This window comes from Triticum urartu, chromosome 7 (assembly GCF_003073215.2).
Source record: "Triticum urartu cultivar G1812 chromosome 7, Tu2.1, whole genome shotgun sequence".
NCBI classification, from domain to species: Eukaryota; Viridiplantae; Streptophyta; class Magnoliopsida; order Poales; family Poaceae; genus Triticum; species Triticum urartu.
This window is the reverse complement of record NC_053028.1, coordinates 66500557-66571476: the sequence shown is the minus strand read 5'-3', so window position 1 is coordinate 66571476 and position 70920 is coordinate 66500557. Positions and strand designations below refer to the sequence as shown.

Below are 70920 nucleotides of genomic sequence, written 5' to 3'. Positions count from 1 at the left end.
TCATGGTCTAAGGAAATGATACTTGACATTAGAAAAGCTTTAGCATACGAACTACACGATCTAGTGCTATGCTTGGGATTGGGTCTTGTCCATCACATCATTCTCCTAATGATGTGATCCCGTTATCAACGACATCCAATGTCCATGGTCAGGAAACCGTAACCATCTATTGATCAACGAGCTAGTCAACTAGAGGCTTACTAGGGACATGGTGTTGTCTATGTATCCACACATGTATCTGAGTTTCCTATCAATACAATTATAGCATGGATAATAAACGATTATCATGAACAAGGAAATATAATAATAACTATTTATTATTGCCTCTAGGGCATATTTCCAACAATGCCTATATACATGATCATACCTGGATATTCTCATAATTATTTGCTTTTCTATCAATTGGTCGACAGTAATTTGTTCACCCACCGTAATACTTATGCTATCTTGAGAGAAGCCACTAGTGAAATGTATGGCCCCGGGTCTAATTTCCATCATACAAGTTTCCAATCTATTTTATTTTGCAATCTTTACTTTTAATCTATATCATAAAAATAGCAAAAATATTTATCTTATTATCATTATCTCTATCAGATCTCACTCTTGCAAGTGGCCGTGAAGGGATTAACAACCCCTTTATCACGTTGGTTGCAAGGTTCTTATTTGTTTGTGTAGGTACGAGGTGACTCACGCGTGGTCTCCTACTGGATTGATACCTTGGTTCTCAAAAACTGAGGGAAATACTTACGCTGCTTTACTGCATCACCCTTTCCTCTTCAAGGGAAAACCAACGCAGTGCTCAAGAGGTAGCAAGAAGGATTTCTGGCACCGTTGCCGGGGAGATCTACGCCAAGTCAAGACATACCAAGTACCCATCACAACTCTTATCCTTCGCATTATATTATTTTCCATTTGCCTCTCATTTTCCTCTCCCCCACTTCACCCTTGCCATTTTATTCGCCCTCTTTTTCTGTTCGCCTCTTTTTCCTTCCTGCCTTCTGTGTGCTTGTTCTTTTTGCAATGTGTTGCCATCATGTCTGAAACTGGGAAGGTTATCATTGATAAGGATAATAATATGGAAAACTTTGATGCTATTGATGATCCTCTTGAAAATCCTATTATTTCGCACACTAAAAAGTTTCGCATTGGTAGCGGTAATATTATTGGGAAGGGAGTTATTCAAGATTTCTTAACTTGTGTCGGTGCTTTGCCCACCATGAGTGGATCTATCCGTCATAAAACTAGTAGTCTCGCAGATGCTATATCTTTGCTCATAGTTGAACTCGGAAGACAATTTTTACATATGCATCCTTCCATACAAAGGATTTTCCTAGAATTTTCTAATATTGAGCATTCTTCTGTTAAGCGAGCAGCAACCATCTTTTTAGCTCATGAGTTCAGATTTATAATAAAAGAAGCCAATGAAATTTTTGCGCATTATAGGGTGGATGCTGGTTGTCCTCCCATAGAAGCGATACTTTTCTATCAAGAAGACATTATGCATTTATGATCTTTAGATCATGTTGCTTTTAATGAAAACCTTAGAAAAAAGGTTCCTACTGATGCTCTTGTTAATAGGATCTCTGAACTTAATGATAATTTTGCCATCCAGAACAATGGGCTAGGTTTTTCCCTTAAACAAAGGCTCATGACTTTTTGCCAAAAGAATGCTTATAATGATGAATTAATTGTGCAATATGAGGGGCCAAAGGAGGAACCAACACCTCCCGAGCTCGATCTTGTGGACTTTTGTCCATTAAATTTAGCCCTTTTGATTACTTTTGCTTTCCACAAAGAAAGCTTGCTGCTGAACGTAGGGAGTATGAGATGAGCTTTCGCGATTTACCTTATCATTATGATGGCAATACCTAGATATATCCTTGCTTTTATGCCTAGCTAGGGGCGTTAAATGATAGCGCTTGTTGGGAGGCAACCCAATTTTATTTTTATTCCTTGCTTTTTGTTCCTGTTTAGTAATAAATAATTTATCTAGCCTCTATTTTGGTTGTGTTTTTTGTGTTTAATTAGTGTTTGTGCCAAGTAGAACCGTTGGGAAGACTTGGGGAAAATCTTTTTGATCTTGCTGTAAAAAACAGAAACTTTAGCGCTCACGAGAATTGCTGCCAATTTTTATTGGAGGGTTCTATTTAGTTAATTATTTTTGCAGATGATTAATAGATAAATTCCTCACGTCCAGAAATTTATTTTAGAATTTTTAGGGTTCCATAAGTATTCGAAACCTACAGATTACTACAGACTGTTCTGTTTTTGATAGATTCTGTTTTTCGTGTGTTGTTTGCTTATTTTGATGAATCTATGGCTAGTAATAAAGTTTATGAACCATAGAAAATTTGGAATACAGTAGGTTTAACACCAATATAAATAAAGAATGAGTTCATTACAGTATCTTGAAGTGGTGGTTTAATTTCTTTTACTAACGGAGCTCTCGAAGATTTTCTTTTAAGTTTTGTGTTGTGAAGTTTTCAAGTTTTGGGTAAAGATTTGACGGATTATGGAACAAGGAGTGGCAAGAGACCAAGGTTGGGGATGCCCAAGGCACCCCAAGGTAAAATCCAAGGACACCAAAAAGCCTAAGCTTGGGGATGCCCTGGAAGGCATCCCCTCTTTCGTCTTCGTCCATTGGTAACTTTACTTGGAGCTATTTTATTCGCCATATGATATGTGTTTTGCTTGGAGCGTCTTGTATGATTTGAGTCTTTTCTTTTTAGTTTACCAAAATAATCCTTTCTGTACACACCTTTTGGGAGAGACTCACATGAATTGGAATTTATTAGAATACTCTATGTGCTTCACTTATATCTTTTGAGCTATATAATTTTTGCTCTAGTGCTTTGCTTATATATTTTAGAGCACGGCGGTAGTTCTATTTTATAGAAATAATTGATCTCTCATGCTTCACTTATATCATTTTGAGAGTCCTTTAGAACAACATGGTAATTCACTTTGGTTACAAATTTTAAATGCTAAGAGAAGTTGTATGCTTGATAGATGGTTTTGAGATATAAAGGTGGTAATATTAGAAGTGTGCTAGTTGAGTAATTGTGAAATTGATGAATACTTGTGCTAAAGTTGGCAAGTCCCGTAGCATGCACGTATGGTAAACGTTATGTGACAAATTTGAAGCATGGGGTGTTCTTTGATTGCTTTCCTTATGAGTGGCGGTCGGGGACGAGCGATGGTCTTTTCCTACCAATCTATCCCCCTAGGAGCATGCGCGCAGTGCTTGGTTTTGATGACTTGTAGATTTTTGCAATAAGTATGTAAGTTCTTTATGACTAATGTTGAGTCCATAGATTATACACACTCTCACCCTTCCATCATTGCTATCCTCTTCGGTACCGTGCATTGCCCTTTCTCACCTTGAGAGTTGGTGCAAACTTCGCCGGTGCATCCAAACCCCGTGATATGATACGCTCTATCACACATAAGCCTCCTTATATCTTCCTCAAAACAGCCACCATACCTACCTATTATGGCATTTCCATAGCCATTCCGAGATATATTGCCATGCAACTTTCCACCGTCCCATTTATTGTGACACGCATCATCATTGTCATATTGCTTTGCATGATCATGTAGTTGAAATCGTATTTGTGGCAAAGCCACCGTTCATAATTTTTTCATACATATCACTCTTGATTCATCGCAATCTCGGTACACCGCCGGAGGCATTCACATAGAGTTATATTTTGTTCTAAGTATCGAGTTGTAATTCTTGACTTGTAAGAAAATAAAAGTGTGATGATCATCATTAGAGCATTGTCCCATGTGAGGAAAGGATGATGGAGACTATGATTCCCCCACAAGTCGGGATGAGACTCCGGACGAAAAATAAAAAAAGGAAAGAAAAGAGGCCAAAAGAAAAGAAAAAAGAAGGCCCAAAAATATAAATATAAATGAGAGAAAAAGAGAGAAGGGACAATGTTACTATCCTTTTTCCGCACTTGTGCTTCAAAGTAGCACCATGATCTTCATGATAGAGAGTCTCTTATTTTGTCACTTTCATATACTAGTGGGAATTTTTCATTATAGAACTTGGCTTGTATATTCCAATGATGGGCTTTCTCAAATGCCCTAGGTCTTCATGAGCAAGCGAGTTGGATGCACACCCACTTAGTTTCTTTGATGAGCTTTCATATATTTATAGCTCTAGTGCATCCGTTGCATGGCAATCCCTACCCCTCGCATTGACATCAATCGGTGGGCATCTCATTAGCCCATTGATTAGCCACGTCAATGTGAGACTTTTTCCCTTTTTGTCTTCTCACACAACCTCAATAATCACATTCTATTCCACCCATAGTGCTATGTCCATGGCTCGCGCTCATATATTGCATGAAAGTTGAAAGAGTTTGAAAAGGCTAAGTATGAAACAATTGCTTGGCTTGTCATCGGGGTTGTGCATGATGAGAGCATTTTGTCTGATGAAAATGAAGCATGGCCAAACTATATGACTTTGTAGCGATAAGTTTTCTTTGGCTGTGGTATTTTGATAAGACATAATTGCTTGATTAACATACTTGGAGTATTACTATTTTTATGTCAACAATAAACTTTTATCTTGAATCTTTCGGATCTGAACATTCATGCCACAATAGAGAGAAATACATTGAAGAATATTCTAGAAAGCATTCCACATCAAAAATTTTGTTTTTATCATTTACCTACTCGAGGACGAGCATGAATTAAGCTTGGGGATGCTTGATACGTCTCCAATGTATCTATAATTTTTGATTGTTCCATGCTATTATATTATCTGTTTTGGATGTTAATGGGCTTTATTTTACACTTTTATAATATTTTTGGGACTAACCTATTAACCGGAGGCCCAGCCCAAATTGCTGTTTTTTTTTGCCTATTTTAGTGTTTTGTAGAAAAGGAATATCAAACGTAGTCCAAACGGAATGAAACCTTCGGGAACGTGATTTTTGGAACAAACGTGATCCAGAGGACTTGGAGTGGACGTCAAGAAACGAACGAGGCGGCCACGAGGCAGGGGGCGCGCCTACCCCCTAGGCGCGCCCTCCCCCCTCGTGGCTCAACCGACCTACTTCTTTCTCCTATATATGTTCACATACCCCGAAAACATCCACGAGCACCATGAAACCCTATTTCCACCGCCGCAACCTTCTGTACCCAAGAGATCCCATCTTGGGGCCTTTTTCGGAGCTCTGCTAGAGGGGGCATTGATTACGGAGGGCCTCTACATCAACTCCATGGCCCCTCCGATGATGTGTGAGTAGTTTACCTTAGACCTTCGGGTCCATAGCTAGTAGCTAGATGGCTTCTTCTCTCTCTTTGGATCTCAATACAAAGTTCTCCTCGATTCTCTTGGAGATCTATTCGATGTAATCTTCTTTTGCGGTGTGTTTGTCAAGATCCGGTGAATTGTGGGTTTATGATCAAGTCTATCTATGAACAATATTTGAATCTTCTCTGAATTCTTTTATGTATGATTGGTTTATCTTTGCAAGTCTCTTCGAAATATCAGTTTGGTTTGGCCTACTAGATTGATCTTTCTTGCAATGGGAGAAGTGCTTAGCTTTGGGTTCAATCTTGCAGTGCTAGATCTCAGTGACAGAAAGGGAAACGGCACGTATTGTATTGTTGCCATCGAGGATAAAAATATGGGGTTTATATCATATTGCATGAGTTTATCCCTCTACATCATGTTATCTTGCTTAAGGCATTACTCTGTTATTATGAACTTAACACTCTAGATGCATGCTGGATAGCGGTCGATGTGTGGAGTAATAGTAGTAGATGCAGGCAGGAGTCGGTCTACTTGTCACGGACGTGATGCCTATATACATGATCATACCTGGATATTCTCATAATTGTTCGCTTTTCTATCAATTGCTCGACAGTAATTTGTTCACCCACCGTAATACTTATGCTATCTTGAGAGAAGCCACTAGTGAAACCTATGGCCCCCGGGTCTATTTTCCATCATACAAGTTTCCAATCTATTTTATTTTGCAATCTTTACTTTTAATCTATATCATAAAAATATCAAAAATATTTATCTTATTATCATTATCTCTATCAGATCACTCTTACAAGTGGCCGTGAAGGGATTGACAACCCCTTTATCGCGTTGGTTGCGAGGTTCTTATTTGTTTGTGTAGGTACGAGGTGACTCACGCGTGGTCTCCTACTGGATTGATACCTTGGTTCTCAAAAACCGAGGGAAAAGCTTATGCTGCTTTACAGCATCACCCTTTACTCTTCAAAGGAAAACCAACGCAGTGCTCAAGAGGTAGCAGTAGGTACAACTAATTTTTTTGGTATTTTGTGTTTCCTACCCATAACTAAAGGTAGAAAACAAGAACCCAAAATAAAAACTACTTAGTGATAAAGCAAACAAGCACACACGAGAATATTCACCCCATGCTTTGACTCCCCGGCAACGGCCCCAGAAATAGGTCTTGATGACCCACAAGTATAGGGGATCAATTGTAGCCTCTTTCGATAAGTAAGAGTGTCGAAACCAACGAGGAGCTAAAGGTGGAACAAATATTCCCTCAAGTTCTATCGACCACCGATACAACTCTACGCACGCTTAACGTTTGCTTTACCTAGAACAAGTATGAAACTAGAAGTACTTTGTTGGTGTTTTTGGATAGGTTTGCAAGAATATAAAGTGCATGTAAATAATAAGTAGGGGCTGTTTAGGTAAATAAGCAATAAAGTTAGTATAGCGAGTGTGGAAAAGTGGTGGTAGGATTTGCGAAATTGTTCCTAAGCAACTGACTACTTTACTAGACCGATAGCAAGTTTTATGTGGGAGAGGCCACTGCTAGCATGTCATCCCTGACTTGGTATTCTATGCACTTATGATTGGAACTATTAGCAAGCGTCCGCAACTACTAACATTCATTAAGGTAAAACCCAACCATAGCATTAAGATATATTGGTCCCCTTCAATCCCGTATGCATCAATTTCTATGCTAGGTTGAAGCTTCTGTCACTCTTGCCCTCCAATACATAATCCTATCAACATACAACTAACCCTATGGTGTGGTCCACACGCGCGCTCATATGATGGGCACCAAAGGACAGCAACATAACCACAAGCAAATTAAATCAATCATAGTAATTCACCAATCACCGATAAGACAATGAAAATCTACTCAGACATCATAGGATGGCAACACATCATTGGATAATAATATGAAGCATAAAGCACCATGTTCAAGTAGAGGGTACAACGGGTTGCGGGAGAGTGGACCGCTGTAGATAGAGGGGGGAAGGTGATGGATATGTTGGTGGAGATGACGTAGGTGTTGGTGAAGATCGCGATGATGATGATGACCCCGGTGGCGTTCCGGCGCCACCGAAAGAGAGGGGGAGAGCCCCCCCTTCTTCTTCCTTGACCTCCTACCTAGATGGGAGAAGGGTTTCCCCTCTGGTCCTTGGTCTTCATGGCATGAGAGGGGCGAGAGCCCCTCCGAGATTGGATCTGTCTCTCTGTCTCTGTCTCTGTTTCTGCGCTCTTGGATTCTGCCCTTTCACCGTTTCTTATATATCCGGAGATCCGTAACTCCGATTGGATTGAAACCTTCGCCCAGATTTTTCTCCAAAAATTAGCTTTCTTGCGGCCAAAGAAGAGCAGAAACCGCCTTACGGGGGGCCCACGAGGGTCAGGGGCACGCCCCCTGCCTCATGGCCCCCTCGAGCACCGTCTCGCGTTGATTCTTCTTCCCATATTTCACAAATATTCCAAAATTATCCTCCGTCCGTTTTTATCCCGTTTGGACTCCGTTTGATATGAATTTTCTACGAAACAAAAAAACATGCAACAAACAGGAACTGGCACTGGGCACTGGATCAATATGTTAGTCCCAAAAATAGTATAAAAAGTTGCCAAAAGTATATGAAAGTTGTAGAATATTGGCATGGAACAATCAAAAATTATAGATATGACAGAGACGTATCAGCCTCCTTAGCCCTTCCTATTAGAATTGCCAACATATCAACTACAATGTTGAACAAAATAGGAGACATCGGATCCCCTTGTCTCAGGCCCTTACGTGTCTGGAAATAATGACATATGTCGTCATTCACTTTAATTCTAACACTCCCTTTTTGCGTGAACAATTCTACCTGGCGTCGCCAGGCTTCATTAAAACCTTTCATACGCAAGGCCTGTTGAAGGAAAGGCCATTTGACTTTATCGTATGCTTTCTCGAAATCCACCTTAAAAACAACTCAATCTAGTTTTTTCGTGTGAATTTCATGGAGCGTTTAATGAAGGACCACAACCCCTTCTAGGATGTTTCTGTCCGGCATGAAAGCAGTTTGGGAATGCTGCACCAAAGAATGCGCAATCTGCGTGAGCCTATTAGTCCCAACCTTGGTGAAATTTTTGAAACTAACAGTGAAAAGACAGATCGGCTTGAACTGCTCAATTCTCACAGCCTCTGTTTTCTTAGGAAGCAATGTTATTGTTCCAAAATTCAAGTGAAATAACTGAAGTTGTCCAGGGAATAAATCATGGAACATTGGTAGCAAATCCCCCGTAATAATATGCCAACACTTTTTATAGAATTCCGCCGGAAATCCATCCGGCCCTGGAGCCTTATTGTTTTTCATCTGTGTAATGGCTTCAAACACCTCTTTCTCCAAAAACGGGGCAATCAAAATATCATTCTCATCAGCAGTAAATTGAGGCACATCCTCAATCCTGGACTCATCCAGGGATACACAATTATCCTCCGGAGGCCCAAACAACTGCTTGTAGTATTCGGTTATGTATAATTTTAGGTTTTCCTGTCCTAAAATCGTTCCTTCATCTTGTTCAAGCTGAAAGATCCTCTTTTTTTCTGTGCTTGCCATTAGCGATCATGTGAAAGAATTGAGTGTTCGTGTCCCCCTGGACAACTTTGCGAACCTTAGCTCGCAGCGCCCACTTTAATTCCTCTTCACGGAGAAGCTCTTTCAACCTCATCTCCGCCTCCAGTTTAGCATGAAGCTCCGTGGCTTGCAAAATTGTGGACTCGGCTTTTAAATCTAGGGACTGAATAAGTGTAAGGAGCCTTTCCTTTTCGACCTTATAAATCCCACTAAGATGCTTAGCCCACCCACGTAAGAAACTTCTCAAATGCCTTATCTTATTCTGCCATCGCTCAACCGAAGTCCTACCTCCTGCATCCTTAGCCCATTCCCTGGCTATTAGATCCAAGAAGACTTCTCGTTCAAACCATGCCAGCTCGAATGAAAAGAAGTTTTTGTTCCCCATGTGGGGTGGCTCACCCGAGTCCACAAATAAAGACGTGTGATCGGAAATTCCACGCGAGAGTGCCTGGACCGTTACCAAAGGAAATTTTTGTTCCCATTCGACGCTCGCTAGAACTCGATCCAGCTTCTCAAACGTCGGATTTGGCAAAGCATTAGCCCAGGTAAATTTTCTACCCGAAAGCTCTATCTCTCTCTGATCCAAGCTTTCAATAATGGTATTAAACATAAACGACCACCTGCCGTTGAAGTTATCATTGTTCTTTTCCTCTCTCCTCCTAATGATATTGAAATCACCCCCAACCAGAATTGGGAGCTGCTCAGAGCCGTAAATTCGAACAAGATCCGCCAAGAACTCTGGTTTGAGCTCAGGTTGCGCGGCACCATAAACCGCCACCAGAGCCCAATTAAACCCATCAGCTTTCGACCTAACCCGAAACTTAACTGCGAAATCTCCTATCACTACACTTTGGACTTCCAGCGAATCGCATCTCACTCCTAGTAAGATCCCACCCGATCTTCCTCTCGGAGGCAGGCAGTGCCAATCGAAATCGACACCTCCCGATAAAGTACTGAGAAACTGGGGCGAAAAATTATCTCTAGCAGTTTTCGAGAGAGCAATAAAATCCAATCTATGCTCGATAGACGCATCTGCAAGAAACCTTCTTTTAGCCAAGTCTTTCAGACCTCTGCTATTTCAAAAGATTCCTTTCATATTTCATCATGAATTTTTTTAGTAGTACGGATCCTAGCACTCCTACGCACCGCTGAAGCAGGGTAGATCTTCCGCTTCCACTTGCGTTTAGGTTTGTTTTGATCCTCCACCCGGTCCTCACAACCGGGCTCAGTGGATCGAACTACCGCAACCTCAAGAGTGTCATCCTCTTCCTCTGACCCAGGAATGGATGATACAAGATCCGCACAAAAATTATCGAGCACCCTGACCTCCAACGCATCGATATCTGCATCATTCATGGGTTTTACATAATGTATAGTGGCAGACTTGTTTTTGGACACTACAAACCCAACATTTGCTAGAGCTGAGATGCATCCAGTCACATATTGATGAGGTGTTCGCTGCTCGTCAATGGTATAGCACTCCCTCTATAACTTTTTATAAGACGTTTTTAGACACTGCTATAGACTCTAAAAACGTCTTTTAAGAGTTACAGAGGGAGTAGCAGCAACAGGGTGTTAGTGTCTTTCAATGGTAACAAATACGAAGGGGTTTCCTGGCGTAGTGGTTTCACAAAAGCAAATGCATTGGATTCGTCAGACAGAGCATAGCTTACTCTAGAATAGAATTTGTCTCTTGATTAAACAGGGCATGTCTCTCTCTCCTCCTCCCTCCCTCTCTCTCTTTCTCTCTTGATAAGAACAATGCATCTCTCTTTTCCTATATTATATCACATTTCGTACTTGTGTACGCTAATCCGGAGTAGTTTATGCATATGCAATCACGTTACATAGATCGATGATGCGACCAGATCCGTTCTTACCGCCGACCAACTGAGTCGCTAGCGGACTGATTTACAGGTTAACTAATGCCTAGTGACGGGTGATGCATAGTAAATCGGACTATAAACTCAAAAGTAGTGCTCTAATCCATGGGTTAAGGCAAGCATCATGCACTTAGGCGTGGCGAACAAGCGCTACATGCAAGCCCCAACGCCCGCTTGCACGTTACTAGTAGGCTAGTCATAGAGAAGTAACATAGATAGTAACATACATGTCACATAAGCAAAAAATATGATGTCTCAGGTAATTAATGAAGAGAGAGACAAATGGAGTAATATAATATGTTACCATCACATAGCGGTTCCCAATGCAAATGATGCATGACACTACACATATGTTATTACCCACTATAAAAATAGTAACATAGATTAATAACATATGCATGTTAGAGCAAGTATAATAGGTCCTACTCAGCGGGCTGTAAGCCGTTCCATGTCAGCAAAATCTCACGTGGATGAGAGAGAATGAAGGAGAGAGAGGGCAGCGGGCGCTTCAGTTACAGCCCGGCTATAGCACCATACCCAAGAAAAAGTACTGCATGCAAGGGGGGCTGCATCCTCCGCTCCAATCAGTTGCAGTTTTTTCTTTTCCATGCATGCAACATTAATCACTACAGCCAATACTTACAGCCAGTTTACTATATGAGACTTTTTTTATAAAGGCTAAAAGTGACATGGCTTCCGTATAGAGCCGGCAGGGGGCTCAGCTATTAACCATGCTCTTACTAGTCTAAATTACTCCCCACTATGATCAGCCGTATTAGATTCTTTATTCCCATGAACCTTTTGGGAGCAACGCACACATAGCGCCTATACACCACCGCCCACACACCCAGACAAGTACTCTAGAGTAAAAAATGTACGTATATACTTAGTCTCGCCGACATGGTGCACGCATTGGGTGACGGCGTCACGTGCCGTACACGCCTAACCACGTACGTGCACGTGATGGGCTGTACAACTTTTGACTCGGTGCATGCATCGGCGTGTATGGCATCACGTGCATGCATGCATGTGTGTTTGAAATCACCCAGACGAGTAGATCAGGCCAACTCTACCGTGCGACTGCAAACGAACGTCCGTTTTGTTCGGATTTTGTCCGTTTGGGTATGGATTTGGAGTCGTGTCCGGACGTGTCCTGCGATGGCCGTGCATCCAGCACGCGGACGCATCCTTTTGCCCCATTCTGTTCGCCAGGGCTAAAAATGTCCAAATTTTCATCAAAACTAGTTTCCAACCCAAATATTTGTCTGAAAATTAAAATAATTTTGCAACCAAATTGAAATTGTCTTTAATAAAATAGTTTTACAATCAAATCGAAATTGTCTTGACTAAATATAAAATGGACCAATACATCTATTGGTTGCCAATGTGATTCCACACGTGCTCAACCAAGTCATTTTAAAGATTTAAATGAGTGTGTCAATCACGCATCTCATGATGGAATTGGGCAAACTGTTCAAATGTGGCCGGGTTTTGATGCAGGGGCTCAATATTTCCACCTTGATAGTCAAATCCTTGATCGAAGATACTCTCATCACCCTCGTCCTCGACGATCATGTTGTGCATAATCACACAAGCAGTCATCACCTCCCAAAGCTTCCTTTCATCCCATGACAGTGTAGGGTTTGGAACGATACCCCACCGGGATTGAAGCACACCAAAAGCACGTTCCACATCCTTTCTAACACTCTTTTGCATTTGGGCAAATCTCTTTCTCTTCTTACCTTGGGGTTTCGAGATTGTCTTCACAAAAGTTGACCACTGAGGATATATACCATCTGCTAGATAGTATCCCTTGTTGTACTGGTGGCCGTTGATCTCAAAGTTGACAGGTGGGGAGTGGCCTTCTGCAAGCCTCGCGAAGACTGGAGAACGTTGCAGCACGTTGATATCATTGTGAGAACCTGCCATGCCGAAGAAAGAATGCTATATCCAAAGATCCTGTGATGCCACCGCTTCTAATATGACAGTGCACGCCTTGACATGCCCTTTGTACTGGCCCTGCCAAGCAAATGGACAGTTCTTCCACTCCTAGTGCATACAATCTATGCTGCCAAGCATGCCTGGAAAGCCTCTAGCTGCGTTGGTCGTCAACAATCTCTCTGTATCAGCGGCAGTTGGCTGCCTCAAGTACTCTGGGCCAAACACCTCGATCACAGCCTGGCAAAACTTGTACATTGACATCAGACATGTTGTCTCACTCATACGCACATACTCATCCACAGATCGTCTGGAATTCCATATGCAAGCATGCGGATGGCCGCGGTGCATTTCTGGTAAGAGGAGAATCCAAGCTTGCCAAGGGCATTCGTCTTGCACTCGAAGTATGGGTCATGAGCAACCACTCCCTCTCGGATACGATTGAACACATGCCTAGCCATTCAAAAACGGCGACGGAATTTATCCGGCTTGAAGAGAGGGGTGTTGACAAAGTAATCAGCATAAAGCAGGACGTGACCTCTCTCCCTGTTGCGGTTCAGGTTGGGAGCACGGCCAGGGAGTGACCCCCTGTACCGAGGAAGCTGCCGTTGAATGTGGTCGTGAACGACCAATGCAGCCACCACAATATCTTCATCATCCGACGACGAATCGTCCAATGAACAAAGGAAGTGACGGAAGAAAAACTCGTCTCCACTGTCCATACCTTTGTGGGCAAAATGCCGAACACCTTGCGGGCGTGGTGGCGAAGAGGCCGCGATGATCACCTCGACGCAGCAGGGGTGGTTGCCGGCCGGCTACTGGCCGCTGTGGAGCTCTCGTCGGAAGCTGCCGAGGACGCCGTGGTGCGTTGTCGACGGTCCTGTCCCCTCTGCGACCAGCAAAGACGGCGACGGCCAAACCTCCGATCGATAACCAAAACTACGGCCAAGGCGCGGGCGTGGTGGCGGCCATGTCGAGACGTGGTATGGTAGGGACGGCCGGGGGCTGCGCGGTGAGGAGGCGGCCGGAGAATAGCGGCGGCGCCGGCGACGGGGCGGGGCGGGAGAGAGAGGGTGGAAGCGTTGGGAGCGGAGGGACTGCTAGTGTCCCCGACAGGCGGGCCACGGGGGGACAAGGGCGTGCGTCCAAGCCATCCGCGTGCGTCCGTTTCACCCAAAACCGAGCACAAGTTTGGGCTGGGGATGCGTCGAAAACGGACGAAATCCAGATATTTGTCCGTTTAAGGCCGTGCGCTGGGCCGTGCTATTCGTTCGTTTTATCCCAAACGAACAAGGACGGACAGGATAGGGTCGCACGATGAAGTTGGCCTCAGTGTGTTGAATGAACGCAAACCTTACGGACACACAGACGAGACGACCACAAATCACTCCGGCCGGTCGTATCCACACTGCTAGTGCTACTTGCTGCCGCTTCTTTCCTTGGTCTCTCGTTGTTCTCTGCGGCGACTAGACTACAGTGGGTCTCCTCACAATCTGCGGCGGCGACGGCGTCGAAGGTACTCTTCCTTCGACTCGTCCCCTCCCCTTCCTCCTCTGTTCCATACATTTCCTTCGATCTAGTTAGCGTACAGCTCTCTCCTCTTTTTCATTCTTTGTGGTTTTCATGTTGCAGAGCTCGATCTGTTCAACGTTCGCTCAGCAGAGGCGAAGAGTTGCTGTTCGGTGTTCTTCAGGATGCTCTTCTTCGATTGAGCCAAGCCAGGTGATGCCCTTTTTCTATTTTTATTTTGCCCTCTGTCACAAGTTCAGATTTTGCTCATCCTGAGAAGTGGAAACGATTGTGTTCCCACTACGGCCGTGCGTGTAGATCCAGAGCAAGGGGAGGGTCAGATCTTGCTCCATCTGTTTTTCCCCTCCTTATTAATCTCTTGTTTGCTACTAGTATTTCTTTTACTGTATAATTATATTACAGTAAAAGTGTTTAAATATGTACATTAGGAAAAAGAAAAAGGAATAAGATAAAATAAAGCAAAGAGAAAAAAATGGTCAGTGGCCAGAGCTTAGTATATCTATCCATGTTCTGAGGGGTGCTGCATTTTTTCTTTTCACTCTGTTCAGCTTTTCCAAACAAAATCAGATCATGCTTTACCGAACAAATTAGTATCTGAAAACAATTAGTACTATATCTAGTTTTTCCAAACAAAATCAGATCATGCTTTTCCAAACAAATTAGTAGTACCACGAGCTGTTACTTTCACAAAACACAAATGTCTATCTTTTGCTCATCCGGTGGTTCTCTGAAAACAGTTAGTATGATTTTTTGCTGATTCTGACATGAATGTATTATTTGCAGAATTGGATCTATATTCTCCAGTAGTTCATCTTGGGTTGCTGCAAATTGGATTTGAAGGAGCTGCTATTCAAGGTACCCATCTTCTGCTTCTGCTTCTGCGTTGGAAAGAAACAATGCATATGCGCTATGTTTACAGTCACTTTCACCAACCAATCAGGTTCAGGTTTTGCTCATTCTGTCTTTTGAAAACCATCATGTTTGCATTACAGAATTTCGACCCAAGGACAATGCTATAGCGGTGTGCAGATCAGAGAGCAAAGACAAATAAAATATCGAGGTATGGAGGCCGCTGCTGGGGCGTTGAGCCCTGTCCTCCGTAAGCTCGGTGAGCTGCTCGCCGGAGAATACAACCTGGAGAAGCGAGTAAAGAAAGGTGTACAATCACTTCGTACAGAACTGGAGATGATACACGCCGTACTTCGTGAGGTTGGCAAGGTGCCACTGGATCAGCTCCAGGAGCCGGTCCGGATTTGGGCTGGCAAGGTGAGAGACCTCTCTTGCGACATGGAAGACGCTGTTGATGACTTTGTGGTGCGTGTGGATGAGGGTCCAAGCAGCAAGCCAACGAACATGAGGAATCGTGTCAAGAAGTTCCTCAAGAAGACCACCAAATTGTTTGGTAATGGCAAAGCACTTCATCAAATCTCTAGTGCCATCAAAGAAGCTGAGGACCTTGCCACGGAGTTGGTGGGGCTGCGTAAAAAGTATGAGCTTGACATGCGTAGCACTAGCAATGGTGCTACCATTGACCCTCGTGTGTTGGCTCTGCACAAAGATGTAGGGGAGCTTGTTGGCGTTGACTGCACAAGGGATGAGCTTATCAAAACACTGATTTGTGAGGACGGGAGTTCCAAGGAGCAATTGAAGACCATCTCTATTGTTGGTGTTGGTGGGCTAGGCAAGACAACACTCACCAAAGCAGTCTATGAGAAGATCAAAGCCCAATTTGATCGTGGCGGCAGATTGATAGAAAGCATGCGTGAAAGCTGGGTGCCCCCTTTTCTCCTTCGTGGTTCTCGCGACTTCCAAAGTGGGTTAATTCAAGTTCGCTTCCCCACCTCTCCACCCTGGAAATAGACGTGGAAGAACTGCAAGGGGAAGACATTCAGATCATTGGGATGCTGCCTGCTCTTCGGTTTCTGCGGCTGCGTGCAAGTCGCGTGATGGGAAGGTTGGTTGTGAGGGCCGATGCATTCCCATCTGCGAGATGCTGCATGTTGAGAGGGTTTCCGACGGCACCGTGCCTTTTTCCACCTGGAGCTATGCCAAGGGTTCAGCGGTTTGAGTTCTGGGTCTCTGCACGATCGATCGCAAGTCGTGAGGTTGACTGCGGCATGGGCCACCTCCCTTCTCTCGAGCATGTCCAGGTTTATCTGCAGCGTGAGAATTCCAGCGATGAAGAGATGGAGACAGCCAAGGCTTGGCTGAGGCGCGCAGCAGAAGCCCATCCAAAACGTCCCACCATTGAAATATCCTAGACTGTTGAGTGCTGACATGCCTTTGCCGCCAGTAAGGTACGGTCTCCTCATCTAAGCAATTATCTATTCCTGAATAAGCTCACTACTACCATATTGTTTGATTTATCCCTATTACTTTCCCAATTTCAGACCTCCAGTGAAATCCTGGAGTCAGGTACTAGTAATTCCATCAGTTGATGCCGTGGATGCTGTTCCAACATTTTGATAGGCCAGAAACAATTCACAGTGCCGTCGCAGTCACCAACAATTCACTGTGCCGTCCAAGTCACCAACAATTCACTGTACCGCCGCAACTCCCAATAAACCAAGGCTCATTCCCTCCAACGTATGCTCAGATTCTGCCCTTTCACATGATTGTTCATGATGAACTATTTATTTCTCCTGCATTTGCTTTCAGAAACGCAGCACCTCATTTCCTTTATTAAGTCAAGACTCTGTACAATAAAAGTTTGCATTCAGTTGGCACTATTTGTAGCAGTAATGCCTCTACGTGTATTTGATTGTTCACATACAACATTGTTATGTTTTACTGGCTTATATTAATTAAGAGTTGATTGAACTCCTGCTGGCTTGTTTTGCTTGCTTGGCACTTATTCAGTCAAGACTCGTACCCGTACAACAACGAAAGGCAATTGTAGCTCCAGATTTACCTCTTCTTGCTGCAACTCCTGTTTTCGAGCTCGTGAGAGAAAGAGCCACAACTTCATGCCTCAAGGTTACATACAGAAAATTTATATTAGCATTTTGTATGCAAAAAAGCACACAACAGCCAACCACCGCTCACTCGCTGCTGTTTCGCATAACATCAACAGTGGCAATTACTGTCTCTCTTTCGGTTTCCTTTGGAACATATTTTCCTTCTAGATTATCAATTGGACTAACGAAATCAATTCAATGGTAATACTTTTTTTGTGCAAATACATATTCAACCAAATCGATTATCTACTACTAACAGACAATCAAGTGGTAATTGATTGAGCCGAGTAGTGGGTTGCTAACAGGATTCTACAAGCTGGAAATCTACAGAGAAATAGACACCCAAATCGTCACAAACGATTGAGATCGAGAACTGCTCCATGCTGCTTCGCTGTTTACGCTTCCTCATGTATTCTTTTCACAGATAATTGCCTCGGCTTGTATTGCAAGCAAATGTGATTAGGTTTTTTTTACAGCAAGCAAATACTATTAGGTTCGTGGCGATGGTGGATGATTACCACTATTGGTCTACATACTATTATTGTTCAGAGGTTAAGCTGGAATTTTTAATATTTTTGACGAAAAAGCAGGGCCACTGCTTTTCATTGCGTATAGAAGAAATAAACAGTTACAAATACAAGATTAGACAAGGAGGATTGGGGTTAGAGATACATCAGAAGTACATTAGTCTGCTTCTAGGGGACGTTCTACAAGAGCCATTGCACACTTATGTCCAACATCGACCAGTCCTTTGCTTCTACCTGAATCTTCTGAAACACTTGCATGGGGCGGCAAGAAATATTTCTGAATGTTCTATCATTTATTTCCTTTCTTTCCAGAGGTTCCACCAAATCAGGGCCAAAATTGATCTCCAAGATTTCGCTCTTTCCTTTCTCATGGAAATAACTGCTGCATAACTAGTGACTAAAACATAAGAAATCCACTGCAATTCTGTATTGCAAAAACCTTGGCTCCCACAGCAGCCAACCATATAACTCGCCCGCTCTCCCTCTCCCGTTTTTCCATTAGGCACATACGTCCCAGATAATCAAATTGAACTAATGAAATGTGAGTTACATATCAAAAAAAATATCACTGTTAACTTCTAACGCATATGAACTCAATGTGACATAATACATATTTCAATCAAACTAGCGATCTAGAAATGCACAAGAGCCTTATAAACCCAGAGAATAGGGCCACAACTCCAAAATAGGGCCACAACTTCAAACATCAACCACTAAATCATGGTCAGTCCATGTTCAAACACAATAGTCCAATCACAGTCAGTCAGAGTTCATTAACCAGGACAACATTACATAATCCATAATCGACCACAATGTTCACAACAACCCGCAATGTGAGTTTGTCTGAAGCATGTCTCTCTTCCAGTGATGACACGATTCATAGAATGAAACCTCTTTCTGATGAAGACTCGCGAATACTCTTCCATAGAAGAATATTTCAAAGCGAGGACAAATGTCCAGAAGATTTGCAGGTAGTATCAAGAGACATCTTGAAGAAATGTGGTGGTGTACCATTAGCCATCATTATAATAGCTAGCCTACTTGCTAGTAATCAACGAGTAAAGCAAAAATATGAGTGGATGCATTTGCACAATTCGATTGGCCGTGGAGTTACACAAGGTGATATTGTGAAGGACATGAACATGATATTATCACTCAGCTATTATGATTTGCCATCCCATCTGAAGCCTTGTTTATTATATCTAAGCATCTTTCCTGAAGACTTTGAGATTAAGAGAGATTGGCTGATATGGAGGTGGCTTGCTGAAGGGTTTATCCAATGTGACAAAGAAGAAACCAGGCTGTTTGAGATCGGAGAGCGCTACTTCAACGAGCTCATGAATAGGAGCTTGATCCAGCCAGCGAAAATCAATGACGAAGGAACGGTAGTAACTTGCCGTATACATGATGTGGTGCTTGACCTTATATGCTCACTGTCAAGTGCGGAAAATTTTATCTTCATATTGAATAATGCTGAGTGCCATGCACCTAATCTGCAAAGGAAGTTTCGCAGATTATCACTTCATAATATCAAGGCAAAGGTTCAGAATCATCAGTTTGATAGCACCAGCCTGTCAAAAGTGAGGACCTTTGCTGTTTTTTCTCCCGTTGCTTGTGATTGGTTGCCATCTCTCTCAAGCTTCCATTTTTTACGTGTGCTGGATCTTGGAAATTGTGGCAGCCGTGAAAGTAGCTCTGGTCTCAACCTCAAGTATGTTCGGAATTTAATTCACCTAAGATACTTAGGGCTCAAGGGTGCAGATGTTCACGAACTCCCAGTGGACATAAGCAAGCTGCAGCTTTTGCAGATACTGGACATACAAGGAACTAGAATAAATGAGTTACCTGCAAGTATTGTTCAACTAAGAAATTTGATATGCCTATCTGTCGATAGTGGCTTGAGGCTGCCAAAAGGAATGGGGAACTTGATGTCCCTTGAAGTGCTGGAACGAGTAGGCTTATCCTCATCTTCTCATATTGTGGAAGAGTTGAGGCATCTGACAGAGGTTATGACACTCGGTGTTGACTGTTATAACATGGACGAGGATCTGATTGATATATTAATCAAGTCTCTAGGCAACCTGCACAAATTGCAAAATCTGCATATTGATGATGGTGGCAGATTGATAGATCGCATGTGTGAAAGCTGGGTGCCCCCTCCAAACCTTCGTAGTTTTGATTCATGGGACCCCTTCTTTTTCTTTTCGTCGTTATGCAGACTTCCAAAGTGGGTCAATTCAAGGTCGCTTCCTCACCTCTCCAGCCTGGCCATAGATGTGGAAGAACTGCAAGGGGATGACGTTCAGATCATTGGGATGCTGCCTGCTCTTCGGTCTCTGCGACTTGCTGCAAAACGAGTGATGGGAAGGTTGGTTGTGAGGGCCGATGCATTCCCATCTGCGAGATGCTGCAAGTTCTACGGGTTTCTGACTTGGCCATGCCTTTTTCCACCTGGAGCTATGCCAAGGGTTCAACACCTTGATTTCTGGGTATCTTATTGGTCGATCGCGATTGGTGAGGTTGACTGTGGCATGAACCACCTCCCTTCTCTCGAGCATGTCAAGGTTACTCTGCAGCGTGATAGGTTCACTGTTAACGGGGTCGATGAAGAGGTGGATATAGCCAAGGCTTTGCTGAGGCGCGCAACAGAAGCCCATCCAAAACGTCCCACCATTGAAATCTATTCGACATAAGTGCTCACATTCCTTGCCGCCGGTAAGTCACGTTTACTCATCTGAGGAACCATGAATAAATCTCTTTCCCTGAATATGCTCGTTATCATACTTGTTTGATTTATCCCTCTTACTTTCTCAATTTCAGGCCTTGAATAAAATCTTGGGAGCCAAATACTAGTAATCCAACCAGTCGCCTTTCGATAGGCAACAAACAATTCATTGCGCCGAGGCAGGCACCAGCATCTCGTTTGATTCGTGTACCGCTGCAGCTCCCGATAAGCAAGGATCATTCTCTCCAACGTATGTTCAGGCTCTGTCTTCCGCGTGTTGTTCTTGTTCAGGATGAACTATTTATTTTTTCTGCATATGCTTTCAGAAATGCAGCACCTCATTTCCTTCATTCAGTCAAGATTCGGTACAATGTAGGGTTCATTCAGTTGGCACTGTTTGTAACAATACTACCTCTACGTTTTAGTCTCTTCATTTGCAGCTTATTGTTTTGTTTTTATCGTCTTATTAGTGAAGAGTTAATTGAACTCGGCTTGTTGGCTTGTTTTGCTTTTCTCGTCACTTATTCAGTCCAGACTCGTACAATAAAAGGCAGTTGATTCAACTCCTGTTGTTGCTCCAGATTCGCTTCATGTTCGTCATGTTTTCTCTTCTTGCAGCAAGTCTTGTTTTTGGAGGTCGTGATAGAGAGCCACAAACGCTTGTCACTGGGGTTCCTTTGCAGTTGATTCAGTTTTGGGTTGCCACTTATCATAGCAGTAGCTCAGTCTACCTCCTTTGGAGTTGATTCAGTTCTGGAGCCACTGGTAGTGGAGACGCCTCGCCAGTTTGGATTTCTCAACCGCTGGGAGAGAAACAGACATGTCTGCCTGCCAACATGTAAGGTCTGGACTTGGATGCTGGCATTCGCCACGGTTAGTACTCTATCAGTGAACCTTTGAGCTTGCCAGTTTTCCTCCTAAGCAACACAGAGGTTTTACCAGTGTTCGAAGATACAGAAAACAATAAATTGACTGCTGAAGGTTAATTGCTTGTCAGCTTGTTGTTTCGATGCCTGAATATGTTCTTCATCTCTCACGAAGAAATGTATTTGTGCTGCAGATCTACCGGAATCAGTGATACATTTCGTTGCATACGATTCGCAAATCAGATGCAGAGGCGGGTGCCTGCAGAAACTGTAACTGAAAAAACAAAGCAAAACAGGGTGATATTTTTGTTTTCAGATGATTGCCTCGGCTTGTGTTGGAAGCAGATGGTATTAGGAGTAGATGATATTACGCCGTATTGTTGAGAGGTCGTACTGGAAATGTACCGCTCACGTACCCTCAAGGCTACACGTGGTACTGAAAATTGAATCTGTGCGTACTCTTTATGGGTCTTCATGTGCATGAAAAAACAGAACACCGATGCCTGGAATCAGTCAACAGGTTATTGGTCTGTATGTTGCTTGCTTTGTGCTTAGCGTGTTGACAGCCTGAAGTAAGGCGCGTACAATTTACAGTTTTATAGCCCATGCGTGTGAACATGTTAGTAATCTTGAAAACTCGGGGCATTTTTAACACTGGAACATGTTCATTTTTGTCCTGCTTCTCGACCCGTTGGCTGGGCAGCTGAGGTTGCTGCCAGCCCACCCGAGTTCGAGTCCCGACACGGACGCGCGGTGCTCACGGAGTTTCTCCTATAAAGAAAAACCAATAAGGGTTAGCCCTTGGGTTGGTCTCATTTTTTTTTCTCTGGTTGACCCAATAAGAATGAATGAATGCTGAAACGTTCCAGACTGAACTTGAAGCATCGTGTGAGAAAGGAGGGAGCAGCACTCCGGTACAGTAGCGAACACGAAGGGGAGTGAATGCAATCTCAAGTCTTTAATTTTTCAAACAACTTCTTAAAATCTCATCATTTTTCAAAAAAAGAAATGTTTTGAAAAAAAAAATAAAGAAATAAAAATTGATGAAACCTAGTGAGAAGAAACAGCAGAAAAAAAAAACTAGCAAAATGGACCAGAACCTTCCCAAAAATTCCTAAAACTAAAGAAGGGCCAAAAGATACCTTCTAGAAGGTTTACAACACCGATGTGCACGCTAGCTAAAATGGACAACCATGTGTGAAACCCCGCCAACTTGACGCTACGCTTGATGCGTCGAATAGGTTTTGCCAGACAGATGTTCCTTTTGCTGCGGGCGATATATAGACAGGGCGGTCTTTTTAGTGGAAAGAGAGAGAAGGAGACGAAGCTTCTTCACACGAAACTGTCCGAGACGGGACTTCCTAATCAGCGCCTTTTGCGCCAGTTAGGAGAAGTGACGCTCACACACATGCTCGGTCAAGCCGGCCCATTAAAGCTAGCTCGTGTCGGCTGACGGTTTGACCTTTTAACCTCTGATAATAGTTTGACCTGTTGACTTCTCAGAGAATTGGAAAAAGTTATCAAATTTGCAAAAAGATATCATGAGTTATAAAAACCCATGAATTAGAAAAAGTCCTCCATTTTGAAAAAAAAACTCTCAAATTTGAAAAAAAATGTCCGTGAATATAAATAAATGCTCATGAATTTGCAAAAAGTTCATCGAATTTTAAAAAGTTCACAAATTTTTAAATAATTTGCGAATTTGAAGAGTAAAATTCCATGTTTTCTTTTAAAATTATCTAACAAAAACCGGCCAAAAAACGGACAGAAACAAAACACAAAGAACCGGCCACCAGAAAAAAAAACGCAGAAGAACCATATTACCATTACAGTTCTAAGTGGGCCGGCCCGTTGGGTCGGGGTGAGTATCTATCCTTTTACAAGTCGGGCGCGCACGCAGCCCGGCCCAATCCCTCTACAAGCAGGCCCGCAGGCCCGCGACCAGGCCTCTCTTCATCTTCTTAGGCCGCAAGAAAAGGAAGAGAGAGAGAGAGGGAGGGAGACCGAAGAAGAGGAAAATCCCGAGAGGCCAAAGAGAAAAAAGCTCACTTCATCGCCTCAGCCCCGCCGCACCCCCACACCCGCCGACGACGCGATGATTCCCAACCTCTCCGCCCTCGAGAACCACTTCGGCGCCGCCGCCGCCGGCAGCGACGACCTCGGCGGCCTCTTCTCCGCCGACGCCGCTGGCCAGCTCGCCCTCGAGTTCCCCACCTGCAACGACGTGCGTGAGCCCCTCCCCCGATCCCCTTCTCCCTCGCCCCGATCCGCCGCCGTCTGATCCCGTTTGTTGTTTTCTCCCCGGTGGCAGTTCGATGGGTTCCAGAAGGCGACCAAGGAGATGGTGAACAACAAGAAGGGGACCACCACGCTCTCCTTCATCTTCGACAAGGGCGTCATCGTCGCCGCCGACTCCCGGGCCAGCATGGGCGGCTACATATGTGAGTCCCCCTCCTCCTTCTTTCCCCTGGGCCCGCGTCCCGGTGCTAGTGCTAGGGTTTGGTCGCGCGGGGGCTCGATTCGCGGCCTGGATGCGTGATTTAGGGTCCGGGAGTTTTAGATCTCCTCGCCGAATCTGGCCCCTTTGTCGGGCGATTTTGTTTGGGATGGCACGTTTGTGATTAGCAATGTTGGGGATGTGTTTGCTGACTCTTGTGCACTAGGGTGTGGGTCTTCGTATCTAGTAAGTAATTCAGGGCAGTGATTCATATTTTTGTAAAATCTCAAATCAACCTGAGTAGGATGTGAAGAACTTCTGCTTAGGTTTAGTGGGCAGCAGAGAAAAACAGGCACAATCTCACAACAGTTGAGCTGCAAAGTGCAGTGCCATAGCCACACAACAGTTGTGGTGACTCTGCTTGGCTATGGCGATTCATTTTGATCATGTGATGAATACAAAGACACAGATTGAGGTTGGATGCTAACGATCTGCTGTAGCTAAGAAGAGATGTACTCTGTAGACTAGTAGAATTGCTAATGATAGAGTTGGTGAATCTATGTGATGTAGAGATACACTAAGATCATGCAAAAAAATATATTAGTTTTGCTAATGCTTACCAGTGAATTCAGTCTGCTTATTTGAAGGTCCAACATTTGTGCATACTGATTTGTGTCCTTTGTGGTTTGGAGAAAGAAAATAGAAGGCTGTGGTTATTGTATAATGTCTATTTTTCTGCAAGCTCTAATCCTTCTGCAAAATTGCCCTTGCGTGTTTGTTATCATTGAGAAGACTTTCTGAAAGAACTATTTGTTGTTGTAGAAGGCTTTTGTCTGATGCAAGGATTATCACTTAAACATTCATCAGATTTTATCTCTGTTCTTTACATGACCGCTTATTTCTTTTCCTGCAGCCTCGCAAACTGTGAGGAAAATCATCGAGATTAATCCCTACATGCTGGGAACCATGGCTGGAGGTGCTGCTGATTGTCAGTTTTGGCATAGAAACTTGGGGGTCAAGGTAAAACGACACCTGCTTGTCTACTTGCATCTCATCTCTGCATAGTAAGACTAACAATAGATTCTTCTTTCAGTGCCGGCTCCATGAGCTTGCGAACAAGCGAAGGATCTCTATTGCTGGTTCTTCAAAGACGTTAGCTAATATCCTTTACTCGTACCGCGGGATGGGACTTTCAATCGGTACAATGATTGCTGGATTTGATGAAACTGTGAGTCGCCCTTTGACATATATATTAGTCTCTTTAACCTGTACGGTCTATGCTTATGTCTTAACTGTTTTGCTCTTGATGTAGGGTCCGGGCTTGTACTATGTTGATAGCGAGGGTGCAAGGCTCAAGGGAAGCCGATTCTCTGTTGGTTCTGGCTCTCTATATGCTTACGGTATCTTGGATGAGGGGTAGGTTTTTTTGTAATACCTCTAGTATGTTGCTTTGCTCGCTGCTCATATTATCTGGAAGTTGCATCCCCTTATATTTGTGCTTTACATTTCAGTTACAAATTCAACATGTCAGTTGAGGAAGCTGCTGAGTTAGCTCGGCGGGCTATTTACCATGCAACATTCCGTGACGGAGCTAGTGGTGGCTGTGTTAGTGGTATGCATTCTGTTTCTTGGAATTTGTCCTGATATTTGTTTTAGAAATTTTGTACATAACCCTGTTTTACATAACTGTCTACTTATGCCATTATGAAGCAAACAGCAATAACAGCAAACAGCCTTTACCAATGTATTCTGGACATACTGTTATCATTACAGTTTTAAACCAAGCTGCCTTGGTTGATATGTTTATGTTGCATCCATGATCTAATAAAGCATTGAACAAGTAATGCTGAAGCCCTGATCCATTCTTGAATCTTGATAGGCCTGTAGGACAGTGGGACTTGTGTGATCTTCTTGAACATCTGCTCCTGCCTGAGTTCACGTATTCTGCCTGACAATTACCTCTTTTGCTTCGATTTCAGTCTACTACGTTGGCCCTGACGGCTGGAAGAAGCTGTCCGGAGATGATGTCGGAGAGCTGCACTACCACTACTACCCAGTCCAGGCGGCTCCCGTCGAGCAAGAGATGGCCGAGGCCCCCTCTGCGTCAACCTGATTGATGTCGTACGAAATTCCGTGAACTGTGCTGAAGCACCTTGTTTTATGGACTGGGGGCTTGTTTGTCTCCTCGACATTAGAGTGTTCTCTTCTGAGACCTGCTGATGTTCGACTTACACATCTGTTATGGAAGTGTGGTTGTAGACTGATGAATGTTATAGATGTTTCCATTGAAGTTTCATTTGAATTCGCTTGCTTGCCTGTTATGAGTTTGTGTTGCTGCTGGATAGTCTGGGCCTAGGGTGGGCAAATGAAGATGCTTTTTAAATCAACGGCCGGTGAGGTGACTACGAACTGAGAAGTGAACTGATGGTCCGATAGATGCTGAACAATCGTGCTGTAAACATTAGGCGAAAAAGTCTCATATTCAAACCTCACTTTTTGCACGCAGAGGTAAAAAGATGGACTGGTTCGTTTCCTACAGAACCGGCGGCACTGCAGATTTCAAGCATTTCGTTCCTCTCTGAATTTTACTGCTCTGATGCTTATCGGAGTAGTAAAAATATCTTTCTTTAGGCAATGTAAGACATCTTCTCAAATGGTAAGTATCACACAATGTGGCATGAAGTAACAACGCCCCGACGTTTTTATAACTAAAATTGTCATAAAGAAAGAAAATCTAAAAAAAGATATAACTAAAATTGTTATAAAGAAAGAAAATTAAAAAAAGACCGAAACTAGCCATCCAAACAAAATATTGTCATACTTCATAACTAAAGTTGCCATCCTCAGTTAACTAAAATTGTCATCAAAAAAACGTCAGGGCGGAATTGCTTCGTGCCACACTCATGGCACTTGTCAGGGTCCAATATCTTTTCGTGAGATATTCTCTTGATGATTTTTTCTTTGGTACTACAGTATTTCCGCAACCAAAATAGAAACGCATGCACCGCCGCCCCTTTCTCTTCTTCCCTTTCCCATAGCGCAAACGTCGACCCAAATCTTCCGCTCGCCAGGAGGAACCGCCGCCTGCGATGACGCGACGAAGCCGGGAACGCCGCGCGGCCGCCGACGAGGGAAACTAGGCGGCAGCGCGTGCCGCCGCCAGCCCCCTGCATACGACGCCAACGAGGAGCGCCGCCACGCCGAGGAGGTGCTCTACCTCCACTCCCTCTGGCGCATCGGGCCGCCCGCCCCTGCCCCCGCCAGAGACTCCCGCCCCACCCGTGCCGCCTCACTGAGGAGGATGTGGCTATGAGGATGGGCGTGTGGAAGACTCAGATCCCAGCCAGTCTGGCAACTACCAACAGCAGCAGTCCTACACCAGACGGTCACGCAACAGTCCTACACCCAAACCAGCGTGGGCGCACAGCAAGAGCAGCATTGGGCCACCGGACAAGAGCAGAAGGAGGGGAAGGAGGAGGAGGAGGAGGAGGAGGGTGAGGACGGCGAGGACGATGATATCCGGATGATACAGCCGGCGATCCGAAGAATAAGGGTAGAGGGAGAAAGCTTCAACATGCGGGAAGGCGAGTTGTCGTGTGATGCATGATTAGCCACTAGCCTCGATCTGATCCATGGCATGGAGCAAAAGGGCACACCATTTTGGAAAAAACATTCACATTTGGTTCCACGAACACAAACATTTCAGCACTTACTCCGACGCGGCCATCCGCAACCGTGAATCAAAGTCCCTCAACCATAGATGGTACACCATCAAGAGGACGTGTCCAAGTATTGTGGGCACATGAAGCATCTCATCGCACGGTGGCCTAGCGGTGCACAAATTACCAAGCAAGTAAGCTGATCGCTAGCCGGATGTGTTTAGTTTTTTTGCTCACTAAACGGATATGCATTGTTCACAATGTGTCACTTTGTAACCTTCTCGTGCTTGTTTGGTGTACAAGAAGTTGGAGAAGAACTTCACCGTCACGCATTGTTGGTTGAAGTTGAATGGACAACCAAAGTGGAACCTTTTTATAGCCAAGACCGCCGCCCAAGCCACAGAGGAGAAACCGGTGACCCTACCGACCCAACCCAAGAACCGCCAAAAAAGGTAGAAGATTTTTACGGGGAAAGAAGTTGGAGGAGGAAAGAGTGAAGCAAGAAGGTGCGGTGGCAAGCTGATGGAGAGGCTCGAGGACATCTTGTCAAAGAAGGAGGCATGCGTGAAGCGCTCAGACCTCAAGGAGGAGAAAAATGCGGAGAGGTTCAAATTGTTGATGGAGGCCACAGACAAAAAGTTCAAGCTCGAAGAGAGGAGGACCATGATCGAAGAGAGGAAAGCCGCGCTCAAGGAAAAGAAGTTGAAGATTCACAGCCAATGCGGATGATACCAATATGTTGACCTTGAATTTGGATGCTTGGATGCCACGCAAGAATGATCGTGCAATCTGTCTGCTACCAGATGTTGCAGTGGCAGAAAAATGAGTTGATAGCGGCGGACAATGAGGCGGAGGTGGACGTGGACGCGGAGGTTGCCTACGCGCCGACGACGACACCTTGATCGATGAGCAGATGGCTGGGATTGCCGATCCGGCAAGGCATAAATTTGCACGGACTGCCGAACAGATGTTCTTTTGGATTCAGGCATGTACAAACTAAGCATACTTGCCTCCTTTTAGTTGTGATTGGGCATACGATCCAGCGCTGGTGTGACCCGACGCGCTGTATGGATCAGACTATATTTAAATTTTAAATTGACCTTGACTGACGGCATTGGATGGCCGGCTCCGCATCCTTATTCGGAGGAATGTCGGAGAAAATCTACGTGTTGCTGTCGAAGATGCCATAAGATATTTTTTTAGCCATAGGAGTGTCGCAGTAAATATTTTTTTAATCTAGGACGCCGCTAACTGCCACAAGTGTGGCAGGAAGGGAGACGCACCACACGTCTCTAATGCAAACAGATTGCCACGTCATTGCATGCATGCATGTAGGAATCTTTTTGGATTTTCAGTTTTTAAAATGTTTTATCTCTTAAACGAAAAATCCAATTGAAGATCCGTTTTCACCATTAAATCCCTCGCGATGAGATCTTCGAAACTAGATCCCATGTTGATATGTTTTGATGAAAAAAAATTGGATTAAAAGTTGCCATGTCTATTGCATATGAATTGCCATGATGTTTACACTGAAGTTGCCATGATATTTTTTAGCTATTTTCTTCTACATTTAAAAGTAAATTTTGACATTTATGAAACGGGGAATTAAGAAACTAGACTTGCTATGAACCATAAACTAAAATTACCATGATACATGCACGTAAAATTGCCATGGTTCATACAAAAAATAATTTTCATGGTCAAAGTACTGGAGTTGCCATCATCAAAATACTAAAATTGCCATGATCTACAAACTAAAATTGCCACATGGCAACCTTACTTTAAGCCGTATGGCAACTGCGGTGTAAACATCATGACAAGTTCTGGGCAAAAAAAAAAGTTCGTCGAAACATATCAACATGGGGTCTAGTTTTGAAGATCTCGTCGAGACGGATTTAATGGTGAAAGCGGATTTGTAGTTTGCCTTTTTATTTAGGAGATACAACATTTTTAAGCCGAAAATCAAATTTTTTTTTTACTGATGTCATCTATTTATACATGGCAAAATGAGTGATGATGGAGGCGTGTGTGCGATGTGCAAACGCCCACACGTGTGGGTGCTAACATTTTCGTTAATCTAAGTAGTAAGGGAATATCTTTTTGTGAGATATTCTTTTGATGATTTTTCGGCGGCCCAAGCGGCTGGGCTCCTCCCGCAACCAAAAATAGAAACTCAGCCGCCGCCGCGGCGCCGCCCCTTTCTCTTCTTCTCCCTCCCTGAGCGCAACCGCCCACCCAAATCCCCCGCTCGCCACGAGGAACCGCCGCCTGCGATGACGCGCCGAAGCCGGGAACGCCGCGCGGCCGCCGGCGACGGAGACCCCGCCGGCCCCCCGCATTACGCCCCCGACGAGGAGCGCCGCCTCGCCGAGGAGGTGCTCTACCTCCACTCCCTCTGGCGCAGCGGCCCGCCCGCCCCCGCCGGTCCTCCCGCGCGACCCGCCGGGGGCTCCCGCGCCACCCGCGCCAGCGCCGGAGGCTCCCGCCCCGCCCGCGCCCGCCCCAACCAGCGGAAGCGCCGCAGGACCGAGCGCCCCGCCGCGGATTCCGAGGAGCCCGGCGCCGACTGGCCCCTCGCGCCCTCCCCGCCCGCCTCCCCATCCCCCGCCTCCTGGCCCGACGCCGCCCCCTCCTCCCCAGCGCCCAGGCCGCAGCCGCAGCAGCAGCCTTCCCCCGCCTCGCTCGCGCAGCGGGACGCGCTCCGCGCCGCCGAGGAGTTCTTCTCCGCGCGCGGCGCCGATGGCGACGACGAGTCAGAGGGGTCCGAGTCGGAGGACGGCGGCGACGCGGCGGCCGAGTTCTTCCTGGGGCTGTTCGAGCGGGACGCCGGGCTGCGGGGGTACTACGAGCGGAGCCACGAGGAGGGGGAGTTCCGGTGCATGGGGTGCGTGGGGAGGAAGAGGAAGGGCAGGGGCCAGGCCAGGAGGTTCCGGGACTGCGTCAGCCTCGTGCACCACGCGCGCGACGCCACGCGCTGCGGCAGGCCGCTTGCGCACCGCGCGCTCGCCGCCGCCGTCTGCCGTGTGCTCGGCTGGGACGTCAAGCGGCTGCCCAGCATCGTCATCGACCCCTGCGGCACGCTCGGCCAGGCGCTGCTCGCCAGGGAGGGGGCGAGTGCCGCCGCTTCCACCGCCCAGGAGGCAAAGGTTCTCAGCCCATTCGTTGCTGCAGGTCGCTCACTGACGAGACTTTGTGCTGTAACTTAATTTGATTTAATTGTTGATCGCAGGAGAATGTTGATAGTGTGCACAATGATGGCGTGGATGCAGTGAAGGTGTGCGCCTTGTTACGTTAAAATGGTGGTTATTGGTGGTTGGTGAGATTGCTGGTCAGCTGATCTGGTTTTGTTATTGATTTCAGGAGGATGTTGGTTCGGAGAAGAAGGGCTCCTTGAATGATGACAGGAAGGTAACGCTGGCGTGCAAAGTTGATCACTGACGAGATCACGATACTACTGCTTGTTATTCTGATTTGGTTGTTGATTGCAGGAGGATGTTGATAGTAGAATGAATGAGGCCGCATTAAGTGATGGGGATGGAGCAAAGGTCTGCAACATACAACATAAATGATTACTGATCGATCATGAGATTGTTGCTTGGTTATGTTCTGATTTGGCTGTGACTTTCAGGACGGTGTTGATACAGGGAAGATTGGCCCTCCAAGTAATAACAATGATGGAGAGGTTCATGAGCAAGGGAGTGGTGCAGGAACTGCTGAAAAGGTCTGTATCGATGATAATTAGCCATATAAAGGTTAAAACTCCAATATGATGTACAATAGTATTTTCATGATTTTGGTTGTTCAGTATTTTCTTATCACATGCGGTTTACTGCTTTCTTACACTATCTGACATAACTGTTGTTTGGCATGCAGGAAGGTGCTATTGGCACTAAACAGGAGCATCCTAAGAGTGCAGATGATATGAGGGGCACTTGTAATGTCAGACTAGAAAACAATTCATCAAAGGTGCATCTCTAACCTTCACATTTGCATAATGTGATTGTTTTTTATTGCTTATTGTTATTTTGGCACGCAGGAAGAAGCTGCTACAGAGAATAAGGAGGAGCATACTGACGGTGTTGTTGACTCTCGAGATGATATTGGTAACTTGGGAAACAATTTAATGGACTCATCAAAGGTATTGTCTCTCTCTCTCTCTCTCTCTCTCTTAACTCGTCGCATATCAGCATGCTTGAAATCAATCTGTTTTAACTTGATGTGTTGTGTGCAATCACTACCTTAGGTGTACTCGTGCACTCATGACATCTGGACATCGCGATAGGAGATTCTAGATTGACAAGCCACTCACTGAACGTGTTATCCTCCACCTGCCCATCCTAGCCTCGCCAGTTTACAGCCCTCTCACCCAACCAAAAACCTTAACCCATGACTGGGCAGGGCCAACGATGAACGGGCGTAATGCCACAACAATAACGGCGGCCCATTTCTGCCTGCCAACCCAAGCCTTGCCTGCAACTGTCTTTGGCCATCCAACCTCTGCTCCCATGTCTCCTGCCTCCCTGACCAACCTTACCGGATCAGGACCTTGTCCCATCCTGATCCGGTCACATGACTCGTGCCACCGATGGGGCCATCATCATGGGTAGTTGGTACTCCCACCGACTTCACAGCTTGCACAATGTTGTCAGATCTGCTGCATCTGCATTTCAAAGATTACACGCATTAGCAGACATCATGTATATTTTTGTTATGCATTTTTGGGACACTTTTTAGGTAAATGGAAGCAAACACTGTTCCGACCTCCTTCATCAAAAGATACACATGTTTGGTGCATTATCTTATATTTTTCTGTTTTGTATTTTTGTACTGGTTGGTAATAGTATATTTTGTTGAAAAAGTAGCATGTCAAACATTATATTTGTGGGTTGCATTTGCGTACATAGATATTTTTTCTAATGCATTTTTGTGATAGGCAAACATATTTGTCATACATTTTTTTTATTCATTCAAATTATAAAATTGGATGTGAGGAAGTGAGTCTCAGCCAAATGTGTGGAGGGTTGACATGAAGACATACTAAGTGGCATGATATTTGATGTCCACCAGTCCTGATTTGGATTCTCAACCACATGTTCTTGTCGAACTATCCAGATCTCTTTTTTGTAGCATGATATCCAGATCTCAGTAGTGCTGGAGTACACCAAAAATGGTAATTGAACAACAAGATACTCCACACATGCATTTCGAAACTCAGTTTTGACAATTAATTTGACTAACCAGAAGTGGGTTATGTTCTACAAAAATTGTTTTATCGGATTCGTGTTTGAACAAAGTTTCCAATGGTATAATTCTTTATGACATAGGAGTATAAGACATAATCAAATTAGTGGTCAAAGTTAAATCATGCAAAACAAGGACGCCATGTAAAAGGGGACAGAGGGAGTATGCCTTTTCTCATGCATTTGGCCCAAAATCAGTTGAAATGTGTGCTGTGATGATAAACTATTGTGATGGTGTGGATTTTCTGGCCCAGATGAAGATTAGGTAAAATAATACTCCCTCTGTCCCAAATTACTTGTCTTAGATTTGTCAGATACAAATCTAAGGCAAGTAATTCGGGACGGAGGTAATAGAAAGGTAGACTTAAAAGGTTCTTAAGAGAATCTGCTCGGCTGACTAGCTAGCTATGTTACGAACAAACAATAGAAGTTTCTGAATAGAAATCCTGAATGTATATAATTGGATGAAGTATGTATAAATTTGAAGGAGCAAATATCATCCCACAATGTACATCCAGTAATTTATTTGACTTCTTTTAGGGAGTGTTTGTGTGTGTGGAGTTTGCAGATGTGAACCAAGATCATCCGAACATTCTCCTAGCTGGCTGTTGTGATGGCACCCACATATTTATGGATGACACCAGTATTTGGCTGTTGTGACCCACATACTTCCTGATGACATCACTATTTGGCTACTTGCTGATGCTAAGTTCATGTTTTCTGGAATGCAGAGTTGAAAGTTGAGATTGTGCTGTGTACACACGAACTGAAGGAGCACATCCTGGCATCTATCCAATTCGACCATGTGGAGAATGCGGGCGACCATTTCCTATTTTGTTTCGTGAATTCTACCTGAGCATTTCTCGATTTTGCAGTTGTGTAGTTAATCAACTGTTCTTCCGTGGCCCAACTGAGCATAGCTCGTTCTCTCACTGGAGCACTCTCATGTTAAAGAGAGAAGTTTCTCTTGTGGCCAGTCAGATTCAGTTGCAATTTCTTGAAATGAATGAAGTGATGTGGTCCTTCTTTCCCTCCAAATCGAAAGGTTTCTGAGCTTTGTTGTGATATTGCTTACAATTTTGACAAAATATGGTTGGAGTAAAGAATCCCTTCCTTCTCCAACAGGCGAGTCTTTGACCAATTTTTCTATCAAGGAATTCAAACACCCTACTCTGTCCGTTTTAAAATACTCGGAAGCCCTATTCAAACTTTTGTAAGTTTGGCCATGTAATATATAGAAAAATATATTAGCAGCTGCAAGACTACAACATCAAATAACTCTCTTTAAAAGACACGCCAATTGCCAAGATTAAACGGAGTCTCGAGGTAGGAAGAGCCTGGGGAGACCTTATTCCAACATACCATGGCCACCACCACATTTTCATGTCGCCACAGAAACAAAAATCTAAGGAAAAGAAAACGAGATGTGTGTGTCCCCACTCCTCTCACCATTGACAAGGCCGCCGATCGAGGAAGAGGAGGGATACTGAGGCAGTGGCATGTAGAAAAGCTTTGGTGGCAGCAGCTAGGTTGGGAACCCCAGACGGAGTTTACTTTGAGGCCTTGTGTTAGGCACGTTGATAATTGGAAGGCGGTAGATCTGTAGTTAGATTGCAACCCTTATATTGATATGTATAACTAGAGGAATTTACACTATATTATGGTGTGTTGCTCACAACCGCATGATAGGTAAAATGTGATTGGTAGTTTGATATCTGAAAACTAGTTTAATTTACACTATATCAATTCCAGTACCAAGTGTTTGTTTGGCCAGAATGAGGAAAGGGAATGGGAGTTTACACGTTGGAGTCTAATAGGGGATTAGGCACGAGAAGTTGAATTTTAGTCTCAATGCCATGTTTGATGTGTGGTGGGAATTAGTAAAGGAAATTAGAGAGAAAATAACTTTCCACGCGAATTAACAGGGGATGCCGGGAAGAGATATGTGGGAATTGACCTCCTTAATTTCCTTTCCCGTCTCACCTCAATTCCCTTACCCTACAACCAAACAATGGATTATATAGGTCATATACCCCTTAAATTCCCATTCCCTACTTCTAACAGTGCATATAAATAAATCAAACAAATAAGTAAGATCGTATTTAAGATCGAAGCTCATTTGTTGAATGTCATGCATTACCACAAAACATAAATGTGATGTTCGTTGTTGGCCGTTGTTTTCCATACAACTGATACGTTCTGCTATCCTTCTATTCTAAACCCAAAAAATTATATGACTTAATGAAAACATATTTGAACCGCTCGCTTATGCAATTTGCTGCAAAACCATCTCTAATGAAATGCAATTTGCCATATTTTCTAAAGTAGGGAAATTATTTCGCTCAGACAGTTGTAATTGAACAGGCCATCCCCCACCCCGCTCACTCTCAACCATCAATCTTATCACAAAAACCACTAACTCGTGTTAAGTGAGCCAGTGATCGATGCCACCATGGCAGACCAGTAGCAAGGGAAAAGGGCGACAACCACCTTCAGATGTTAGGCCTATAACAAATATTTCTAGATAGAAAGATATGGCTACCTCAACATGCACTCAATAAAAATGATTTACAGAACAACAAAAATCGAAAGAGACATTGCTCAAAACATCATTGAAATTTACAACTTGTACATTGCACAACTTAAGTGTGTGTTGAAGTAAAAAAAATATTTTTACAATAAAGACAATCGAGGTGACCCACGATCAAACTCTAAGTGAACATATTTATCATCATGATTGAATATGAAAAAGGCTAACCTGACGCTAGCATGCATGCATGTCACGATAAATTCTTGCTCGGCCATGGCAAAATTGGTCACTTGCCTCAAGTTGATCATACAAAATTTAAATAACAAATTAATTTGAAATTTTAGTTATATAATTACAACTTGGGAAAAAGAAGTTCCAACTCTTTCAGGCAATATTTATATCCAGCAAAGCAAGATTTTATTGTAGAAGAAATGGAAACAATGGTACCAAATGAAGTACTCGATCTTATGACCTAATTTATTTAATTAATGGACAAACCACCCATTTAATGAAAAAGGAGCATGGTCTTATTCAAATTGAAAGTGCTTCGCATTCTTTAACCAGCTATGTGCTTCCAGAGTAAGCGCTATAGTTTGTCTCCAATACTCAGAAACTTGATCAAATCATCTTGAACCAATTATGTGCTTTAATACAATTTCCGAAGTAAGAGTTTTAGTTTTTCCAATATTCAGCAACTTGATCGAATCATGCTTTCACAATTTTTTAATCGCCCTGTCGAATGGCATGTTCTCCTCAGCAGGAATAGGCAGGTCCTTCCCTCAAAACCACCCTCGAGAGTTTTCTACCTCATACGTCTCAGAAATTTGCTATCCTAATTTTTCCTATCTTAAATGAATCCATTTTATAAATAGTCGATCCATCTTGTTTTGGGGTTGAGCAGAAGAAATTAGTTATCTAAGTTTCAAACCATAGTTATTGGCATACTTTTCATGAAGTCTCCTTACCATGAGAAAGTGGTCCCTAAAAGGAAGATGCGATGATTACCATGAGAAGTTAGTCCCTACAAAAGGTAGGGTTAAAAAATGAACTTATATGATGAAAAGGAATGCTCATTTCTAGCAGTGAACGGGTACATTCGATCAGTGGATGCTACAAAATCAATGGAACGGCCAGATCTCATCTCCAGGCTCATTTGAGACGTAAGAGGTAATTTGTCAGCATCAAATCCATTTCTCAGCATCAAATCCAGGGCATATCCTACAAATAGCATTCAGGTCAGAAACAAATGTTCCCTGCCTTGCCTTGCCACTTGCACGGAAACATATATATGCTTGTGTGACTTCTTACTTTCTGTGATCTTCGATTTTGAGGTTCTACATCCACAAAGTGAAGAGAATAACTTGGTTTCATGTTTTTAATTGGGAGTTCATAACCATATAAAGATGTTCCGAGGATCACGCAACCAATTCATACATAATCTGGTCCTTGAATGCCATTCAGAACTCTTAACTCAATCTGCAGTAAACACATACAGATAAGCAACTGATCATTGTCAAATAGATTTTCATGGCATGATGGATTTTTCTTAATTAAGATTTGAGTTCCTAAGTAATATGGTGTGTCGCAGATTTTGCAGCGTACTAATTTTATAGCGACCATTGTTGGCTTTGCTTTCTTCTACTCAGCACATGAAGTATTTTTCTGTAGATGTTAAATACAGGTTTCACGACAATTAATAAGGCACCATACGCACATTTGTCTGTGACACAAATTAAAGGTTGTCTAAATGCAGATTTTGCAGAGTCCTGAATTGTTTTTTACATAGTACTTACATAACAGAGAAGCAAGACTGTAAGGGATTCATCCTACCTGCTCGGAGGAGGTCGAGCCACAACATACTCTAGCTATTTAGGACATTGCTGCTAGTTAACTGCGCGTGTGTTGCTACTGGTGAAGTACACGAAAATGAATCAAACTAATGATTAAGTGACATGAGTGAAGTCATTTGAATATATATCACCTTTTATCAAATTCTTTAGTACATACCATGAGAGCAAATATGCACCAGTCGCCTGTTTTTTTCGATGGTAAAATTATGTGCTCATCGTCGTCTTCTTCCTCTTTCTGTCCCCACCTCTTCTTCCTCTTCCCGTACCCACGGACACTGGTCACGGCTAGTGCCAATGTCGTGCACCTCCCTACACAAGCTGCCTTCTCCATTGGTTCACCGTTTCCCCCAACCCACCCTCCAATAAGACGCTCTGACACTGGTCGCGGACGATTCGATGTCGCCCTGCCCGAGCCACCTTCTTTGTCGGCCCACCATTGCCCCCGAGCCATCCTTCGACAATGGGCGCGACCTGTGCCGATCCCGCGTGTTGTCCTGCCCGGGCCACCTTCTTCGTAGGTCCACCGTTGCCCTCGACCATTCCTCTACCCACCCCACCCCTTCTTCTAAAATTCCATGCTCGTTGTCGACTTCTTCCTCCTTCCGTTCCCATCACGCACCTTTCGACGGCGCTAGTGAGCATCCGCACCGCATGATTGGTAAGGCTACATTTTTGTTGCCAAATTGGACATAACTAAAAAAAGGTCTGGAAAGGTACTACCTCCGTTTCAGTTTACAAGTCCTACGCGTATACCTAGATTGCCAATTTTATCACCTTAATATAAACTATATAACACAAAAATTATACCTTCTAGAAGTAGAAACTCCGAAGTTTATGTTGATATATTTTTTGTAATATATGACTTGTATTAGGTTGGTCAAATTGACGACCTAGGGGTACGCGCACGCCCTGTAAACTAAGAGAGAGGTAGTATTGATTTCACTACAGAAAGAAGGTCTAGACAGGTAGCTGCTATCATTTTTCAGTTTATACAGCGATTTTTGTAGCATGAACAACTTTCATAAAATGGATTATACTTCCCCTAATTAAATTTGACTTATTGCTGTGTCTGTGCTGATGCATACTGTCTGTAAGCTTTTTTTCAATCAAGATTTTATTTCCTAATTAATATGATGTGTTGCAAATTTTGTAGCGTAATAATAATTAATAATTAATATGATGTGTTGCAGATTTTGCAATCAAGATACTGACTTACTGTTGCATGTCTAGCATTCATTCAATACAATCGAACCTATGAGGGAGTTGGACGTAATGGATTTTTTTCCTAGACGGTCAATTAGTAAGCATCTAGCCTCACTTAGAGAATTGTTATTGATGATGTAGTGATCACAATCAAGCTTCAACAAGTACTACCCATTAGTAAGGACAGCTGATGCACAAACCTGTAGAAAACATTCAACTTCGATTACATCTGGATAATCAAAGTATATATGCCAACTTTCTATTTCAGTGACATGTAATTACTCACAAATGCAGGCATGACACTATCAAGGCCTCCCCGACTGTCACTATCAAGGCCTCCACTCGCATATCCGGATATATAGATCTTAATAAAGTAACCATTGCTAGAAGATGAGGTACACCTGAATCATTCGAGGATGCATGGACCCTAGCCAAGGTGTGACATCTTGCATGGTCCGTGATTTTCATGCAAATAAAAAAAATGACAGCCAGGACTTCAGCTACACACTAGTAGAAAAAGGGGCTTTCGTTCGGGCCTGGCCAGCCCATTAGTTCCGATTCTGCCACGAACCGGGACCAATGAAGGCATTTGTCCCGGTTCGTGAGCCCAGGGGCCGGCCGGGGCCTCACAGGCATTGGTCCCGATTTGTCTGGGCCCATTTGGCTCGGCTCTTGGCACGAACCGGGACCAATGGGCCTCGCTCCTGGCCCACAATCATTGGTTCCGATTCGTGGCAGGAACCGGGACAGAAGGATGGCCTTTAGTCCCGGTTCCAGCCACGAACCGGAACAAATGAGTTGCCTATATATACCCCATCGCCGACGAGCAGAGCACTCCACAGTGCTCTGTTTTTTGCTGGCCGGCGAGGAAGGGCATTTGGGTGCTCTAGCTCACCTCTTATGCATGTGAGGTGTTCGATGAAATGCCCGGGCCACACTAGTTAAGCTTTCTCCTCTCGAAGCTCGACCTCCGAGCTTCATTTTTTCCGAGATTTGTCTAGGTTTAGTGGTCCGTCACGCCCCGTCCTCGTCTTCACCACCGTCGATCGCCCGCGCCGATCTCGTCGCCGGCACCACCGTGGTGAGCCTCTTGTTCTTATCTTCTTTCTGAAAGAAACAAAATCTTACTTTAGATAGATACTTGTCTAATTTTCTTACTTTTGACACACATAATTATATATAATGCACGCAGATGAACTGGCAATGGATGTACGGTGACAGACACACCTCTGAGTACATTAAGGGCGTGCATAATTTTCTCGAAGTGGCTGAGGCAAACAAGCAGAATGGTTTTATGTGTTGTCCATGCCCTAATTGTGGGAATACGAGGTCTTACTCTGACAAGAAAATCCTTCACACCCACCTGCTTATAAGGGTTTCATGCCAGACTATAATGTTTGGACGAAGCACGGAGAAATATGGGTTATGATGGAAGACAGCGAAGAAGAAGAGGACGATGGCAACAATGTGCCCCTTGAATACGGTGATGCTGCAACGGGGGAAGCTGAAGATCAAGAGGAAGCTGAAGATCCAGAGGAACCAGACGATGTGCCCGATGATGATCTCCGCCGGGTCATTGTTGATGCAAGGGAAAAGTGCGAAAGTGAAAAGGAGAAGCTGAAATTCGATCGCATGTTAGATGATCACAAAAAAGGGTTGTACCCCAATTGCGAAGATGGCAACACAAAGCTCTGTATCGTACTGGAATTGCTGCAGTGGAAGGCAGAGAATGCTGTGCCTGACAAAGGATTTAAGAAGCTACTGAAAATATTGAAGAAGAAGCTTCCAAAGGATAACGAATTGCCCGATAGTACGTACGCAACAAAGAAGGTCGTATGTGATAACCCACAAGTATAGGGGATCGCAACAGTTTTCGAGGATAGAGTATTCAACCCAAATTTATTGATTCGACACAAGGGGAGCCAAAGAATATTCTCAAGTATTAGCAGTTGAGTTGTCAATTCAACCACACCTGGATAACTTAATATCTGCAGCAAAGTATTTAGTAGCAAAGTAATATGATAGTAGTGGTAACGGTAACAAAAGTAACGGTGGCAAAAGTAATATTTTTGGTGTTTTGTAGTGATTGTAACAGTAGCAACGATAAAGTAAATAAGCGAAGAACAATATATGGAAAGCTCGTAGGCATTGGATCGATGATGGAGAATTATGCCGGATGCGGTTCATCATGTAACAATCATAACATAGGGTGACACAGAACTAGCTCCAATTCATCAATGTAATGTAGGCATGCATTCCGAATATAGTCATACGTGCTTATGAAAAAGAACTTGCATGGCATCTTTTGTCCTACCCTCCCGTGGCAGCGGGGTCCTAATGGAAACTAAGGGATATTAAGGCCTCCTTTTAATAGAGTACCAGAACAAAGCATTAGCACATAGTGAATACATGAACTCCTCAAACTATGGTCATCACCGGGAGTGGTCCCGATTATTGTCACTTCGGGGTTGCCGGATCATAACACATAGTAGGTGACTATAGACTTGCAAGATAGGATCAAAAACTCACATATATTCATGAAAACATAATAGGTTCAGATCTGAAATCATGGCACTCGGGCCCTAGTGACAAGCATTAAGCATAGCAAGGTCATAGCAACATCAATCTCAGAACATAGTGGATGCTAGGGATCAAACCCTAACAAAACTAACTCGATTACATGATAGATCTCATCCAACCCATCACCGTCCAGCAAGCCTATGATGGAATTACTCATGCACGGCGGTGAGCATCATGAAATTGGTGATGGAGGATGGTTGATGATGACGACGGCGATGAATCCCCCTCTCCGGAGCCCCGAACGGACTCCAGATCAGCCCTCCTGAGAGGTTTTAGGGCTTGGCGGCGGCTCCGTATCGTAAAACGCGATGAATCCTACTCTCTGATTTTTTTCTCCCCGAAAGCAAATATATAGAGTTGGAGTTGAGGTCGGAGGAGCTCCAGGGGGCCTACGAGGTAGCGGGGCGCGCCCTAGGGGGGCAGGCGCGCCCCCACCCTCTTGCCTAGGGTGTGGGCCCCCTGGTCTTCATCTTTTGCAAGGATTTTTTATTATTTCCAAATAGACGTTTCGTGGAGTTTCAGGTCATTCCGAGAACTTTTGTTTCTGCACATAAATAACACCATGGAAAGTCTGCTGAAAACAGCGTCAGTCCGGGTTAGTTCCATTCAAATCATGCAAGTTAGAGTCCAAAACAAGGGCAAAAGTGTTTGGAAAAGTAGATACGACGGAGACGTATCAACTCCCCCAAGCTTAAACCTTTGCTTGCCCTCAAGCAATTCAGTTGATAAACTGAAAGTGATAAAGAAAAACTTTTACAAACTCTGTTTGCTCTTGTTGTTGTAAATATGTAAAGAGACCTTTGGTCCCGCTTGGTGGCACCAACCGGGACCATAGGCCTCAGTTTCCCGCCCTTTGGGCTGCCAAAAAGAGACCTTTGGTCCCGGTTGGTGGCACCAACCGGGACCATAGGTGGGCATTGGTACCGGTTGGTGCCACGAACCAGTACCATTGGTTTTGCTATATAGGGTAGCACTTGTGAAAATTTCGCCAACTGCTCCCATTCCCCCCGACGCCGCCAGGCCGTTCCTCGTCGTCGTCGCCCCGAGCCCCGGCCCCGACGCCGTCACCGCGCCCCTGACCAGCCATCGACGTCGTCCTCGCCGTCGCCGTCGCCGTCGCCGTCGCCGTCACCGCCCCCGAGCCGCTCCTCCCCGAGGCATCGCCGCACGCGCGCGTAACCCTTCCCCCCACGAGCCCCCCGTCCTCGTCGCCGTCATTGTCGCCGGCCTCGTCGTCGTCCTCATCACCGGCCTCGAGCCCCCAGTGAGCCCCTTCCCATCACGATCCGTTAGTGCATTTTTAGCATTTTTTTCATAGTTTTTTGTTCATAGTTTTTTGTTCATAGCATTTTTAGGCTGTATAGTTTTTATTTGTTCATAGTTTTTTGTTCATAGCATTTTTAGGCTGTATAGTTTTATTTTAGGTTATTAGTTCTACTGTTAGTGCATTTAAAGTTAGTTTATTTTTAGTTGAACTAGTTGATTAATTAATAAAACTACTTTATTTTACTATATATAGTAGTAGTTTATTTATAGTAAGTGCTTAATTAGTAGTTGAAGTAGTTGATTTAATAAAACTACTTTATTTTACTATAGAAGTAGTTTATTTTTATCAAGGAAATTAATAGAACTAGTTTATTTTTTAGTTAAAGCAATTATTCCCGCATCGACGTCGATGATGCCTATCCCGCATCCTCGTCATCGACTCGGCGGAGGAGGCCGGCTTGATCAGAGGGGCCATGTCCGGGACTGGGCTCTGCCGGGCTGGGTTTGGGAGGTGCTACCTTCTGGGGGCGTAGGTTGGTGAGGAGCCAGCCCGTCGTTGACCCGATCCTTGTTTGGTGGCGGTCGCGTGGGCCAGTGACGGTGCCGAGGCTTCCGGACACCGCAGAGGTGGTACGTCACCGTGTCAGCGAGGAGGACGAGCACGTCCGTCGCTACATGGTTACGTTGGAGGGCAGGTTCAACAATATCTGACAGGTTCTTCAGGGATCTCACTGGAGCGATCCTGTGATGGTTCCTTCTCTTTGGGTGTCCACCGCCCGCGCCGATACCCGTCGGGCGCTACGGTTCTAGCTGTATTGGCGATGCTATATGTATGATAGTATTCGAGGTGTATTAGTGATAATATTCGACGATGTACGGACGTACGGAGATGATGTAGTTTTGCTTATAATTGAATGCATCCTTATTTCAATACTACTTTATTTTGCGATTTGATTTTGCTTATTGAATGCTCAAATTGGAAAACTACTCCTACTTTGAATGCTAAAATTGGAGAGCACTATGCAAGGCGTGTGCATATGATTAGTTGATAGCTTATAGAGTTTTTGTTTTCGCAGAAATCTAGGAGCCCCTGGCCCCTCCATCATCCCCGCCGTCGTCCCCGTCACCGACCCCCTCCGACCTCGAGGTGAGACCAGCCAAATCCTCTTTTAGAAAGATAATTAAATGATATTTCGGGTCGACTTTAAGTCTGTCGAGTCTCCACCATATATGAGAGGACGAAGAATCCCGACTGTTGTTGTGGGGGTAGCTTCTCCTTCGTTCCCGTGTGCTAGACAATTTGGTGTAATGCACCCAGGAACGAAAGGAAGAGCTACCATCACCGACAGTCGCAAATGTCAGAGAGGAATCAGTGAGGGAGAGTTCCACCATATATATATGAGAGGACGAAGAATCCCGACTGTTGTCATGGGGGTTGCTTCTCCTTCGTTCCCGTGTGCTAGACATTTTGGTGTAATGCACTCGGGGACAAATGGAGGAGCGACCATCATCAACGGTCGAATGTATACACCGCGTGAGCTGAGAGTTTTTAAGAAAAGACTCGACAAACCGATAGTCAACCCGTGATGAATAATAATGATCTAATTTAGTTTTTGTAGTACACATATTTAATTGCACAAGTTTAATCTTTGAATTATGAACGTATGAAATGTCGTCATCGGACGATGAAAGTCTCCCGGGGGAGTGCGGCTGGTGCCACGACGATCGAGGTTTGTGTGACAGGCCTCACCTGGACGATGATCAGTGCTTTAGCATTAAGCTCGAGGAAACCTTCGATGTTAAAACAATACGCAACGGTGACAAGTGTTTTTTTCGTAATTAAGAATGACTTCAACTATTTCAACGTGTAATTTTCATCTTTTACAATTCGAGTATAGCTTATCCCATGCCATGCAAGACGCTATGTCTTGGAGAGGATGGATTTTGAAGACCATGAAAATTTTGAAATGAAGAAAATTCACCTAAGGACCCATCATGATGTGGATCTTGAAGTAAATCTGTATAATGCTGAGAGCGTAACCCATTTTGGTTGCAAAAATTGGGAAGCATTTTGCAAGTTGTATGGTTTTGATGAGGGTATGCTTGTCACCATGGATCTTGGTGATCCTGACATCGACCAAGACAATATGGACATTTTGGTCCTTGTTGATACGCCTCCAGTTCTACCGCTATGTGAGTTTCTCAAATATAGTTAATTATTAACTAATTTATATTGTTTATTTCAAAATAGTTGACAGCTTATTTCCATTGACAACTTATTTTGATTGTTCAAACAATGTGCGGAACATGGTAGACAAAACCCACTACACCGATGGCTCCGAGTTAACTTATCAGGAGAAAAATCATCTGGTCGGATTTTGTACTGATCTTGAGAATTACAATATCTACAATCAAACTCCTCAACATTATGGTCAATACGTGCCACTAGTGCATGTGTTGAACTACGGTAACTACCATGGAGATACCCTGGTAACATTTTTTACTATTACGACATCCGTGCATCTTTTGCATACTTCTAAAACTAGTACATCATTGCTAACTATGAAGTTATTACTATGTTTTTCAACAAAGAATCCCAGAGGATTGTGTGCCTCATTTGATGTATCAGAATGGCAGCCTTTCTGTTTTGAACATATATCCAGGTCATCCTACGAATCTCAACTGTCCATACCGGATTTCTAAAAGAAGTGGAGACATGCTAATCAGAGAATGGAAAAAACGTATGGACAGTCGTAAGGAGGTTCTTGGAAGCAAAAGGAAGCACCGCGCAAGAATTGGAGACATGACGATCTCCATTCTCCATAATGAAGAGTCAGGGTCTATATTGTTTTATGCTATTTTACCTTAAATAGGATATTTAGGTCCTGCATAATACTGATGATCATGTGCTAAGAACAATTAAGTAGGGTTGGTTCGATGACTATCAGGATGATGATCGTATGACTTGTTATTAATAACGAGTAGAAGTTGTATGATGACGATTAGTAGGACTTGTTATTATGATGATGCATGATGCGAGCATGAATAATTATTATATATCTGTGGGTGAAATGAACATGGATTGGATTGAAGTGAAGCCAACATGCATGTGGTGCATGTCGAAAGTAGTACAATCCAAACTTGATCAAGTTAGGATTAGTATTACTTTCGACATGCACCACATGTTGCCTCACTTCAATCTAAGTCATGTTTAGAAATAGCAGTATAGCAGTAGCACGGAGATAAGAGAGGACACATCTCTCTATTAGCTACCTATAACAACCTAAATTAACCCCCAAAACCCCTAAACCACCTCCTTTCAAAAAAAAAACCAGCCCCTGAAATGCTGACGCGTGGAAGCTTATTGGTCCCGGTTGGTGCTACCAACCGGGACCAAAGACCCTCCTGTTTGGGCTCGTCGGAGCGGCCACGTGGAGGCCCATCTGTCCCGGTTGGTATAAGAACCGAGACTAAAGGCCTAGGGCATTAGTAACGACCCTTTAGTCCCGGTTCCACAACCGGGACAGATGGGCCTTATGAATCGGGACAAATGGCCCTTTTTCTACTAGTGGCAGCATCCTAACAATGAAAATTTTATCTAATGCATCATCCTAGTTAGTGAAGACGAAATTAGGAGCACACATGTGGAATAACTTTGTAATAATCTCTGCTTGGAAATAGCACAAACAACTCAACTATAGTAAATAGAAGCAATTGTTAACTAATACAGAGGATGACAAGGACCTTCTTTAGGTGTTCAACTTGCAATAAGTAGCCCGGTTTGTCGTCAGCATCTGGGGTGTGCCATGGGATCTGCAAGCTGCAGCTGCTGGGTCGGTGATATCATTGTTGAAGAGAACTATCCGATCCTCACTATTGGAGCAACCATGAAACACCTATCAACTCGATCATCAACATTATCTTACAATCATCATTGCGCTACTTCCACCTCTTGGGGATAAATGTTCACTGGGCTGGCGAAGTTGATGGACCGGGCACCCAGTGATATATATGATATGGAAATTTAGGTGTTAGCAACCAGGGGCACCTGAAACAACAAGGATAGCCACATCAGGGTTTGACAATAATCTATTCAGCCCTGCTATCATCAAGCACAAGAAAATAAACCTTGAAATTGCACAAAAACCTACTATCAACAAGCACAAGAAAACAAAGCTTGAAGCTGCATAAATATCAAGTACCATCATTTGGAACAGCGGCCAGAAAAAAATTATCTATTCAATTCATCAAGCAAGCGCACAAGGAAAATAGTACTCACTTCCAGAGTTAGGTACCTCAACAACGTCAAGCTACCCACAATAAAGAGCCTAAGCTCAACTGTCCTTGTCGTTAAAGAAAAGAGTGGATCAGAAAATTGCATCCTCGAATCATGTCCCATGAAAGTAAATCCATCCCCCAAGATTAATTCCCCATTCTGGAGTTCATACAAAAAATCGTAGGGGCGAACATCAAACTGTACACTGTCAAAACCAGGGAATGAATGGGAAGTTTGGAACACATATGGCATCAAATGGAGAGGGAAGCTCACCTGAGGGAACCCATAGATAACTCTGTTTTGGTGCTTTACATAGAACCACAATTTGAGCCGAAACCCGACTCAGGTAATGCACTGTCTGTATACGGGCAAGGTAATGATGATGGCAGCTATGATCGCAGACACACAGGAAATATAAGTATGTTGATGAAAAGACAGAACTGAATTTAGCTAGTCACAGACACACAGTAACCTCGATTATCTTAAACCCAATGGAGTACAACTGCGTCGTAAACTCTGAAATGTCTGCCTTCTTGTTCTTTCCCAACTTCTTCACCTGTAGATAAGAAAAAAAAGGTAGTCTGAAGGCAGTAACTCCCTGGTCTAGACTCACATTCCAATTGCATACTACTACGTCACAAAAAATAGTCCCACAATTTACAGACCATGAGTCAGAAAGAATCATGCTGCTTGAACTACTTGACAAGGCATGAAACACTTCTCGCGCAGCCAACAGTAACCAGTGGGATTTTGATGTGGGGAAGACACGTACCTCCTGTCGGCGTGGGGAAATGAAAACAGTACGTGAACATGCATGCTTGACAAGCTGAGGCTGTATAGGTATTTTGCTGTGTTCCCTCTTTCTACATTGCGGCCGTAGAAGAGAGGTAGTTACTGTCAACCACATCATCTGAAAGGCACAACATCATATATAGCCACACTCTTGGTGACGTGCCATAACAGTCAAACCAGTTCATTTAAAGATTACAAATTTAGATTTCTTGAGACTCCGGTTACTCACAAAATGTCAATTGGTTAAATATTTTCACAACAAACAGAACATCTATAGTTCAGTAAGCAAAAATACTATACAGACTTCACCCAAGGAAAAATATATTTCAATTTGCCACAGAAAAATATATGTCTGCACAGAATTTCGCTTCTGAACCCTTAGTTTCCTGGCTTCTAACTCCATGCAGGAGGAAGCTGTTTTGTGCCTAAATAGTATCTCACTGACGGACTCTCTTTGAATGCATCATAAGGAAAACAGAGATAAACTTCTACTAATGTAGTTTGAGAGGATGAGTTTGACGATGGGCAAGTCAGAGTAATCTAGAGTGACTATCCCTGCTATAAATTGTTTAGTACACCACACTATATACCCTTGTCACCTAAAGTTTGACAGCCGAGAATCCCCACCAACTCGTCAAAATCCCACATCACTTCCCGTACTATGTTGTTTCATAAAAAAAATCCTAGAAGACGAAAGTTGAAACTACCATAAAGATCGGATCCGATAAAATCGAGAGTAGGATCCTTTACCCTGGTGAGAGGTTATCGATGTAGCTGATGAGCATCTTGTGCTTTTGTGTGGATGTCTCTGCGCAGGCTGCAATCCAGCTCAAGGAGCGCTCCGGAGATGTTCTGATGGCATGCCGAACGTCCCCTCCACCTCCTCAACCATCGCCGTCGCCTTCGTTAGAAGTAATGGGACCACACTTGCAGTACATGCCAAGAAGAGAGGTGTAAACCATGACGTCTTGCTCTAGCCAATACCCTTGCATCAACGCCTGTTTGAGGAAGCAAGCGTCAAGGGCGGCGGATAATCCCAAATCTGGCATGCCGCACCTCGTACATCACCCTAAAGCAGTACAGGCCATTGCCCTGAGAGCTCTACTTGTACTGAATGGTAGAGCAAACAAATTTAAGCAAGCATGCCTGAACCAAATAGAGGTGGACTCCATCAATCGACCAGACAATTATCGCAATGGTCGGATGGATTGACTGCAGAGATGGATGGATGGACGCAAAATGCACCTCGAGCATGCGCCAGATGGAGGGATCGACGGCCTTGACGACACCGTTGATCCACTCGGAGCGGCGCTCCTTGACGTCGAGGAACTTCACGCGCACTTGCACGCCGGGCGCCCAGGCGCCGACCAGCGCGTCCTCCACCTTCTGCTTGGGCACGACGAACTCCCCGGCGCCCTGGCGCGGGTAGTAGGTGACGGTGAAGGGCGCGCCCTCTGCCACGAGCCGCACGGCCTCGTCCACCTCCTCGGGCGGGACTCGCCCGCGCGTTGCGTGGCCGGCGCACGGCGCCCTCGGACACCTGCTGGGAGACGGCGGGGTACCTGGGCGCACGGCGGATCCCGGTGAGCAGCTCCCCGTCGGTGCGGCCCATGAAGAAGACGGCGTCCCTGGTGACGAGCAGCTTGGCGTTGACTAAAATGGCATGATTTGGAACGAGCCGCGCTGGGTTTTTCCGTACTTTGACGGCGGCTCGAGGGGATCGTGCGAGAGGATGAAACAAGGTACGTTTGGTGGGAGGGGGCATCGATGGGGCATCAACGAGGGGTAAGAATGCATGCATTAGGAAAATTAGGATTTAGGGCATGTACAATAGTATCTACTCAGCCGTCTGCAACTCAGGACACGTAAGATTTTTGCCTGCGTGGAGGAAAGAGATTAACCTAAAGGAGACAGCCCGTTTGTTGAATTAACGATCGTCTATTCCCATAAAAATCGCCGCTTAACGTCGTGCATTTTCCCGTTGTACAAGGGGAGTCTGTAACAAACCGTTTCTCTTTCTGGAGAATCTTTTTTCTGTTTTTTTATTCGCTCGCTTCGACCGGCCGGCATGGGTCAGCCACCACCTATATCGGTTTGTTACAGACAACTAGACGAACTGTGCGTTGTAACCTGTGTCGATAGTACAACCTATATATGATGTGGCATGGTATTACAGACAGATCTTGTCTAAACAATTGTACATGCCCTTAGAATTGATTGTCACTAAACTGAATTTTATGGGCAAATAGCTCCTATGCGACGTCGTTGGTGTGAATTGTCTCTCATGCGACGTCGTTGGCTGTAGTAGCTCTCATGCGACATCTGCGTTGGAAAAAATAGCTCCCATGTGACACACCATTTACGCGGCTAGTTGGCTGTTAGTTAGGCTGAGGTTTGGTTAGGACACTGGGGGTTATGTGCTCTGACTGGTGGGGTCCACCTATGGCCACGTAGTCAAGAGTCAACCGTCCACGACTCGACCGGTGACTGTGTGACCGTGCTCGACTCGCCCGTGCTGGACTGGGCGAGCGGCGCCGCCGTAAGCATCTTCTCCGGCAGCGGTTTCTTCTCCGCGGTGGTGGAGCGCATTTCTCGGCAGCGGCAGAGCTATTGCGAGGTGAGCCCGAAACCCTAGTCCCACTCCCCAGAATTTTGGGGGATCTGTGGCCTCATGCTCCCCTCTGTTTCTTGGCGATTTAGAATCGGGCTCCATTGGATCCGGGGGTTGTTTCTTCTCCGCGGCCCGGTGGTGGAGCGCCTATCTCTGCAGCGGCTATTGCGAGTGAGTATTTTCCAAACACTACTCCCATTCCACTGAATTTTGGATAAATCTGTGGCCTCATGCTGCCCCTGTTTCTTGGCGTTTTAGAATCTCGATTGCATAGGAGATGGAGCGAGGGCTGGATGAGATGGAGCGAGGAGACAGTGCTTCAAATCGGTAATGCCACCCTCTTTTCTTGGCGATTTAGAATCAAACTCGATTTGGTAGTGACTGTCGCCGCTGCCTGCCATTGACAAAACAAGGGAGGTTCAGGTTCTGCCACCACATTCGCAATTATAGTGGAATTTTTTCCCTGTAAAGCCAAGCTTAGTGATGGCAGTGTCCAAGACATTGATAGAGATACCACCGTGAGGTTGGATGTCGAATTTGCAGATGTTGATCCCCAGGAATTGGAGAGCATGAAGGAGAAGGCCGTGAGCAATTTGGTGGAGAGAATTGGGGAGAGTATTGTTTGGGGTCCAGAACAAGAGGTATCTCTACAACGAATCGATAACTATAATGGTGAATATGTGAGAATTGAAGATGGAGAATCCATGGTTGCTGAAATTGATCAGCAAGAAGGGTGGGCAAGCAAACAAGTAACATTTTATGCAGAGCTAATTGATCTGCAAACTCATTCCAGAGTTGGTTATGTGCCATCAAAGATGGCTGCACAGATGGAAGATGATGAGTGGGTTTCACAAAAGAAGATGTTGGCATTGTTGACTGAACCGACTGTAGTAGCTGAAGATACAGGGATTGATGCAGATGGAGAGGAGGGAACCCATGGTGCTAGGAAGATTGTTGTTGACTGGAATGTAGTAGAGTTGAATGAAAAAACAGATTTGGTCATTACACCAATATCTGACATTGATATGGCCGAAATGTTTGGCATTCAAGTTGATGACAAAGATAAGGAGAAGGATGACAGTTCTTTGCCTGCTGAAGGTAACACAGGCCCTAGAAATGCAAATGAGGATGAAGAACAGCTGATGAGAGAGGCTGCAGATGATGTGGATGATGCAGATGATAATGAGCTGGTTTGTCTGTATGACAAAGAGAACCCAGTTATTGAGGTGGGAAAGTTATGGCCAAGCATGAAGGAGTTTAGGATGTCTTTCAGGACCTATGCAGTGAAAAAAGAGTTTGATGCCAAGACTATGTGGACTGATCAAAAGAAATTTTATGCTCGGTGCAAAGGTTGTGATGGTGGTGGCAATCCTTACAAATGGTACTTGTCTGCCAGACTACAACCTGATGGAAGTACAGTAAGGGTAAATCAAATACCACACCAGCATACATGTATGACCACTTCACAGAGAGTTTCAAAGATGACATCACAGCTTTGGGTTACAGAGAAGATTACTCCTATTTTAGCCAAGACTCCAAACACTACTGCAAAGAGGCTTAAAGTTGACTTGGAGAAGCTGTACCCCATCCAGCTACAATATACCACAGTGTGGAAAGCAAAACAAAGGGCCATGAAATCATTGTATGGTGACTGGGCAAATACATTTAGGATGTTGTATAGTTTTAAAGCAGAGGTGGAGAAGAGGTCACCTGGGAGTGTGGTGGAGATAGATACAGAGGTAACAGAGGATGGCAAGGTTTTATTCAGCAAGTTTTTTATGTGTTTGAAGCCTTGCATAGATGGATTCAAAGCAGGTTGTCGTCCATATTTGAGCATAGACTCATATTTTTTGACTGGAAAGTGGAATGGTCAGTTGGCTGCATGCAATGCTCTAGATGGACACAACTGGATGTTCCCAATTGCAATAGAAATGTTTCAGTCAGAGACAGAGGCATCATGGATATGGTTCATGATGCAACTGAAAAGATGCATAGGGCCAGTTTCTCCTTTGGCCATCCACACAGATGCATGTAAAGGGTTGGAAAATGTAGTAAAAAATGTTTTCCCCCATGCTGAGCAGAGGGAGTGCTTTGGACATATGTGGATGAATCTGATAAAAAAATTCAGAGGAGATGAATTTGGGCGCATGTGGCCAGCAGCAAGATCCTACACCAGACAGACACATTCCTATCACCTTGGTAAGATATTGGCATCATGTAGTGATAATGAATTTGCTTCATGGTTGAACACCCACCATTCTCTGTTGTGGTATAGATCAGGTTTTAATACTGCCATAAAATGTGATCATATCAATAACAACTTGGCAGAAAGTTTTAACAACAAAGTGAAGGATTTGAAAGACTTGCCTGTGCATGACATGGTGGACCAAATAAGGATCATGATCATGCGTTTGTGCGAGTTGAGAGGAAAAAATGCTAATATTTTGGAAGGGGACAAGCTTCCAGCAGTGGTACAACAGGTGGTCAACAGGAGTAGAAATCTTTCACATCTATCTGTTGAGAAATCTTCCTTGTGGGGTGCTGAAGTTAGAGATACAAAGAGTGGCAAGAGGCATGTGGTAAATACTGAGTTGCATGAGTGCACTTTCCAAGAGTGGCAACACAATGGAAAACCATGTGAGCATTCCATACTTTTTTTGGCATCTAAACCCAGGTTAAATATGCACCCATATTTGCATGAGTATTATTCAATACAAAAATTCAAAGCTGCATATGCAAGTCCAATTCCTGCGCTGACTGACCAATCTCAGTGGCCTGAGGTGGAAATAGAATTTACCTTGTGTCCCCCTGTCACTAGAAGAAAGGCTGGGAGGCCTAAACAGAGCAGATTCAAAGCTTGGTTTGAGAAAGGTGGTTGTAGTAAGAAGGGGAAAAAGGAAAAGGAAAAGAATGATAAGCCCAAAAGGGCTCAAAAAGGTAACAAAAATAGGTGCAAGTTGTGTGAGGTACTTGGGCATAGAATTGGTTCATCCAAGTGCATCTACACTCCTCAGAGGCCAAAGTATGTTTATGTTACTGTTTTTGCAAGTTTTTGATTTTGCTACTTGTTCTAGTATCTAACCAAGTCAAATGCTTTATTTTTTTAGGAGGAAGCGTGCAGAAAAAGCCCCACCTCTTGTTGTTGAACAATGCTGGCCAGTGAAAAAAGCAAGACTCAATGGCTATAGAAGGAAGAGCACTAAGCAGATAATGTTTGGTGACAAAGATATGGAGCTAACTGAAACTGTTACTGCTGAACATGAGCTAAGTGTTTCTGTTTTGGACGATGTGATGCATACTGAATCTATTTTGTAGACGCTAGGGCAATCTGAAACTGTTGCAGATGAAGCAACTGTTGTGCTGCCATGCGAATCTCCTTTGACAACTGTGTTGCCATGTTTGGAGGTTGTGCTGCCAAGTGTTGAGTTGCAAACTGAAGTAGTTGAACAATGTGTGCCATCTACTCAATCTACAGAAGTGCAAACTGAAGAAGTGGGACATGGTCGGGTGCAAAAGTTGAGGGGGCCTAGTGGAGTTTGCAAGGGGCCAAAAAGCAGGAGCATCAGCATCAACAAACTATGCGCCGTGGAACCAAACGGTGGAAAAAAGCAGAAGAAATCGAGTGGTAGAAAGAAGCAAAAGAAATAGAGTCGAAATCATTCAAATTTGATGTGAAAACTTAAGTTTGTTGTCATTTGATGTGAAAACTTATGTTCTTTCATGTGAAAACTTATGTGCTATGATGTTGATTTGACTTGAAATAAAATTCAAATTTGAACCGACATTCAAATTTGAACCTATCTCCAATATTTTTTGAGTTCATTTGTTTGTTCTGTGATGTTGCATCGTTTTATGTACTACTATGCACTTTAGTTCATAAATCCAACCCTTTTTGTGAAGTCCAACTCATAGTCACTGAAAATGTTGTCCAAACAGGCTCCAAAGTAAGGGAAAACGGCCCCATTTCTAAGCAAGTTTTTTTCGACCTTCTCAAAATCACCCAAAAAATATTTTCTTAACTTATATTATACCTATATAGGGTCAATCACTAGTAGAAAACGGGCCTATTGTCCCGGTTCATAAGGGCTTTTTGTCCCGGTTCCCGAACCGGGACTAAAGGGTCGTTACTAATGCCCTGACCCTTTAGTCCTGGTTCTAACCAGAACCGGGACAGATGGGCCTCCACATGGCCTGCGCGCTGAGCCCAGGCAGGAGGGCCTTTGGTCCCGGTTGGTGGCACCAACCGGGACCAATAGGCATCCACGCGTCAGCATTTCTGTGGCTGGGGTTTTTTTGAAAGGGGCTTGTTTAGGGGTTTTGGGGGTTAATTTAGTTTGTTATTAGCTAGATAATAGAGAGAAGTGTCCTCTCTTATATCTCCGTGCTTGGTTTATACCACCGCTATGCTATGCCTAAACATGGCTTAGATTGAAGTGAAGGCAAGATATGTGGTGCATGTCGAAAGTAATACTAATTAATCCTAACTTGATCAAGTTTGGATTAGTACTACTTTCGACATGCACCACGTGCATGTTGCCTTCACTTCAATCCAATTCATGTTCATTTCACCCACTGATATATATATATAATAACTCTTCATGCTCACATCATGCATCATCATAATAATAAGTCCTACTAATCATCATGATAGAACTTCTACTCGTTATTAATAACAAGTCATACGATCATCATCCTCATAGTCATCGAACCCAACCCTACTTAATTGTTCTTAGCACATGATCATCAGTATTAGGTAGGACCTAAATACCATCTTTAAGGTAAAATAGCATAAAACAGTATAGACCCTGACTCTCCATTATGGAGAATGGAGATCATCCTGTCTCCAGTTCTTGCGCCGCGCTTCCTTTTGCGTCCAAGAACCTCTTTATGAGTGTCCATACATTTTTTCCATTCTCTGATTTGCATGTCTCCACTTCTTTTAGAAATCCGGTATGGACAGTTGAGATTCGTAGGATGACCTGGATATATGTTCAAAACATCAAGGCGACCATGCTCATACATCAGATGAGGCACACAATCCTCTGGGATTATCTGTTGAAAAACATAGTAATAACTTCATAGTTAGCAATGAAGTACTAGTTTTATATAGAAGTATGCAAAAGATGCACGTATGTCGTAATAGTAAAAAATCTTATCAGGGTATCTCCATAGTAGTTACCTAGTTCAACACGTGCACTAGTAGCACGTATTGACCATAATGTTGAGGAGTTCGATTGTAGATATTGTAATTCTCAAGATCATTACAAAATCCAACCAGATGATTTTTCTCCTTGTAAGTTAACTCAGAGCCATCGGTGTAGTAAGTTCTATCTACCATCTTCTGCACATTCTTTGATACTTCAAAATAAGCTGTCAACGAAAATAAGCTGTCAACTATTTTGAAATGAACAATATAAATTAGTTAATAATTAACTATGTTTGAGAAGAAGAAAAGAGGAGGAGAAGAAGGAATAATAGAGGAGAAGAAGAAGAATTCTTCTTCTCCTCTATTCCTTGTTCTTCTCCTCTTCTTTTTTCTTCTTTTTCATCTTCTTATTTATTTCTCCTATTCTTCCTCTCCTCCTCCTCCTCTTCTTCTTCTCCTTCTTCCTCTTCTTATTTTCCTTTTTTCTCTCCTTCTTTTTCTTCTAAATATGAACATATACATAAATGACTTTGATCATACATAATTTTCAGATTCCTACACAATATGAACATATACGTAAATTGACAAAGAAAATTCTATGAACAAAAAAAATCATAAAAATTCTATGAACAAAATTACAACAGAAAAAAACATAAAAAATCTATGAACAAAATTACAATAGAATAAAATCATAAAAAATCTATGAACAAAATAAAAATTCTACGAACAAAATTACAACAAAAAAATTCATAAAAATTCTATAAAAAAATTGACATATTCTTTGCATATATATGAACACACAAACTTTTGCATATGCAACAATAATATGAACAAAAAAAAATGTATGAACAGAAAAAAATTCTAACTTTTGCATCTAAACTATACATCTAAATTAACTACAACAACTCAATTAACTATACATCCTAAATTACGCATCTAAATTAACTACACATCTAAATTAGGAAATTACGCAACGGGGCGGCGATCGGCGAGGAGGCAGGACACGGGGGCGACGGTGAGGGGCGCGGCGACGATGACGGTGAGAGGCGCGGAGACGGCGACGGTAAGGGGCGCGGCGACGGGCGATGAGGAGGCAGGGGGCGGCGACGGCGACGGTGAGGGGCACGGCGTCGGGCGGCGAGGAGGCAGGGGGGCACGGGGCGGCGACGGCGTCTGGGCCGCGCGGGACGGCGTCGGAGGCAGAGGCGACGGCGAGGCGCAAATCGAGGGGCAGCCTGGCGGCGTCGTCGGGCAGGGAAGACGAACTAAATGAAAAATTTCACAAGTGCTACTTTGTAACACCCCGGATGTAACTTTCCCTATTTGTACTCCAACTCTTGCCGTTTCCGGCGTTAAGTTATATTTATTTCCTCGGGTTCGGGTCTTTGTCTCCATGTGTTGTTATCGTTGTCATGCATCTCATATCATGTCATCATGTGCATTGCATTTGCATACGTGTTCGTCTCATGCATTCGAGCATTTTCCCTGTTGTCCGTTTTGCATTCCGGCGCTTCGTTCTCCTCCGGTGGTCATTTCTAGCTTTCTTTCGTGTGTGGGGATTAAACATTTCCGGATTGGACCGAGACTTGCCAAGCGGCCTTGGTTTACTACCGGTAGACCGCCTGTCAAGTTTCGTACCATTTGGACTTCGTTTGATACTCCAACGGTTAACCGAGGGACCGAAAAAGGCCTCGTGTGTGTTGTAGCCCAACACCCCTCCAATTTGGCCCAAAACTCACCAAACTCTGCTCCATGTCCTAGAGCGTTCGATCATGATCGCGTGGCCGAAAACCGCACCTCATTTGGACTCTCCTAGCTCCCTCTAGACCTATATATACACCCCTCCGTTTTCGGATCTTCGTCCTCCCCGAAACGCTAAAACTGCACCTCCTGCCGACGGACACGTCCGATTCGGGCCAGACGTGTCCGCCACCGCCCGCCGCCGCCACGTGTCGGTGCCCCGTTGGCTGCGCCGCCGTCCCCGCCGCGGGCCCGCGGAGGCCCAGGTCGGGCCCTCCACCGCTCCCGCCCGGGCCGAGGCGCTCGCCCGCGCGTGCCGCCGTCTTCTTCCTCCCGCCGCCACCGAGCCGTCCAGCCGCCGCCGCCGCGCCGGGATCTCGCTGCCTCCGCCCGCCGGTCCTCGTCTCCGCCCGCCGCCCGGTGCCCCGGCGCCGCGCGCGACCCGAGCCGCCGCCGCCCCGGTCGCCGCCCCCGCCCCGGTCGCCGCCCCTCGCCGCCTCCTCCCTCACCGGCCGGCATGCCTCCCCTCGCCAAGTCCGGCGACGTTTCGGCGGTGAACAGTAACTCCGGTGACCTCGTAATCCGCGCAGATCTCAGATCTGAAATCCTAACCCTAGGTCGTTTTTTTGCTAAGTCCCAGAATTTTTACCTCATATGCTCCTGTTCGAGGCCCCATAACTTTGCATCTGTAGCTCCGATTTGGGCATATAGCATATTAAAATGTTCACCTCAGAAAGTACATCGTCTCATTCCATTGCATCATTTTCATTTGAGCTCATCTTGATGCCTGAAATGCTGTTAGAAGAGGGCTATTTGAGTTAATTGTCAGATCTGTTACTCCGTTTAGCACTTTTGTCATTTTTGCCATGATTAATGTGTGCATGCTATGGCCGTGAGTTCTCATATGTTTTGTTAAGGGTTTTGTCATCTATCCAGAGGTGCAACCCATGTATTTTTAGGAGGTGTGTGGTGACTTGGGCAAGCTTGCAAAGTGGTGCACTTGCTAATTCTGTTTTCTGGGACTTAGTAATTTCACTAAGTCCTGGGATTGTTTAGTTCATGATGCCATATGTTCATGTTGTTTCCTAGTGATCCGTGCCTCTTTTGAGGATGATCAGTAAGGGAGTTTTGTTAATCTTGTAGTGCTCTATCCATCCATGTCTTTGTTTGCAATTATGGAGCACCCTAGCTTGAGTCAATCGAGCTCTACTTTTGCTTCGTTGCGAATCTGGGCAGATCGTCAACTTGTTTGCGATTTTGCCGATGTTATTGTAGTTGATCCGTGCATGCTATGTCGTTGTTCTTGCCATGTATAGCTTGTATTTTGTGCCTTCTTAAGGGATGTATGCTTGTATTGCCATGACTTGTACCGTGGTGAGTGCATCGAGCTCGTAAACATGCCTTCGTGAGTTATGTTTCAGCATGTCCCAGTTTTTCTCTAAGTCTGAAACTGATTATGTTTTTGCTATGTTCGTGTGCTCGTTAGTATATTTTGTGATCCCTTTTGGCTCAAGGTCACTAAGGGATTTTTGTTAAGCTTGTTGAGTAGCTCCATGCCATGTCTTTCTTTGTCATGTTCAGGTCCTGTAGCTTGTTGTTTTGTTGCTCCGAAGAGGGCTATATGATCTGAAATTCCAGACAAGTGTTAATTTCACTAAGTCTGAGATCTGTTTTACCATTTGCGTTTTTGCCATGCTTGTTTGAACCTCCTAATGGATGATTTGGCCGTAGCTCAGTGCTAGACTTTTGTTAAGCATCTTGTGTGCATCCCTGCCATGTATTTTGTTGTCATGTTTGGATGCTGTAGCATGTTCATCTCATTGCATTTAGATGCCTACTTGCTGTAAATCACAGACCGGTGTCATTTTTGAATCGCTTGCCATTTCCAAACCGTAACTCCAATTCCGGCGTTCTTTATATCGTTTTCAAGCGATTTCATCTCATATTTCCAGTGACACACTTGGATTCCCAAGTTGAGGCTAGGTTCATGCATTTCCTATCATATCTTGCATTTTGCATCCCGCATCGCATCCCGCATAGCATATCGTCTTTGCATCGTGTTGTTTGAGTTTGCACGTGGTTGATTGTATCCTTGTTGCTTGTTTGTCTTGTTTGGGTAGAGCCGGGAGACGAGTTTGCTAACGAGGAGCCCGTTGAGATTGCTTTCGAGGACCCAGTCAACTCTGACAACTGTGCAGGCAAGATGATCATACCCTCGATATCACTACTATCTTTGCTATGCTAGTTTGCTCGCTCTTTTTCTATGCCATTGCTACGATGCCTACCACTTGCTTGCAAGCCTCCCAAATTGCCATGTCAAACCTCTAACCCACCATGTCCTAGCAAACCGTTGATTGGCTATGTTACCGCGTTGCTCAGCCCCTCTTATAGCGTTGCTAGTTGCAGGTGAAGATTGGAGGCCGTTCCTTGTTGGAACATTTATGTAGTTGTTGGGATATCATTATATTGCTATGTTATCTTAATGCATCTATACACTTGGTAAAGGGTGGAAGGCTCGGCCTCTCGCCTAGTGTTTTGTTCCACTCTTGCCGCCCTAGTTTCCGTCATATCGGTGTTATGTTCCCGGATTTTTGCGTTCCTTACGCGGTTGGGTTATAATGGGAACCCCTTGATAGTTCGCCTTGATTAAAGCTTTTCCAGCAATGCCCAACCTTGGTCTTACCATTTGTCACCTAGCCTTTTTTTTCCCTCGGGTTTCCGGAGCCCGCGGGTCATCTTATTTAAACCCCCCCGGGCCAGTGCTCCTCTGAGTGTTGGTCCAAACTAGAGTCTTGTGCAGCGCCCCCTCAGGGAAACTCGAGGTTTGGTTTTAGTTGTATGGAGCACTCATCTGAGTGTGCCCTGAGAAAGAGATATGTGCAGCTCCTATCGGGATTTGTCGGCACATTCGGGCGGCGTTGCTGGTCTTGTTTTAACCTGCCGAAGTGTCTTGAATTACCAAGATACCGAGTCTGATCGGAACGTCTTGGGAGGAGGTCTATTCCTTCGTTGACCGTGAGAGCTTGTCATGGGCTAAGTTGGGACTCCCCTGCAGGGATTTGAACTTTCGAAAGCCGTGCCCGCGGTTATGGGCAGATGGGAATTTGTTAATGTCTGGTTGTAGATAACTTGAACCTTAACTTAATTAAAATGAATCAACTGAGTGTGTTACCGTGATGGCCTCTTCTCGGCGGAGTCCGGGAAGTGGACACGGTGTTGGAGTAATGTTTGCGCAGGTTGTTCTCTAGCTTCTCGCTCGTGCTTTGCCTCCTCTTCTCGCTCTCTTTTGCGAATAAGTTAGCCACCATATTTGCTAGTCGCTTGCTGCAGCTCCACTCATATTTAACCTCTTGCCACTCCTATAAGCTTAAATAGTCTTGATCGCGAGGGTACGAGATTGCTGAGTCCCTGTGGCTCACAGATTACTATTACACCAGATGCAGGGCCTGATGATTCCGCTCCAGGAGACGCATATGAGCTCAAGTGGGAGTTCGACGAAGACTCTCAATGATACTACGTTTCCTTTCCCGATGATCAGTAGTGGTGCCCAGTTGGGGGTGATTGGGACCGTGTCGCGTGTTGGGTTCTCTTTTGTTTTGGCGCCGTAGTCGGGCCATGAGTTTTTGGATGATGTAATGTTATTTATGTACTTGATTGACGTGGCGAGTGTAAGCCAACTATGTTATCTCCCCTTTATTATTTACATCACATGGGATGTTGTGAAGATTGCCTAACTTGCGACGTATGCCTTCAATGCGATTATGTCTCTAAGTCGTGCCTCGACACGTGGGAGCTATAGTCGGATCGAGGGTGTTACAAGTTGGTAATCAGAGCCTTCCCTGACTTTAGGAGCCCCATTGCTTGATCGTTTTTTAGCGACCGAGTTGTGTCTAGAAAAAATGTTTTGAGTCTTTTAGGAATTATATATCGGAGAGATTAGGAATTTTTTTTACTTCCCAGTCTCCTCATCGCTCTGGTAAGGCTTCCTGACGTAGAGTTTTGACTCTTCTCTTCTCAAATTTCACTAAATTTTTTTTTAGGATCACGCGGGTATCTTGGAATCGTTCCGATGGTTTTATGATGAGAACATTGACTTGGTGCCTCCTGTCAGGGGTTTAGTGGAAGTGTCCCGGGGAGTTGAGCTCTGAGGTGTTGTCATCATAATTTTATCGTTGCAGTTCTGGAATACCTGAGTTTAGTACGTCGACATCGAAAATCTCTTTTATGCAGTTCGTTGGTGAGATAACCTCGACGCCACCCAGTACTGGGGCGGGAGTTCGGGAGTATCGCCATAACTTGTATAACGGATGCTTTTCGAAGGTTGAGGTAGATGGTTTCCCAAGTTTTTCTTGGTTATGTGTTGAAGGATGGATACAGCTGGATGTAGGAATTGCTAGTTTGGGTGAGATATTATGCTTCCCCTGTATCCCCAACACCTGATTGCATAACCGGAAAGGTTCGGGAGTTTCATAGGTGGGAATTCTAGTAGCTCTAGTTTTTCTTCCACGGATATTGGTTTGAGATTGGGATTTCTTACTGATTATTCGTTCTTGATCCGTACCTTGTTGGTTTATTTCTCTACCTTAATTCTACGTGGCTTCGCAATTTATGGATATGTGACCATTTCAAGAGGAATGCATTCGTTCGTTTTGTTCGGATGTGAAGACTATATGTTGCAATTTTCATTCCGTTGGATTCAGCTTCAATATTTATCTGTCAATGTGCTAATGGTGGTCAACCTCTTCAGGATGGCTCTTCCAACGCGCACGACTCCAAATCCTGATCCGCCACCACCTCCACCTCCTCCGGAGGCATGGCAAGCTGTGATGGCCGCAACCAATGCAAACACACAGCTGATCATGCAAATTCTTCAAGAGCGCAATCAAGGCAGTCAAGGGAATCAAGGCAGCAACCAGAGTCACTTTGCTACACTCAACCAGTTCCTTGCTAATGGGCCAAAGACTTTCAGCAATTGTGTTGAGGCAACCGATGCTGACGATTGGCTTGTGGATCTGTGCAAGCATTTCGAGTGCAGTAACGTCAGACCTGAGGACTTTGTCAAGTTCGCTTCCTTCCAACTCAAAGATCAAGCTGCAGAATGGTTCCAGCAGTACAAGGATTCCAGAGGTGGACGTGTTATCACTTGGGATGATTTCCGTCGAGATTTCCGAGTTCATCATATTCCCCAGAGCGTGGTTGAAAGCAAGCGTGAGGAATTCCGCAATCTGAAGCAAGGCTCCTTGTTTGTCTATGACTACAACAAGTTGTTCCAGAAGCTTGCCCGCTTTGCCAAGCAGGACGTCCCTGATGAGAAGAGCATGATATATCAGTTCAGGGGTGGTCTCAGAGAAGAAATTCAGCTCGCTCTTGTCCTCTTTGAGCCCTTGAGATACGATGAGTTCTACAACATGGCATTGAAGCAAGAGGCTGCTCAGTTGAGGTGTGATGCTTCCAAGAAGCGAGTCAGAGATGCTACTCCTTCTTCCTCTACTCAAGTGGCCAAGCAGCAGAAGTTTTGGCTTCCTCCTCCTCCGTTCCGTCAGCCGTTTCAGCAGAAGAGCAAAGGTGGCAGTGGTTCTTCCCACCCACCCAACCCTGGTTTTCAGAACAAGACTTCGTCTCAAGCTCCAAGATCGAGTGCTCCGTATCACCGTCCGCTTTCAGAGGTCACGTGCAACAAGGGCCAACAGAAGGGTCACTATGCCAACAAGTGTCTCAACCAGAGGCGTCTTCCTCCTCCTCCTCCTGTGAGATCGGCAAGTACAGCCGTGGTCAAGCATAACCCCAAGTTCGCCAAGGTCAATATGGTGAATGCAGCTCAGGCAGAGGACTCACCAGATGTGATCATGGGTAACCTTCCTGTTAATGATATTCCTGCAAAAGTTCTTTTTGACACGGGTGCATCGCATTGCTTCATTTCCAAACCTTTTGCATCAAAGTATGAGTGTGATTATCAGTATCTGCAAAGTTCCTTACAAATTGTGTCACCGGGCAAGCAGATGACAGCTAACACCTGCGTCCCGGAGGTTACTATCACATTGGGTGACTACAAGTTCCTTTCTTCCCCAATTGTTCTTGGTAACTCGGATATTGATCTTATTCTCGGAATGGATTGGCTTTCTAAGCACAAGGCACATCTTGATTGTGCTGCCAGGCAGATTCAATTGACTCATTCGTCTGAGGATGTAATTGTCTTTGCCGCTCGGGATAATACCATTCGTCTGTTTTCTCTCAATGAGAAGGGTGAATTGGATGCCATCTCTCAAATTCCAGTCGTTTGCGAATATCAAGACGTCTTTCCAGAAGAGCTCCCAGGAATGCCTCCGCACCGGCCAGTTGAATTCGTTATTGATCTTGAGCCCGGCACGGAACCTGTGTGCAAACGTCCTTACAAGCTCGGTCTTGAAGAGTTGAAGAAGCTGAAGAAGCAACTCGATATGCAAGAGAAAATGGGTCTAATCCGGCCTAGTTCTTCTCCGTGGGGTTGTGGTGTTCTTTTTGTGAAGAAGAAGGATGGAACGGACCGACTTTGTGTTGATTACCGTCCAGTGAACAAGAAGACCATCAAGAACAAATACCCACTTCCCAACATCAATGAGCTGTTCGAACAACTCAAAGGTGCCCAAGTATTCTCCAAGCTTGATCTCCGTATGGGTTATCACCAGATTTGCATTCGTGAAGAAGATATTCCCAAGACAGCATTCAGAACAAGCTTTGGTTCATATGAATACAATATCATGTCTTTTGGCCTCGCCAACGCTCCTCCGATGTTCTCTCGCATGATGAACTTCATCTTCAACGCCTACACCAATGACTTTGTTTTGGTCTATCTCGACGATATTCTGGTTTTCTCGAAGAACAAGGAAGATCATGCCAAGCACTTGCGTTTGGTTCTTGATAAGCTCAGAGAACATCAGTTCTACGCCAAGTTCTCCAAGTGTGAATTTTGGCTCGATGAGGTTCTTTATCTTGGTCATATCATCTCTTCCAAGGGCATTGCCGTGAATCCTGAGAAGGTGTCTGCAATTGTGAATTGGGAACCTCCTCAGAACGTGAAGCAACTCCGCAGTTTTCTCGGTCTCGCAAGCTATTGCCGAAGATTCGTTGAAAACTTTTCTAAGATAGCGAAGCCTCTCTCTAATCTTCTTCAGAAGCACGTCAAGTACGTTTGGTCTCCGGAGTGTGATATTTCTTTCAACACTTTGAAAGAGAAGTTGATCATTGCTCCAGTTCTGACTCCGCCTGATGAATCCAAACCGTACGAGGTCTTTTGTGATGCCTCTCTCCAAGGTCTTGGCGCAGTATTGATGCAAGAAAAGAAAGTTGTTGCTTATACATCTCGCCAGTTGAAGCCTAATGAGAAGAACTACCCCACTCACGATCTCGAGTTGGCGGCAGTTGTGCATGCTCTTTTGACTTGGAGACATCTTCTATTGGGAAGAAAAGTGGACATTTTCACTGATCACAAGAGTCTCAAGTACATCTTCACTCAGACTAATCTCAACCTCAGGCAAACTCGATGGGTCAAAATGATTCAAGAGTATAATCCGAGTATCGAGTATACTCCAGACAAGGCCAATGTGATTGCTGACGCTTTGAGCAGAAAGGCTTACTGCAACAGTCTGATTCTCAAGCCTTATCAACCCGAGCTTTGTGAAGCTTTCCGCAAACTTAACCTGCAAGTTGTTCCTCAAGGTTTCCTCGCCAACCTTCAAGTCTCTCCTACCTTAGAAGACCAGATTCGCCAAGCTCAGCTTCTTGATGCTATGGTGAAAAAGGTGAAGATTGGGATTGCCAAGAGTCAGTCCAAGTACAAGTGCTACCGCCTTGATGACAAGGACACTCTCTTCTTCGAGGATCGTATCGTTGTGCCCAAAGGTGAACTTCATAAAGTGATCATGAACGAGGCTCACAATTCTCTCCTCTCGATCCACCCTGGGAGCACGAAGATGTATCAGGACCTTAAGCAAGCTTATTGGTGGACTCGAATGAAGCGCGAGATCGCTCAATTCGTGAATGAATGTGATGTCTGCAGATGAGTGAAGGCAGAACACCAAAGGCCAGCAGGTCTCCTCCAACCTCTTGCCATTCCAGAATGGAAGTTTGACCACATTGAAATGGACTTCGTGACTGGGTTTCCAAAGTCCAAGCGTGGCAATGATGCTATATTTGTTGTCATCGACAAACTCACCAAAGTGGCTCATTTTCTGCCTATCAAAGAGTCAATCACTGCAGCTCAATTGGCGGAACTCTATACCTCTCGAATTGTCTCTCTGCACGGTATTCCTCAAGTGATCTCTTCAAACCGTGGCAGCATCTTTACCTCGAAGTTTTGGGATTCTTTCCAGAAGGCCATGGGCACTAACATCCGCTTCAGCACAGCTTTCCATCCTCAAACAAGTGGTCAAGTCGAGCGTGTCAACCAGATTCTTGAAGATATGCTCAGGGCTTGTGTGATCTCCTTCGGCATGAAGTGGGAGGATTGTCTTCCTTATGCTGAATTCTCCTACAACAACAGTTTTCAAGCAAGTTCGGGCAAGGTCCCTTTTGAAATTCTGTATGGCAGGAAGTGTCGTACCCCTCTCAACTGGTCTGAAACCGGTGAACGTCAGCTTTTGGGTAATGACTTAATCACAGAGGCAGAAGAAATGTGCAAAGTCATTCGTGATAACCTCAAAGCAGCCCAATCCCGCCAGAAGAGCTACTATGATAGTAAGCACCGTGATTTGGCTTTTGAGATTGGAGATCATGTTTACCTCCGTGTCTCTCCTATGAAAGGTACTCGTCGCTTCGATATCAAAGGGAAGCTTGCTCCTAGATACGTGGGACCTTTCAAGATTGTCAGCAAGAGAGGCGACCTCACCTATCAAATCGAGCCTCCTTCAAACTTTGCAAATGTTCATGACATGTTCCATGTCTCTCAGCTTCGAAAGTGCTTCAAGACTCCTGACCGCACCGTCAACTTCGAGGACATTGAGCTCCAAGAAGATCTCTCTTATCGTGAGCACCCAGTTGCTATTCTTGAAGAGACTGAACGCAAGACTCGCAACAAGTCAATCAAATTTCTCAAAGTCAAGTGGTCACACCATTCCGACCGTCAAGCTACCTGGGAACGCGAGGATCACCTCCGTTCTGAGTACCCGGCGTTCTTTCAGTCCTAGATCTCGGGACGAGATCTTTTCGTAGTGGTGGAGTGTTGTAACACCCCGGATGTAACTTTCCCTATTTGTACTCCAACTCTTGCCGTTTCCGGCGTTAAGTTATATTTATTTCCTCGGGTTCGAGTCTTTGTCTCCGTGTGTTGTTATCGTTGTCATGCATCTCATATCATGTCATCATGTGCATTGCATTTGCATACGTGTTCGTCTCATGCATTCGAGCATTTCCCTGTTGTCCGTTTTGCATTTCGGCGCTTCGTTCTCCTCCGGTGGTCATTTCTAGCTTTCTTTCGTGTGTGGGGATTAAACATTTCCGGATTGGACCAAGACTTGCCAAGCGAACTTGGTTTACTACCGGTAGACCGCCTGTCAAGTTTCGTACCATTTGGACTTCGTTTGATACTCCAACGGTTAACCGAGGGACCGAAAAAGGCCTCGTGTGTTGCAGCCCAACACCCCTCCAATTTGGCCCAAAACCCACCAAACTCTGCTCCATGTCCTAGAGCGTTCGACCACGATCGCGTGGCCGAAAACCGCACCTCATTTGGACTCTCCTAGCTCCCTCTAGACCTATATATACACCCCTCCGTTTTCGGATCTTCGTCCTCCCCGAAACCCTAAAACTGCACCTCCTGCCGACGGACACGTCCGATTCGGGCCGGATGTGTCCGCCACCGCCCGCCGCCGCCACGTGTCGGTGCCCCGTTGGCTGCGTCGCCGTCCCCGCCGCCGGCCCGCGGAGGCCCAGGTCGGGCCCTCCACCGCTCCCGCCCGGGCAGAGGCCTTCTCCCGCGCACGCCGCCGTCTCCTTCCTCCCGCCGCCACCGAGCCGTCCAGCCGCCGCCGCCGCGCCGGAATCTCGCCGCCGCCGCGCCGGGATCTCGCCACCTCCGCCCGCCGGTCCTCGTCTCCGCTCGCCACCCGGTGCCCCGGCGCCGCGCGCGACCCGAGCCGCCGCCGCCCCGGTCGCCACCCCTCGCCGCCTCCTCCCTCACCGGCCGGCGTGCCTCCCCTCGCCAAGTCCGGCGATGTTCCCGCGGTGAACAGTAACTCCAGCGACCTCGTAATCCGTGCAGATCTCAGATCTGAAATCCTAACCCTAGGTCGTTTTTTTGCCAAGTCCCAGAATTTTTACCTCATATGCTCCTGTTTGAGGCCCCGTAACTTTGCATCCGTAGCTCCGATTTGGGCATATAGCATATCAAAATGTTCATATCAGAAAGTACATCATTTCATTCCATTGCGTCATTTTCATTTGAGCTCATCTTGATGCCTGAAATGCTGTTAGAAGAGGGCTACTTGAGTTAATTGTCAGATCTGTTACTCCGTTTAGCACTTTTGTCATTTTTGCCATGATTAATGTGTGCATGCTATGGCCGTGAGTTCTTCATATGTTTTGTGAAGGGTTTTGTCATCTATCCAGAGGTGCAACCCATGTATTTTTAGGAGGTGTGTGGTGACTTGGGCAAGCTTGCAAAGTGGTGCACTTGCTAATTCTATTTTCTGGGACTTAGTAATTTCACTAAGTCCTGGGATTGTTTAGTTCATGATGCCATATGTTCATGTTGTTTCCTAGTGATCCGTGCCTCTTTTGAGGATTATCAGTAAGGGAGTTTTATTAATCTTGTAGTGATCTATCCATCCATGTCTTGGTTTGCAATTATGGAGCACCCTAGCTTGAGTCAATCGAGCTCTACTTTTGCTTCGTTGCGAATATGGGTAGATCGTCAACTTGTTTGCGATTTTGCCGATGTTATTGTAGTTGATCCGTGCATTCTATGTCGTTGTTCTTGCCATGTCTAGCTTGTATTTTGTGCCTTCTTAAGGGATGTATGCTTTTCTTGCCATGACTTGCACCGTGGTGGGTGCATCGAGCTCGTAAACATGCCTTCGTGAGTTATGTTTCAGCATGTCCCACTTTTTCTCTAAGTCTGAAACTGATTATGTTTTTGCTATGCTCGTGTGCTTGTTAGTATATTTTGTGATCCCTTTTGGCTCAAGGTCACTAAGGGACTTTTGTTAAGCTTGTTGAGTAGCTCCATGCCATGTCTTTCTTTGTCATATTCAGGTCCTGTAGCTTGTTGTTTTGTTGCTCCGAAAAGGGCTATATGATCTGAAATTCCAGACAAGTGTTAATTTCACTAAGTCTGAGATCTGTTTTACCATTTGCGTTTTTGCCATGCTTGTTTGAACCTCCTAATGGATGATTTGGCCGTAGCTTAGTGCTAGACTTTTGTTAAGAATCTTGTGTGCATCCCTGCCATGTATTTTGTTGTCATGTTTGGATGCTGTAGCATGTTCATCTCATTGCATTTAGATGCCTACTTGCTGTAAATCGCAGACCGGTGTCATTTTTGAATCGCTTGCCATTTCCAAACCGTAACTCCGATTCCGGCGTTCTTTATATCATTTTTTCAAGCGATTTCATCTCATCTTTCCAGTGACACACTTGGATTCCCAAGTTGAGGCCAGGTTCATGCATTTTGCATCCCGCATAGCATATCGTCTTTGCATCGTGTTGTTTGAGTTTGCACGTGGTTGATTGTATCCTTGTTGCTTGTTTGTCTTGTTTGGGTAGAGCCGGGAAACGAGTTTGTTAACGAGGAGTCCGTTGAGATTGCTTTCGAGGATCCAGTCAACTCTGACAACTGTGCAGGCAAGATGATCATACCCTCGATATCACTACTATCTTTGCTATGCTAGTTTGCTCGCTCTTTTGATATGCCATTGCTACGATGCCTACCACTTGCTTGCAAGCCTCCCAAATTGCCATGTCAAACCTCTAACCCACCATGTCCTAGCAAACCGTTGATTGGCTATGTTACCGCGTTGCTCAGCCCCTCTTATAGCGTTGCTAGTTGCAGGTGAAGATTGGAGGCCGTTCCTTGTTGGAACATTTATGTAGTTGTTGGGATATCATTATATTGCTATGTTATCTTAATGCATCTATACACTTGGTAAAGGGTGAAAGGCTCGGCCTCTCGCCTAGTGTTTTGTTCCACTCTTGCCGCCCTAGTTTCCGTCATATCGGTGTTATGTTCCCGGATTTTTGCGTTCCTTACGCGGTTGGGTTATAATGGGAACCCCTTGATAGTTCGCCTTGATTAAAGCTTTTCCAGCAATGCCCAACCTTGGTCTTACCATTTGTCACCTAGCCTTTTTTCCCTCGGGTTTCCGGAGCCCGCGGGTCATCTTATTTAAACCCCCCCGGGCCAGTGCTCCTCTGAGTGTTGGTCCAAACTAGAGTCCTGTGCAGCGCCCCCTCGGGGAAACTCGAGGTTTGGTTTTAGTTGTATGGAGCGCTCATCTGAGTGTGCCCTGAGAAAGAGATATGTGCAACTCCTATCGGGATTTGTCGGAACATTCGGGCGGCGTTGCTGGTCTTGTTTTAACCTGTCGAAGTGTCTTGAATTACCGAGATACCAAGTCTGATCGGAACGTCTTGGGAGGAGGTCTATTCCTTCGTTGACCGTGAGAGCTTGTCATGGGCTAAGTTGGGACTCCCCTGCAGGGATTTGAACTTTCGAAAGCCGTGCCCGCGGTTATGGGCAGATGGGAATTTGTTAATGTCCGGTTGTAGATAACTTGAACCTTAACTTAATTAAAATGAATCAACTGAGTGTGTTACCGTGATGGCCTCTTCTCGGCGGAGTCCGGGAAGTGGACACGGTGTTGGAGTAATGTTTGCGCAGGTTGTTCTCTAGCTTCTCGCTCGTGCTTTGCCTCCTCTTCTCGCTCTCTTTTGCGAATAAGTTAGCCACCATATTTGCTAGTCACTTGCTGCAACTCCACTCATATTTAACCTCTTGCCACTCCTATAAGCTTAAATAGTCTTGATCGCGAGGGTACGAGATTGCTGAGTCCCTGTGGCTCACAGATTACTATTACACCAGATGCAGGGCCTGATGATTCCGCTCCAGGAGACGCGTATGAGCTCAAGTGGGAGTTCGACGAAGACTCTCAACGATACTACGTTTCCTTTCCCGATGATCAGTAGTGGTGCCCAGTTGGGGGTGATTGGGACCGTGTCGCATGTTGGGTTCTCTTTTATTTTGGCGCCGTAGTCGGGCCATGAGTGTTTGGATGATGTAATGTTATTTATGTACTTGATTGACGTGGCGAGTGTAAGCCAACTATATTATCTCCCCTTTATTATTTACATGACATGGGATGTTGTGAAGATTGCCTAACTTGCGACATATGCCTTCAATGCGATTATGTCTCTAAGTCGTGCCTCGACAAGTGGGAGCTATAGTCGCATCGAGGGTGTTACATACTTATATAGACGAAGCATTGGTTCCGGTTCGTGACAAAAACCGGGACGAATGCGACCTTTAGTCCCGGTTGGCAGGGAGGCCACTTGGTCCCGGCTTTGGTCCGGTTGGTGGCACCAACCGGGACTAAAGGGAGGCATTGGTCCCGGTTGGTGCCACGAACCGGTACCAGAGCACCCTTTAGTCCCGGTTGGTGGTACCAACCGGGACCAAAGGCCTTGTGCTGCCCCGCGCCAAATCTTTAGTCCCACCTCGCTAGCTGAGGGAGCTTGAGAGTGGTTTATAAGCGCTGCTGCGCCTTCCCTCTCGAGATCGTCTCAAATGCAGGCTTTCGGGCCTAACTTGTGCGTTGTGCCTGTGGGCCTACTAGGCCTCCTGCGGGCCTGAATCCTGGCCCATGGTACGGTTTTTAGTCGTATTCAGGCCGTGGGGGCCAAGTAGGTGGCACCTTTTTTTTCTTTGTTGCTTTATTTATTTTATTTTATTTCTACTTACAATAAAATACTTGTTTTCTGCATTATTTATTTTCTTTTGTTTTTTGCTTTATTTTTTAATTCTTTATGCTTTTAGTTTTAGAAAAATTATAAACTTTTTGTTAATGCCATTACTTTTCAAATTTGGAAAAACACTTTTTTTTGTTTTCTTTGTTGCTTTATTTATTTTATTTTGTTTCTACTTATAACAAAATACTTATTGTTAATATAAGTATTATTTTAGGATCTATACAATCAAAAACTCAAAAATACCTTGCTGCAATTTATTTATCTTTACCTTATTTTACACGTTTACTTATCTTTTATACCTATCTCTAACAGATCTCAAATTATAAACTTTTTGTTAATGTCATTAGTTTTC

At 44.7% G+C, this 70920-nt stretch overlaps 4 protein-coding genes across 10 annotated transcripts; all 4 read left to right on the top strand.

The window, feature by feature from the left end:
* Positions 1-14053: 14053 nt before the first annotated feature.
* LOC125524912 (disease resistance protein RGA5-like) lies at positions 14054-17052 on the top strand. Of its 3 annotated transcripts, none has more exons than XM_048689941.1 (5): positions 14054-14214; positions 14331-14420; positions 15036-15083; positions 15221-16525; positions 16619-17052. In XM_048689941.1, exon 4 carries the CDS (start codon positions 15291-15293, stop codon positions 16086-16088), a length of 798 nt encoding a protein of 265 aa, XP_048545898.1. In that variant the 5' UTR covers positions 14054-14214; positions 14331-14420; positions 15036-15083; positions 15221-15290; the 3' UTR covers positions 16089-16525; positions 16619-17052. The 3 variants fall into 3 exon arrangements, with proteins under 3 accessions (XP_048545898.1, XP_048545897.1, XP_048545896.1); XM_048689940.1 differs by having other exon boundaries at positions 15033-15083; XM_048689939.1 differs by having other exon boundaries at positions 15012-15083.
* A 1136-nt stretch (positions 17053-18188) lies between these two features.
* On the top strand, positions 18189-21927 carry LOC125524909 (disease resistance protein RGA5-like). Of its 5 annotated transcripts, none has more exons than XR_007291044.1 (4): positions 18189-20427; positions 20533-20687; positions 21056-21418; positions 21498-21927. XR_007291044.1 is itself a non-coding variant. In XM_048689936.1 (2 exons), the coding sequence occupies exon 1, from the start codon at positions 18525-18527 to the stop codon at positions 20403-20405; it is 1881 nt and encodes a 626-aa protein (XP_048545893.1). In that variant the 5' UTR covers positions 18189-18524; the 3' UTR covers positions 20406-20427; positions 20533-20923. The 5 variants fall into 5 exon arrangements, 1 of the variants encoding a protein (XP_048545893.1); XR_007291045.1 differs by having other exon boundaries at positions 21019-21310; positions 21498-21926; XR_007291043.1 differs by having other exon boundaries at positions 21056-21310; positions 21498-21925.
* A 1353-nt stretch (positions 21928-23280) lies between these two features.
* Positions 23281-26042, top strand: LOC125524911 (proteasome subunit beta type-5-A-like). The gene is made up of 7 exons (XM_048689938.1): positions 23281-23527; positions 23615-23744; positions 24654-24760; positions 24834-24968; positions 25053-25156; positions 25252-25352; positions 25720-26042. Exons 1-7 carry the CDS (start codon positions 23399-23401, stop codon positions 25851-25853), a joined length of 840 nt encoding a protein of 279 aa, XP_048545895.1. The 5' UTR covers positions 23281-23398; the 3' UTR covers positions 25854-26042.
* Positions 26043-29536: 3494 nt separating this feature from the next.
* Positions 29537-33677, top strand: LOC125520127. Its single transcript, XM_048684950.1, has 8 exons — positions 29537-30545; positions 30629-30673; positions 30760-30807; positions 30888-30944; positions 31028-31120; positions 31273-31365; positions 31436-31537; positions 33371-33677. Exons 1-8 carry the CDS (start codon positions 29673-29675, stop codon positions 33374-33376), a joined length of 1317 nt encoding a protein of 438 aa, XP_048540907.1. The 5' UTR covers positions 29537-29672; the 3' UTR covers positions 33377-33677.
* Positions 33678-70920: the final 37243 nt, after the last annotated feature.

Excerpts from the sequence above, each read along its gene's own strand:
- LOC125524912 (XM_048689941.1), top strand. The coding sequence starts at position 15,291 with ATGGAGGCCGCTGCTGGGGCGTTGAGCCCTGTCCTCCGTAAGCTCGGT.
- LOC125524909 (XM_048689936.1), top strand. The coding sequence starts at position 18,525 with ATGTTCACAACAACCCGCAATGTGAGTTTGTCTGAAGCATGTCTCTCT.
- LOC125524911 (XM_048689938.1), top strand. The coding sequence starts at position 23,399 with ATGATTCCCAACCTCTCCGCCCTCGAGAACCACTTCGGCGCCGCCGCC. Across the intron at positions 23,745-24,653 it reads CAGCATGGGCGGCTACATAT|CCTCGCAAACTGTGAGGAAA; the intron begins GTGAGTCCCCCT and ends CTTTTCCTGCAG. Across the intron at positions 25,353-25,719 it reads TAGTGGTGGCTGTGTTAGTG|TCTACTACGTTGGCCCTGAC; the intron begins GTATGCATTCTG and ends CTTCGATTTCAG.
- LOC125520127 (XM_048684950.1), top strand. The coding sequence starts at position 29,673 with ATGACGCGCCGAAGCCGGGAACGCCGCGCGGCCGCCGGCGACGGAGAC. Across the intron at positions 30,546-30,628 it reads CCACCGCCCAGGAGGCAAAG|GAGAATGTTGATAGTGTGCA; the intron begins GTTCTCAGCCCA and ends TGTTGATCGCAG. Across the intron at positions 30,674-30,759 it reads ATGGCGTGGATGCAGTGAAG|GAGGATGTTGGTTCGGAGAA; the intron begins GTGTGCGCCTTG and ends TATTGATTTCAG.